The 72,089-nt window shown below is 36.4% G+C and overlaps 1 protein-coding gene and 1 long non-coding RNA gene across 2 annotated transcripts; one reads left to right on the top strand and one right to left on the bottom strand.

The window, feature by feature from the left end:
- Window positions 1-30,710: 30,710 nt before the first annotated feature.
- SLC5A7 (solute carrier family 5 member 7) lies at window positions 30,711-55,323 on the bottom strand. The gene is made up of 8 exons (XM_077135126.1): window positions 55,146-55,323; window positions 50,060-50,173; window positions 49,011-49,166; window positions 43,381-43,529; window positions 40,333-40,476; window positions 37,079-37,232; window positions 34,791-35,008; window positions 30,711-31,484 (listed from the first exon to the last, which is right to left on the bottom strand). The coding sequence occupies exons 1-8, from the start codon at window positions 55,321-55,323 to the stop codon at window positions 30,855-30,857; spliced, it is 1,743 nt and encodes a 580-aa protein (XP_076991241.1). The 3' UTR covers window positions 30,711-30,854.
- Window positions 34,815-54,604, top strand: LOC143661749 (uncharacterized). The gene is made up of 3 exons (XR_013164799.1): window positions 34,815-34,942; window positions 42,389-42,601; window positions 54,420-54,604. It is a non-coding gene; the product is annotated as an uncharacterized LOC143661749 (long non-coding RNA).
- Window positions 55,324-72,089: the final 16,766 nt, after the last annotated feature.

The following is a 72,089-nucleotide window of genomic DNA, read 5'->3' as shown; positions in this document are numbered from 1 at the left end:
TGGTCTTGCTTCTTTCATCTTCTGGTGGGTGTGGCACCAGCTTCTCCGGTGATTGTTCATCTTGCTGCCATATCTGGTTCTGTCAAGAGAAGCTGAGGGCTCTCCAGGTCAAAAAGTCCCTTTCATATTTAAAGTTTTTTTGCTGAGACCTGACTTCTAGGACCCTTTATAATAGCCCCCAACATGATAACTCATGCTCTAGACTTAAGTTCACTGAATTTTTGTATTATAGTTAGTCCATATGATAGTATTTGACAAATATTATAAAAATGATAATAATTATCTTTTTGTTGCTGACATTTCATTCAACATACAGCTCTTAAGTTTCATTCACTTAGTTGCATGCCTTACAACTTCATTCCTTCTTGGAGCTGCTCAGTAGTTCATTGTATATATGCACCATGGTTCCCCCTTTCATTCTTCATTCATTGTACCTTTAGGCCACCTCCATTCATTGTGGATCAGGAACACTGCTGCCATTCATGTGCAAATGTCCATTCATGTCCCCACACTAAGTTCCTCTAGGTATATCCTGAGCAATGGGGTTTCAGGATCATATGGCAGCCCCACCCCTAGCCTTCTGTGGAACCAACACAATGCCCTCCAAAGGGCTAGACCTCTCATTTCCCTACCCATGGTGAATAGTACATCTCTTTCTCCACATTTTCTCTAGCACTTGTTTCTCTCTGACCACTTTTAAACAGTTTTATTCACACATCATACAATCCAACCTAAGTGTATAGACATGCCTTCACCACCATACTCTATCTGAAGACATTTCTTTCTCTTCCAGAAAGAATCTATACCCCTTTCCCAGTCTCTCCACCTGTTGACATTTAGATTTGGCATAATACCTTTCTTACATTTAGTGGCAGCAAATTACAATGTTACTGTTGACTAAAGACCCTAGCTTACATTGACTGTACTTTTTCCCATATGCCATTTATTTTCAACACCCTGAAATATTGACATTAACTTGTTCTCTCTCATACAATTTTTTAAAATTTGTACACTTAATAATCATTATTGTACACTCTAGGCATTCCTAAATTATACCATCTCAGTCTTTATCCTCTGTCTTTCATTCTGGTTTCATACTTGCCCCAGCACTTCTCTCTCTATCATACTCATTTCAGCTTCATTCAGAGTACTTACATTATTGTGCTACCATCAGGTTGTATTTGTGCTATCCATTTCTGAGCTTTTACAGTCAGTCCTGTTGCACAATCTGTATTCCTTCAGCAACAATTGCCCAATCTCTACCCTATTTCTATCTCTTGAGAACTCATATTCTTAGCTTCAGTTTTCCAAATTCACTTATTAATGCTAGTTCATATTAGTAAGACCATACAGTATTTTTCCTTTTGTTTCAGGCTAATTTCACTCAGCATACTTTCTTCAAGGTCCATCCACATTGTTACTTGCTTCATGACATTATTCTGTCTTACAGCTGCGTAATGTTGCATCACAACTTGTTTAGCCACTCATTTGTTGATGGACATTTGGGCTGTTAACATCTCTTGGCAATTGTAAGTAATGCTTCTATAAACACTGGTGTGCAAATGTTTGTGTCCTTGCCCTCATGTCCTCTGAACAGATACCTAGCAATGGGATTGCTGGATCATATGACAATTCTGTACTTAGCTTCCTGAGGAACCACCAAACTGCCTACAGAGTAGTTGTACAATTTTATAATACTGCCAACAGTGGATAAGTGTACCTCTTTCTCTACACCCTCTCCAGTATTTGTCATTTTCTGTTTGTTTGTTTTTTTGATAACGGCTATTCTAGTAGGTGTCAAATGATATCTCATTGTGGTTTTGACTTGTATTTCCCTAATAGCCAGTGAAATTGAGTATCTTTTCATGTGCCTTTTAGCCCCTTGTATTTCCTCTTCTGAGAAGTGTCTGTTCATATCTTTTGCCCATTTTTTCATTGGGTTGTTTGTCTTTTTGTTGTTGAGTTGAACAATCATTTTGTATATTCTGAATATGAAACTCTTATCTGATATGTGGTTTCCAAATATTGTCTCCCATTATGTAGGCTGCCTTTTTACTTTCTAGACAATGTTCTTTGATGCACAAATGTTTTTCATTCTGAGGAGTTCCCATTTATTGCTTTCTTTCTTCAATGCTTGGGCTTTGGAAGTAAGATCTAGGAAACCATCTCTTACTACAAGTTTTGTAAGATATTTCCCCACATTTTCTTCTAAAATTTTTGTGGTCTTAGCTCCAATGTTTAGGTCTTTGATCCACTTTGAGTTAATTTTTATATAAGGTGTGAGATATGGATCCTCTTTCCTTGTTTTGCATATGGATACCCAGTACTCCAAGCACCATTTATTGAAGAGGCTTCTCTGTCCTGAGTGAGTTGGCCATCTTATCAAAGATCAATTATTCATAGTAGATGAGAGTGTCTATTTCTGAACACACTATTCAATTCCATTGCTCAGTATATCTATCTTTATGCCAGTACCATGCTGTTTTGACCACTGTAGCTTCATAATATGCTTTAAGGTTAGGTAGTGTGTACCTCCACTTCATTTTTCTTTCTCAAGTTATTTTTAGCTGTTCTGGGCACCCTGCCCTTCCAAATAAATTTGGTTATTGGTTTTCTATTTTTATGTAGCAAGTTCTAGGATTTAACTGGTATCACATTGAATCTGTAAATAAATTTGCATAGAATTGACATCTTAACTATGTTTAGTCTTCCAATCCATGAACACAGTAGGCCTTTCCATTTATTTAGATCTTCCAGTGCTTGTTTTCACACTTTCTTGTAGTTTTTTGTATATAGGTCTTTTGTATCCTTAGTCAAATTTATTCCTAAATATTTGATTCTTCTGGTTGCTATTGTAAATGGATTTTTTTTTCTTGATTTCCTCCTCAGATTGCTCATTACTAGTGCATAGAAACACTACTGAGTTTGGGGGTTGATCTTGTACCCTGCCACTCTGCTGTACTCATTTATTAGCTCTAGTAGCTTTACTGTGGATTTTTCAGGATTTTCAACATATGTTATCTGCAAACAGTAAAAGTTTTACTTCTTCCTTTCCATTCTGATGTCTTTTATTTCTTTTTCTTGGCCCTGGTTAGAACTTCCAGAACATTGTTGAATAACAATGGTGACAGTGGGCATCCTCGTCTTGTTTCTGATCTTGGGGGAAATCTTTTAGTCTTTCCTCATTGAGGATGATGTTAGTTGTGGGTTTTTCATACATTCTCTTTATCATATTGAGGAAGTTCCCTTCTATTCCTATCCTTTGAAGTGTTTTCATCAAGAAAAGATGTTGAATTTTGTCAAATGCCTTTTCTGCATCAATTGACATGATCATATGGTTTTTCTGCTTTGATTTGTTGATGTGGTGTATTACATTAATTGATTTTCTTATGTTGAGCCATGCTTGCATACCTGGAATGAATCCCAGTAGTCATGGTGTATAATTCTTTCAATGTGCTGTTGGATTCGATTTGCAAGTATTTTGTTTGAGGATTTTTGCATCTATATTTATTAGAGAGATTGATCTGTAATTTTCTTTTCTTGTAGTATCTTTGGCTTTGGTATGAGGGTGATGTTAGCTTCATAGAATGAGTTAGGTAGCTTTCCCTCCTCTTCAGTTTTTTTGAAGAGTTTGGGCAAGATTTGTATCAATTATTTCTTGAATTCTTGGTAGAATTCACCTGTGTAGCCATCTGGCCCTGGACTTGCCTTTTTTGGAAGCTTCTTTATTTGTGATTGGTTTATTGGGGTTGCCTATTTCTTTTTGAGTCAATGTTGGTTGTTCATGCCTTTCTAAGAAGTTGTCCATTTCATCTATGTTGTCTAGTTAATTAGCACATAGTTACTCATTAGATCCTCTTATTGCCTCCTTTATTTCTGTGGGGTCAGTGTTTATGTCTCCTCTTACATTTCTGATTTTATTTATTTTCATCCTTGCTATTTCTTTTTGTCAACCTAGCTAAGGCTTCATTGATTTTATTGATTTTCTCAAGGAACCAACTTCTGGTTTTGTTGATTTTCTCAATTGTTTGCCTGTTCTCAACTTCATTTATTTCTGCTCTAATCATTTGTCTTTCTTTCTTTTTGTTTGCTTTGGGGTTATTTTGCTGTGCTTTCTCTAGTTCTTCTGAGTGAACAGTTAATTACTTGATTTTTGCTCTTTCTTCTTTTTAAATACAAGCATTTAAGACAATACATTTCCTTCTTAGCACTGCCTTTGCTGCATCTCATGAATTTTGATATGCTGTGTTTTAGTTTTCATTTGTCTTGAGGTATTTACTAATTTATCTCATAATTTCTTCCCTGACCTACTGGTTGTTTAAGGGTGTGTTGTTTAACCTTCATATGTTTGTGAATTTTCTGACCCTCTACCTATTATGGATTTCCAACTTCATTTCATTATGATCTGAGGAGGTGTTTTGTATGAAATCAATCTTTTAAAATTTACTGAGACTTGCTTTGTGACCAGCATATGGCCTATCCTTGAGAATGATCCATGAGCACTTGAGAAAAAGGTGTATCCTACTGTTGTTTGGTATAATGTCCTGTAAATGTCTGTTTACTTTAGTTCATTTATTGTATTATTCAAATTCTCTGTTTCTTTAGTGATCCTCTGCCTAGATGTTCTATCAATTGAGAAGAGCAGGGAATTGAAGTATCCGACTATTATAGTAGAGGTGTCTATTTCTCCCTTCAGTGTTGTCAGTGTCTCATGTATTTTGGAGCACTCTGGCTTAGTGCATAAATATTTATGATTGTTATCTCTTCTTGTTGAATTGTTCACTTTATTAATAATACATAGTGTTCTTCTGTATCTCTTTTAATTGTTTTATATTTGAAGTCTAAGTTGTCAGATATTAATATAGCTAATCCTGCTCTTTTCTGATTGTTGTTTGATGAAATATCTTTTCCCAACCTTTCACTTTCAACCCATGTTTGTCCTTATCTAAAATGAGTCTCCTGTAGACAACATATAGATAGATCCTGGTTTTTTTTTGTTTTTGCTTTTTTGTTTTTTTGGCATGGGCAGGCTTCAGGAATAGAACGTGGGTCTCTGGCATGGTGTGTGAGAATTCTGCCACTGGGCCACCATTGCACTGCCCAGGTCCTGTTCTTTTAATGCATTCTGCCAGTCTATGTCTTTTGATAGGGGAGTTTAATCCAATAACATTTAGTTTTATTATTGTAAAGGTAGTACTTTCTTCTACCATTTAGCCTTTTGGATTTTGTATGCCAGATCTATTTTTTTCTCTTTTTACCTTTCCTGATAGTCTTCATTTCTACAGTCTTCCCCAGACCTCTCTCTCCTGCCTTTCCTAGCTGCCTGTAGTGCTCCCTTTAGTATTTCTTACAGAACTTGCCTCTCGGTTACATATTCTCTCAGTGATTGTCTGAAAATGTTTTAATCTCTCCCCCATTTTTGAAGGACAGTTTTGGACAGTTTTGCTGGTTATAAAATTCTTGGTTGGCAAAAGTTTTTCTCTTTCAGAATCTTAAATATACACTGTTTTCTGACCTCCGTGGTTTCTGCTGAGAAATCCACACTTAATATTATTGGGCTCCCCTTATATGTGATGGATTGCTTTTCTCTTGCTGCTTTCAAAAGTCTTGCTTTCTCTTTGACATTTGACAATCTGTTTAGTAAGTGTCTTGGAGTATGTCAATTTGGATCTATTCTGTTTGGGATGTGCCATACTTCTTGGAACTGTAATTTTGTATCTTTCATAAGAGATAGGATATTTTCAGTGATTATTTCTTCCATTAGTCTTTCTCCTCTCTTTCCCTTCTCTTCTCCTTCTGGGACATCCACAGTGCATGTATTCAGGTGCTTCATGTTTTCATGCAATTCTCTGCGACCCTGTTCATTTTTTTCATTCTTTTCTCTATATCTTCTTTTGTGTGTTGGATTTCAGATGTCCAGTCCTCTAGTTCACTAATCCTTTATTTTGTGTCTTCAAATCTATTGTTGTAGGTTTCCATTTCTTTTCATCTCTTCTATTGTGCCTTTCATCACCATAAGCTCTGTGATTTGTTTTTCAAACTTTTGATTTCCTCTTTTTGTTTACCCATTGCCTGCTTTTATCTTCCCTCAACTTGTTGATTTGATTTTTGATGAGATTTCCATGTCTATTCAAACATCCTGAATTATTCAGCTCCTGCATCTCATTTGAATTGTTGGGCTTTTTTTGTTTGTTTGTTTGTTTTTTTGACTGGGCCATATCTTTGATTTTCCTAGTATGGCTTATTATATTTTGCTGGTGTCTAGGCATTTGATTTCCATAGTTAGTTTATTCTGGAGGTTGTTTTCACTCTTTTACTTAGGATTTTCTTGTTGGATGGCTTTGTTTTCTATCCATTCTTTGACATTCAGTTCAACTTATTATAGACCTCTAGCATAGGTTCTGTTTAACTGATCAGAATTTTTCTGTTCTTGTTTTCTTTTCTTGCCTTGCCTATATGGGGCCTTTTTTTTTTTTGAGAAAGGTCTCCTCAGATATTACAGACCCCAGTCATATTTTCCCAGAATAGACTAGCATCCTCACTGGAAGAAAGAGAAACCTGCCTGAGTTTTCCCTGAGGGTGAGACCCAGCAGGTTGACAGACTTTCCTATGAAGCCTCTTGACTCTGCTTTTCCTATCCTTCCCAGCATGTGGCATTGCCTTCCCATGGCTTCCCACCAGTGTACCATCTTGTGGTTCCTTTAATAGCATCAGATTTCCTCCTGAGAGTGTGGTTGAGACAGAGGTGAGGTTGTAGGTTGGCATCAATTGCTTCAGTTTTCCAGTCCCTGGGGCCTGAATTCCTTGAAGGAGGGATTCCACTTGACCTGGACCCTACTTTGTCTTGGGGAAGAAACAAGAGAAATTTAAGAGATTAACTCCTTTAGGAAATTAACTCTTTTCACCTGACCAATTACTTTGTCTCTCAGACAAGCTTAACCACACCCTTGCCTGGGGCAGTGCTGGAGCCTGAGAAGGCTTCTAGTTCTATTTAATGAGCTGTTAGGGAGTAGAAAACAGCAAAAAACAAAACAAAACAAACAAACAAAAGACCAAAAAACTTTTCAGAGTGGGATCCCCCAGCTCCTTGGTTTTATCAGTCAAGAGCTTATGTTGGTATGTGTACCTATGTATCTCCAGGGTCTGTGTGCCCCCTATTTTTAGGGCCCAGCTCTTTTCCAGTATTTTGTGCTGTTCAACTCAAAAAGCCTCTGTTTTTTTCCCATCAGCCCTGTCCCCTCATTGCTGGGGCAAAACCTTTTAGTAACTTTAGAGTTTATTGCAAGTTTATCTGTGCTGGAGGCCTATTTTCAGTAATCACAATTTGTTAATTAAATTCTGCAATTGGAGCATGATTGAGCCAAGCCCTTGTTGCTAGTAAAGTCTGTTTCCTTTACGCTTGGGGAATCAGCCTGCCATGCCTGTGGGGGAGGGGCACCAGCCTCCCCAGTTTGGGGGACTTATAGTTCTGTGTGGGGTCTTAGCTGGTCCAGCTTGTCCAGACTGATGTACATTGTGTGCGTTGGTCACTGATGTAGCCCCAGCAGTTCTTCTGTACTGTTCCTGGCTATTTACTAGCTGTTTTGAAGGACAAACTAATTTCCACACCTCCACCATCTTTCCCATGTGTCCTTTGTTGATAACATTCTCCTATTTTACCCACTGACATGAAACTATCCTCAATTTTGTGTTTCATATTCCCTTGATTTTCTTCATGTACACTCACAATTCTAAAAAAATTCCTGTGGAACATGACATTGTATTCAATGTTATGCTTGTTTGCTTATTCCATATTAATGTATGAAGCTTGATGTGGTGATTTGAAGCTGTATGTACTCCAGAAAAACATGTTTTTAAACTTAATCCATTCCTGTGGGTGTGAACCCATTGTTTTGATAAGACTGCTTCAGTTAAGGTGTGACCCACCTCAATCAGGGTGAAACTTAATTCTATTACTAGAGTCTTTTATAGGAGGTTGAAATTCATACAAAGAGAGAGAGATAGAGAAAGCATTAAACTGAAATGGAACCCAGAAGAGAAGGAAGAGGCCAGGAGAAGCCCTCACAAGTCTTGTCATGTGACAGAGGAGCCAAGGATCCCTGTCAGACAGCCTGAGAACAACATAGTCTTTGGGAGAAAGCATCACCTTGATGATACCTTGATTTGAACATTTTCCCAGCCTCAAAACTGTAAACTAATGAATTCTAATTGTTTAAGCCTACCATTTCATAGTATTTTGGGGGCAGCCTAGGAAACTAAAACATATGGGTAATTAAGTTTTTATTGCTGTGCATTATTCTGTTGTCTGAAATTGTCAAAACATATGTATCTTTTCTTTTGTTGGTTATTTGGACTTTTTTTTTGCAATTGTACGTACTACAGCTATGTTTTTTCCTAGTGCTGTAAGTTTCTTTAGGTAGCTCTTCCTTTCTTTTTCCAAGGAGCTTGTTTCTGAGAAACAATTTCTTGAATGCTTAATATGCACCAGGCACTATACTGGGTATTTTGCATACATAACTAGTTTACTTTTAATCATAGCACCACAAATTAAAATTTTTATCCTGAGTTTACAGGTGATATTTGGATATTGGTAAGTATCTTCCTTATGCTAATAAATGGCAGGAGTCAGGATTCACATACTTCTGTCTTACTTCAAAGTGCAGACTCTATTATTAGGCTTACAGAATCTACATTCTTTTTAGCCATCTACGCATTTCTTAATCACCATCTCTCCCCATCTTTACCCTTCTCTCCACTTCCTCTCCTGGCTCTGCCCCACCCCCCACTCCCTTTCATGGAAAATGGCTATGGGCACATTATACTTCCTCTTTTTAAATGTTTTGGAGTTCCCATTGTTAACAGTTTTATAATCAATGGAGTCAATTATTTCTCAGTAGAATCCAACATTTCCAAATAATAGAGAAGGCAAAAATGATGTGCCCCTATCCCCAGCCTCAATTCTAATTCAAGAGGAAAAAAAAGTTGCTCCCTGAGAATTCAATTAATTAAAATTACACTTAAATTGTACTGATCAATGTCTTCATGACTAAGTTATTATTATTATTTTTTCTTACATGGGCAGGCTCTGGGAAATGAACCCAGGTCTCTGCATGGCAGATGAGAATTCTACTACCGAGCCACCGTTACACCACCCATATTAAGTTTTTGACAAAAAGTTAATTATACAAAGTCAGTCATATTAACACATCCAAAGAAAGACTGTCAAAATCAAGGATGTCTTAAAGAAAAAGTCAGTGTTCTAAGGTGTGACTAGGAAGATACTTGGGAATATGAAGCTACAGGAGAGGGAAATTTCATGAGGCTCCACTGATAGGCACACCAAGTGATCTTCTGATCACTGAACTTACTCTAAGAGATACGGGCTTTCTTTCTGCAACATTTTATCCTACCATAAGGACTATGGACCATACCTCTGTTTCTACTGTATTTAGTAGGATGAGCCTATCTTTGAGAGTCTGAGCATCTCTTGGAATCTAATATAGTTGAGTTTCTAGATCTCTAGAGCCAAGGTCCAGCCCAAGAAGAGTGAATTAAATTCACTGAGGTAAGTGCTCCTTTCATGACATCTTGGCAGAGCAGGCAGAGACCAATTTACTGTTCTCCTAGTCAAGGCTAGCTTCAAGAGCATTTGACCTCAAGAGCAAATGACTATATATTTTATAGTATGCCTTATTAAATGAAAGTAAAATGTGTTTCCCAGAAATGTGAATGCTCTGCTTCACAATAAATACAGTTGGAAGTACAACTATTGTGTGATCTTTAACTTTTACAGGGCCTAATGCAATTCTTGCCTCAATTGTATAATTGTGATAAAATCGTCATGAAGCGACTAAGAAATGATGAAAAATCAAAAGCAGATTCATCATGACTATAGTTTGGATGACTAGTGCAATTTATTTGCTTGCTTAATCATTTAAAGGTGGAGGATACCAGAGTCTTTAAAGTCCATTGGCCCCAGGCTGACTGAAGGTCTGATGGGCATCACTGTGGTCAAGTGGGCAGAACCCTCAGCACAGCACAGACATTGGAGGCAGGAGTCAAAGTCACCAGGTGTGTGTCTGTCTTGACCTGGAGTGATGCTGGAGTGACATCTGCACTGGGTTTTTTTGTCCCTGAGGTTTGTTCACAGATGTCCTCATCAAGGGAATGTCCTTCTGGCAGAAATCAAGCCAGTCCGTATCATATCCTGGTGTGACACAGGATATATAATATAGTAGCTGCTATAATTTCTTTAACATGCTTAAATATCCAGTCTCCAGATTTCTAAAAGTTTAATTTCCCAAACCATCCAAATTGTTACCTTAGATTTTTTTCTTTCAAATAAATATCATTTATAGACACTAAACGATGTGGAAGGGCCCACAGCATGCTAGAAAGTTTTTTTCTGTTAACATATAGGTGATAGTTAACGTAGCCATTATTTTTGGAAAAGGTATCTCATGGTCTTTTTCTGCCTTCTGTGGTAAGGATTGAACTAGTTTCATCTCTTCTTCCATTGTTGGTTAACTGATCATATTTTGGTAATGTTTTGTTAACATTAGTTAAACTAATATAATATTAGCAATATGATATACCTCATTATTCAACTTCAGAGTTCCTTTATCTCTTATGGTTTGGGTATAATGAGTTTCTCTGTCAATCATAATGTTTGTAATTTGTTGAAACTTGATACAAATGGGGAGAAAAAATTCCTTCCCTTATTTCAATAACCTATATTTCTTTCACTTTTAGAACATGTTATCACAGCCCAGTTACCTAGACTACATGCTAAGGTTTTCTCTGGCATTTCAACTCAAGTCATAGATACATTTATTTCTAATATCTCTGTGCAGCTAGGGATTAGGTGAGTACTTAATGTCCACTTTTCCGTACTCTGTGTGGGTATCCATATGCCTTCTGTTTCACTGAGTGTTTGATCTGCTCTAAGTATTCACACTTCCCTTCAAAATTGGGGCATTGCCATAGTGTGATATCTTGGTATCCTTATTCTTCCTTTTAGGCTAATATTTGCATTTCACATGTCCTAAGTAATCACATCCATTGTCATGAATCATCAAATTTGGACCTAGCTGATTATCAGCAATACTCGATGAGCCAGTTTGAAACTGTTGCTTAACCTAGAAAAGCCATGGCATTTAATCCTGATTCAGTATTTTCAGGTGGAAACTTTTGATTAGATTGTTTCTGTGGAGGCTGATGCGCTGAATGGTGGATGTGACCTTTTGGCTATGATTACTTCCATGGAGATGTGACATACCCAATTGTGTGTGTGGCCTTTTTATTAGATGGGAATGTGACTCTGCCCATTCAATGTGGGTCTTGATTAGTTTACTATAGTCCTTTAAAAGGGAAGACATTTTGGAGAAAATGCAGTTGCTTTAGAGCCAACAGAGATGTAGACATTTGGAGATGCTTGAAGGGCTAGCAGAGAGAGCAGACATCCAGACACATATGTTTGGAGATTCAAAGCTCAATTGATATCACCATGTGCCTTCCCCTGAGATGCTAAGCAAGTCAGAACCCAGAATTGTGTCCAGAGTTGTGTCCCAGAGAAGCAAAGTGAAGGCCCCACAGATGCTTAAAGAGGAAACCACTGGCATCAGAAACTGGAACCAATGGAACTGGGAACAAAGATTAGCAGATTCCAGTCATGTGCCCTCCCATGTGACAGACACTGGCTTTTCTTGAGTCTAGGTATCTTTCTCTGGATACCTTAGTTTGGACATTTTTATAGTCTTAGAAGTGTAAAGTTGTAACTTAATAAGTTCCCTTTAAAAAAGCCAGTTCATTTCTGGTATATTGCATTCTGGCAGCATTTAACAAACTAAACACTCAATGTCTAAAATTTATCTATTGTGGTTTCTGGTCTTAAAATATCTCACATATCTGTTAGCTTCTGTTGCAGTGTGTTACATTGGTTTTCTAGCTCTATTTTGTCAATAGTTTTCCCAATCTTTTGATTGTTAAAGCCTACCTGATGTAATACTGTTTCTAAAGTGTTCAATGATTCCTCTACCTTTTGCCCATGTTCCTGAATATATATATATATATTTCATATATAAAAACATATCATATATATTTTTAATTTGAAGTCCTAAATGTGAGAGAGCTGTCATGTCATGGGCATAGCAATTTTGTTATGTCCTTTTAAAGTCTTCAAATTTTACATCAGTTTCCTCTATCTGGTGCTTTGATATCAAGATTCCCAACAGTTCTCCTACTAATCCCCATAAGAGTTGCAAAGTTTTCCTATTTCTATAGTTCTGCTTATGTGATAAATCCATAAATGGTAAGCTATGTGGTTTTTGAAAGTGTTTACTGCATTTTGGTGCCCTCACACTAGCTCTAAATTATTAAATTGTAAAGGTATCTGCTACTATAATATGGGTAATAGTGACTGTTGTCTTTTGGAAGTAGTTAGGTTCTCAGATTTTAAGAGTGAAATAATTGGTGTCATCTGATAACCTGCAGAATACTACCAGGAGTAATGTTCTATATAATAAACCTCATTCTTTATCATTCCTCCATATACCTTACATCATTCATCAGTTATAACAAAATTAGGACATAAAGTCCATGGATCTTTTGCAGAATTTTTACCTGACTATAAGGATTATAACAGAACATTGTACTGTGTTTTCAGTGATCCAGTTTTGGTATGTGTATCCTCACTGTGAACTGTGTTCATGTATGTGTCTCTTTAGGGTGAGGGTATAGGTTATGGAATTATCAGCTATAGCATTTTTCAAAATATTTTCCTTAACAGTACAGTTTGCAAATTCATCCCTGAAAGACATGGGGATTTCTGCAGCTGTCAACAATCCTGACACTACCATTTTAGCTGTATTAGGCATCTGTTTTGGTTTCTAGAAGTCTAAATAATCACCATGAGGTACCCAGGAATATAAGGTAATAATTTCCTAACTGTCTAATTCTACTAAATTAGTTTGATGATACCTTATACTGCTTTCAATGTATTACAGTATACTGTAATATACTTATGGTATATTAGTAATGCTAATAGACCATGTATTATTGATTATCATTTTTGGATTTTTCAAAATTTTTCTATTGTATAAATGTTGCAAAATTTATAAATAGCTTCCCTAATTATATTGGCCAATGATCTATGGGTATGCATTCTGCTAGTGGAATCTTTGCCTCTGTAAAGGTCTAACTGGCTTTTTAAAAAACTTTTTAAATTGTATAATATAACATGTATACAAAAGTCAGAAAAAAGCAATAGTTTTCAAAGCACTCTTCAACAAGTAGTTATAGGACAGATCCCAGAATTTGTCTTGGGGTACCATTCCATCATCTCAGATTTTTCTTTTTAGCTGCTCCAGAACATAGGAGACTAGAAGGAATAAATATTTTTTTATCATCATCACAATCAACTTTTTTTTCTTTTTTGTGAAAAATAACATATATACAAAAAAAAAAGCAATTTCAAGCACAGCACAACAATTAATTGTAGAACTGATTTCAGAGTTTGGTATAGGTTACAATTCCACAATTTTAGGTTTTTACTTCCAGCTGCTCTAAGATACAGGAGACTAAAAGAAATATCAATATAATGATTCAGCAATTATATTCATTTGTTAAACCTACCTTTTCTGTATAACTCCACCATCACTTTTGATCTTTCTTCCACTCTTTAGAAGTATTTGGGCTATGCCCATTCTAACTTTTTCATGTTGGAAGGGGCTGTCGATAATATGGGGTTGTGGGATGGAGCTACCTGATGTTCTGGAGAGGCTGGCCCGTCTAGGTTTCAGGACTTATCTGGTCCAGGGATTCATCTGGAAGTTGTAGGTGTCTGGAAGGTTACCCTAGTGCATAGAACCTTTGAGAACCTTACATAATGCCCTAAGTGTTCTTTAAGATTGGCTGGAATGGTTTTGGTTGGAGTTTGGCAAGTTATGATAGATAGCAATGTCTAACCGAAGCTTGCATAAGAGTGACCTACAGAATAGCCTCTCAACTGTATTTGAACTCTCTTAGCCCCGGATACTTTATTTGTTACATTTATTTTTCCCTTTTTGGTCAGGATGGCATTGTTGATCCCATGGTGTCAGAACTGGACTCATCCCTGGGAGTCATGTCCCATGCCACCAGGGAGACTTTTACCCCTGGATGTCATGTCACACATAGGGGGGAGGACAATGGTTTCACTTGCAGAGTTGGGGTTAGGGAGAGAGAGACCACATCTGAGCAACAATAGAGGTCCTTCAGAAGTAACTCTTAGGCATACCTACAGGTAGGCTAAGCTTCTCTGCTGCATACAAAAGCTTCAAAAGAGCAAGCCTCAAGATCAAGGGCTTGGCCTATTGATTTGGGTGTCCCTAATGTTAGACACAGTATCAAGGGTTTCCAGGTGGCAAAGTTTAATAGTTCCATATTTTTTCTCCCATCCCTCAAGGGACTTTGCCAATACTTTTTGATTATCTGCTTAATATATTCTGGCATGTGCCCAGGCATTGCACAAATCTATATAGGATTAAAGGCCCTCATTCTTATTCTGGGATCTCTGTGTTTGAATTGTTTAAATGAGCTATCCAGACAGGGTGAGTCAGATTATGTGCTACAGAAAACATAGGTTCTGGACAAAATAAACTTTTCTTCCTCAAAGGGTAGATGAAGTTCTAAATATAGACAATGCATTTTGAATTACCTTAATCTTGACCTCATTGGCTTCGTTCTTATCTCTAAATGCTGGGTTATGTGTACATGAAATAGCCTCTCAAAGTCTAGAAATAATAATTACCATTCCAGACTAGATGTGACTGTTATAAGAACTGATAATTTAGGTCCCTGTTTTCTTATAAGCTTTTCTAAAGGAAATCATACAATACTTACTCTTTGTTTCTGGCTTATTTTGCCTCACCAAAGGTCCCACAGGTATATTCACAATGTTGCATGCCTCACAACTTTGTTTCTTTTTGTAGCACTACAGTTTCGATCATATGTATATACTAATCGGCTTTTTAATTGCGAGTTTGTTCAGAAGTTGTTTGATTCGCCAACATTTGGTATTACTGTGAGTCTTATCGTATGGCAAACAAAATGGTATGTATGAAAGGTCCTATTCAGTCTAGTCCTGCCGAGATGTTAGCTTTTACTATTCACCAGAGTGTAGTTTTATATAAATTCATTATTTCACATCCCAATGGCCAGTATTTGTTTACAACTGTAGAAGAGCCCGTGGTGTCTGCTCTCTTTAATGCTCTTTCTCCTGTGCTTACTTTACAATTTCTTACCATGTAGGTCTCTGTTATGGCAAAGGATTTTTAAAACTTGGCCGCGAATGTCTGGTGAATAGGGTCAATTTGTAAATTCTCATCCAAATTTAGAGAATTTTAAGAATCCACATAATTGACTGCTGTCAACACTAAGGAAAATATCCCATGTTGCCAAGCTAATTTTGCTTAAGCAAGTTTATTATCAAACTGCTCCCAGAATGCTTCTGGTTTAAAAAATTCAGCTTTTGATGTGGTTAATACTGTTTCATGAATACTGTCATTTGGCTATTCTTTGACCTTCAAGCTTACATGAGTATCATTTGTGGTGTAATGGCTCCACAGCACCCTATTCTCATTTCCTCATTCTATGCAGTGGGGGAAATTTCACATTAACCTCTGGCCATTCTTTTATAGGAGTTGTAGAATTGTTGGTGTATGAGAGTCAGAGGTGTGGTGTGTGGTTGTGGTGTGCTATTGGGTATAGTGCTATTACCCTCTTCTGCCTCTTTGACTTTTTCTTCCTCCTTTTCATCATACTTTCATTACCGTCATCATAATCATTATCGTCAATTTCCTCAGATATCCATTTTGTAACATCCAAATAACATAAGCCTTTTGCTGACAACTTTTCCTATTTGGAGGGCCACAAGGGTCACATCTGTTATAAGATATCATATTTCTTCCTACAAACAATTCCAGAAGTATTTGGCACTTTCCCATTGCTTAGTTAGCTATAGCTACGCTAATACTTACAGAGCCATGCCAGTTCTTCTGCTTTCCCCATGTTGTCACACGATGGACTCTAATGTGCCGATGTAGTGCTCTCCATACCTGCGCAGGTATCCCAAGGTATCATAACATTTCCATTGGAAATGCTGGTCAAAGTAATCTGTGCAAGCATTAGAGAATAATTGTTTTAATTCTGATGTAGTCATATACTCATATAGGTATCCCAAGGTTGAAGGCTACTTGTTTCTGCTAGCCAGTGTAGCCAAATATCAAATGTTTTCCTTTAATTTATTGGGTCCTTGGTAGCTGTGACAATGGTTGTAGCTTCATTACCAGAGTTACTTCTCCTATGCCTTCCATAATTAACATTATTGACAATATCACTTGGCAAAAACATAGCAAGCATAACTTTAAACAATAGAGGCAAGCTCTATAGCCTTTTAGAACAATTAGATGTCATTCCCCATAGATGTGGTACTAGTTTCCCTCTGGTAGTAAATAGTCTTCTTAGAACCACATGGGCTACCTCTGTTGGCAGGTCTGTCTATAGTAAAGTCCACCAGCCCACTATGAATGATATGCATCTCCTCTTTCATTATGCAAATCAGGTATCACATTTTGGTGTTGTTCAACTCAAGCCTATATAATGATGCCTAGATTATCATCTAGATCAATCAGAAATTGTTCAGGAAAGTTAGTCTCAGTATCCTTAGTAGTCATATTGTCAAAATCCTCAGCACCCCAGCTTGGTGCTTGGCATTCTTGGTTGTTCAGTTCAAGTTGCTGGAATTTCTCATCATGGTGGCTCACACTGAGGATGCTTTGCACCACTGCTTATCTCCCTTATTTGAAAGTGCTGAAGTTACTGTGGTGTAGGGCTGGTGCTGGGGGAGGGAGGGGAGTTGATTTGGATTCAATGGAGGTAGAGATGTTTGTGGTATGACAGTTATTGGTATTGTCGAAGTTTCAAGAACTTTAATGGTTGATTTCTGATCATTCTTTTTACATGGAAAAGACATTTTTGATTCCTGATCTTGTGTCTACCATCTTATTAGCTTTATTTTCTATGAGTGGCTTTGGACCTATATAATCAATTTTTATTATTTGAAATACTGTATCTGTTTTTTGCTTATTTAAGATATGTTTTTATGTTTCCGTGCTTTAATTTCTTTTTACAGATTTCACATTTGTCAACAGTGTGTGTTGCAATGTGTGTGCGTACATGGGCAAATGCCTCTTCTGTATCCATTTATATCATGTAACCTTTGGAGTCCTGTCTGTTTATGGTCCCATTCATATATTTCCCTCCATGGTGTTAGGTCATCTTTCAGTATTTCCCATTCTCCTTTTTCTTTCTTTATTGTTACCTTAGGTATAGATGCTCTTTTTCCATCCAGGTTAACCTGTCCATTGCATTATTGTGTTTTGTTGCTTTCGACTTGTTCTTCTGGTGTGCCAATGCATGTATAATCATGATATCTATTTTTGAATTAGCTATTTTGTCTTATATTTATTTGCCCCAAATATTATGGTTATTAGCAAATTATTCAGATTCCGTATTCTAGACCACATTGTCAATCCATTAGTTACTACCCATGAACCTATAAACATGTATATTCTCTTATTTTTCTCTGTTAGCATTTGTTCAAATGCTAGCAAGATTGCTGCTAATTCTGAATCTTGCACTGAATGCCCCAACCCCTCACAAGTTAGGGTTTTTGCATGTTGTAGTATCAAGGCCACAGCCTTCCACTCTACTCTAGTGGAAGTCATGGTGGTTCTGCCATTTGTAAACCTTGCATTTTCAAGTGCTTTGGACGAAAGGGTCCCCAATGCCCAACTGCTTGTGCTTGGCTCTATTCACTCCGGGGAAATTCTGGCAAGTCTGCAGTTGGCAATGCTGAATTATCCTCAGTTAATTCAGAGGGTTGGCCATGCCTGTGGACATTCTACTTGGAAATATTTCATTCCAAGTGAGAACCCATTCATCTGGCACAATTCCTGTATGCTCACTGGCATTTCCTTAGCCCATGTCAGTATATGTTGTGGGATTTTTAGCAATATGCCTTGTTTTCCCATTATTGGCTCTATATGTTGTAGGGCTTCATACAGTGTCCAAGCATCCTTTTCTAATGGAGAGTACCTTGTCTCAACCTATGGACATTTTTAAGTCCAGAAACCTACTGGATAGAATTTAGTCTTTCAGTGCTTTGTCCATAATGACCATGTGGCAAAGCCTTGTATAAATATACATTCTAGTCTAAATTTAGAGTCTGCTATGATTGGTGCTTATGTCTGATGAGTTGTAATTGTATCTTTTAGTTGTTGTAATGCTAATTCTTGTTTATCCACCCAGGCCTATGTTTTGCTTTTCCTTATTGTTTCATATATTGATTTAACCAACATACCTATATGGGGTATATGCTGTCTTCAACAGCCAAATAAACCTATCAAAATTTTTTTCCCTCTTCACTGGTATTAGATGGTTGTAATTGTAATTGGTGAACTTTTGAATTGAAAAGTTCATCCTCCAGAGGATCAATATATTCCTAACATTTTACAATACTATCTCGTTATAAGATTTATGGCCCAGCCTCTTTCTGTTAACAGGAAATTATTTGTATTTTAATGTTCTCCTATTCTCTTTTGTATTTTCCAATTATAATTATGCTGTCAATGTAAGATAAAGTAGTATTCTGGTGTGGACATATGCTAGATACTGTACATAAATCTTGTGTTAACAGGTTATGTGTTATTACTGAGCTACTAATATATCTTTGTGGTAATCTAATGAACACATATTGCCTTCCTCCCAGTGAAGAATGCTGTCATGGGTTGGATTTGACTAGCAATATGTATTGCAAAGAACGTATCAATAAGACCTATGATTGTATACTGTATACCTTTCCTGTGGTGATTTTATTAGTTAGTGTACGAGTATCTGGTAGCACTCCTTCCAGTCAGGAGAAGCCTTATTGCTATTTCCAAAATCCTCAGTGAATCTATAAGATCCTTATGATTTTTAACTGTCTAAATGGGATTATTATAAGGTGAAATTTTAGGGATAACTATTTTATGCCTTGTATCTTTTTGATGATATCCTGAAAAGCTCCTTTAAATTATATTGTGGGGTACTAATGACTTTATTTACATCTGATAACAATACAGGAATCTACTTAGCTTTTCTTAATGCAATTGCTATACAGTCCCTATTTCTATTTGCACATGGTACTATTATGTCCATTCCCTATATGTTTTCTTCATTAAGTCCTATTAGGCTTTTGACCATTGTGGCTTCCATTTCATGTTATAATATATCTATTAACCCAATTTCCTATACTAGTTTTGCTTCCCACACATTTGCAATAACCCTTTTTATTATTTTCTTCATCTTTGTTAATCTGGTTTTTAGTCATTGTAATTTGGGATCCAGTATCTACTAGCATTAAATGTTCATATTTAAAATTATCCTTAGAAATGACCATATTTGTGTTTGAGCAATTGTCACCAGCTTTGACCAGGAATGGAGACTGCTGGGCACCTATGCAGAGATAAAGTCTCTTTGCATCTCCATATTTTTGCATGATTGCATGTCACTCCTTACAGTCCTAGTGTGTCAGGGATCCTAGGGGGTCTAAAGTTCCATCTGTCAACCATTGGATCTAGATGGTGTTCCTTTCTGCCTAACCCCGCCATTACTAGTATTGGAGGGATTCCCCAAATTTGGTAACTCATCTTGTTTCTGTATTTGCACTGTTGATATAGGTTTTTCCCATTCTGAAAAAAAAGAGGGTTTTATCCTTGGTTTTTCAAGCTGAAGAGTGCTCTGAATGCATACTCTTTATCCTGGCTTAATTCTTCAGCAATTCTAAGTATATCAATCAATTTGTCAATTTTAACAGCTCCTGTAAAAATAGTGAACAGAGCCCTTCTCTCGTGACTTGGTGCAGATCTTAGTATAATTGCATTAATTTGGTCTGTTGTCTCTACTGCTGATTGACTATTGATGCACTGTCATAAATCAAGGTCAATGGCCCCAAGTCCATCAAGATATTAGTGGCATCCCCAGAAGAAGAGCAAGTCCCTGTTTTTATGGTTGTTAATTTTTTAAGGGTCATCTTGATTTCCAGGTCCCCAAATACCTTCCTATTTCCGGATATTGCCCCCCCCAAACTTCTAGGTATTTGATTCAGCCTAGCTATCATTGGATATTTAATTCACTGCACACTAGTGGCAATTTATTGCTCCTTTGGACTGTAGAGCTAACACCACTGTGTTCAGTTGTTTCTCAACTTTACAAGAATTCTTGTCTGTATTTTGTGATTTGTTATCTGGTAACAAATGCCCTTTTCTCTGTTACTGCAGTAGGATCATCATCATTATTGTTCTTAGTAGCTTTTGTAATACTCCATAGTTTACTATAAGGTGCATCTTTCCCCCATAGACAGCCGATCATCAACACCATGAATTAGTGTTGTACGTTTGTTATGATTCATGAAAGAACATGCTTATCCTTGTGCTATTATCCTCAGCCCATTGTCCACAACAGGGTCCATTGTGCTATGGTCCCATGTTTTATGTTGAGTCAAAACCTCCCCTTTCAATCATGTTCACATACATAATTCAGCATTGTTAATTTTACTCACAATAATGTGCTATCATCACCACCATCCATTTCCAAACATAAACAGATATTCCACACAAGCCAAGCATCAACTCCCCATTCTCTACCTTCTTATTCCCTGGCAATCTATATTTTAGTTCCTAAATCTTTGAGTTTGATTATTACAATGAGTTCATATCTCTGAGTGCAAACAATATTTGTCCTTTTGTGCCTGGCTTATTTCCTTCAGTTCGATGTTCTCAAGGATAATTTATGCTGTCACATGCATCAGGATTTCATTTCTTTCTATGGCTGAATAATATTCCACTATACATGTTCGTGTGTGTATATATATATATTTTATCTACTCATTGGTTGATGGGCCCTTGGGTTGTTTTGGTCTTTTAGCATTGTGAAGGTGCCACTATTGAACCTTGGTATGCAACTATCTGTTCTAGTCCCTGAATTCAGCTCTTCTGGGTATATACCTAGTAGTGAGATGGCCAGGTCATATAGAATTCCATTTTTAGCTTCATGAAGAGCCACCAAATTGTCTTCCACAGCAGCTGTACCATTTTACATTCCTACCAGCAATGAATGAGTGCTCCTCTTTCTCCATATCCTCTCCAACACTTGTAGTTTTCTCTTTTTGTTAATAGTAGCCATTCTATATGTGTGCAATGCTATTGCATGGTTTTTAAAACATATATATATATATATGTATATTTTATTATTATTTTTTTGTACGCTGTATGGCGGGGTCACATTTCGTTCTTTTTCCATGTGAGTATCCCGTTATTGAAGCACCAGTTGTTGAATTTGTTCATTTGTTTGTTGGTTGGTCTCTTCATTTGTTTGGGAAGTGCATGGGCCAGGAATTGAACCCAGGTCTCCCCCATGGGAGAATTCTACCACTGAGCTACCCTCACACTCCCTGATATTACATGGTTTTGATTTGCATTTTCCTAATAGCTAATGAAGATGGATGTCTTTTCTTGTGCTTTATAGCCACAGTTTACTGGGTAAAGAGTTTTGGGCTGGCAGTTTTTCTCTTTCATCCCCTTAAATAAATCATATCATTGTCTTCTTACCTCCATGGTTTCTAATGAGAAATCAGGACTTAGTTTTATTGTAATTCCTTGTATGTGACAAATCACTTTTCTCTTGCTGCTTTTAGGATTCTCTCTTTATCTTTGGTGTTTGACATACTGATTAGTAGACTCAGAGTAAGTCTGTTAGGATTTATGGTTGGGGGTATGCACTTCTTGGACAGGTACATTTGTCTTTCATAAGATTTGGGAAATTTTTGGCCATTGTTTCCTCAAATATTGTTTCTGAGATTCTTCTTTGTGCTGATGGATGCTCTAATAGCATCTGTTTCTAACTTATGGACACTGTCCCTTTCATAGGTGTCTTACTTACATTGATGTAACCCTTGGGTCATGGCTGCACTACCTAATACTAGTATTTCCCAGTGGTCTGGAGACCAACTAATTCTTACTCTGGGGAAAAAACAGAGTCTTAAGGTCCATTGGCCCTAGGCATGACACCAGGCGGGAGGAGTATACCTTTAATGAGAGGTCTTGGGAGCTGGCCTGATGCAGCATCAGTGGAGGGTCTGAAGCAATTGATAGGAGGCACTGATTGTGGTACTGTGGCAAGGCTGGCAGCAAGCCTCAGAGCACAGAACAACTTGAGAGCCAGGAGTCAGAGTGACTGTGTGTCAATATGTCTTGACCTGAAGCTTATGAGGTGGCACCTGCACTGGAATTTATCCTCAGAGGTCAGTTTACTGATGTCCTTATCTTGGGAGTATCTCTCTGGTAGGCATCAAGCCAGTCTATAGCACACACTCACATGAATGCCAGTTATCACTTGTTATCAAAACATAATTTGTTTACATTCTAGTTGTGGTCAACACATTTAAAATATTTTGGGAATTCAAGATCATTAAAGCATTTTAGTACACAACAACCTCTCAGTTGAATCTAACATAAAGTCAGGATTGAGAACCAATGTTCTAGACTGAAAACTCATTCCTGAATGATACAATCTAGAACCACTTCAAGAACTTAAGTTGTATTTTCTAATGTGTATTAGACATTGACAGCTGGACATTTTAGGAACAGCTCAAATTGAGTATATGAAGAAAAGCAAAATAATCAATTTCACTACAAAACCATCTCCTCCTGTCTTTCTCATGTGTGTTGATGGGCTTACCCCATAAAAGGTTTAAGTCTTTGGATCTAGTTCCTGTATCTACTAGGGAACATGCTTCTGAGTCTCTCTTGAATCTGTTTTGTCCTTTACATGTCCATTATCTCCACTCTGGTTCAACTTCTTGTTCCTCACATAGTCCATTTTTACATTGTTTTCCAACCAGTATCCTACCTTAATTTCATCCCTTTTTCATCACTCCTATAGTTTCATGATACATTTTTCTCAGATTTCTCCATTGTGCATTCAAAGTTATTCAGAGTAAGATTGTATTATGATTAGAGAAAGAAGAAGAAAATGGGAAATTTTGGAGCTATTTGTAGGTTAATCACCATCAGAGGTTCACTTCAACAATATTGAGAAACTGTATGATGACTCAAACTATTAAGAAAACTTTACAAAAGATTCCTGTGCTCAGAACCCAGAGGTCATTGACTAAAGTAGCAGTGAACTGATTACAAGGATAATAGTTTTCAAATTACTTGCCATTTTCTTTACCTGGGGTAGTACTCTGCATACTACCCTGACTCCCTAACCTTCTGTATTTTCTATGGTCAGCTCTGCTTTGTCATTTAAGTTTCATTTCAAACTCAGTTCTTCCTAGAGGCCTTCCATGTTCACCCAATATAAAGTGACTCTTCATCCCACCCACACAACTATATCACCCATTAAGTCTTTACATTTATAATTGTTATAATCTGCAAATAAGTTTTTATTGCCTCTCTCACCCTAGAACCAACTCCTCCTCCTAACTACAATGTACATCAGAACAGAGACCGTGATTTATTTATATGTGTTATCATCATTTCCTAGAATAGAACATGGCAGGTGGTCAATAAAAATTTTTTTGAATAATGGATAAATAAATGAATGGAAACTCGTAAAAAATAAACCAATTTTTCAGGACTCTATGGGATTTAGATAGCTCAGCTTTGGCCAGGAGGCAGATGTTCCAGAGACTACTGCGCTGGCTTGAAGCTGCTATGTACCCCAGAAAAGGCCATATTCGTCCATTCCTGTGGGTGCAGAGCTATTGTGGGTGGGACCTTTTGGTTAGGTTGTTTCAATTGAGATGTGACCCACCCATTTAAGGTGAGTCTTAATCCTTTTACTAGAACCCTTTATGACAAGATAAAGGATAGAAAAAGCCAAGAGAGTTTAGGGAATAAAAGTCCCCAGAGGAGCTGAGAGAGGAAGCCACTGAAGCCAGAAGCTGAAAGGAACAAAACCCAAGAGAGAAGAACCATCAGACACCAGCCAGGTGCCTCTCCATGGGACAGAGGAACCTCAGATGCCATCAGCCTTTCTTTCTGATACCACAGAAGGTATCATCCTGTTGATACCTTAATTTGGAATTTTCGTGGGTTTAAAACTAAATTTGTAAGCTAATAAATTCCCATTGTAGAAACCAACCAATTCTGGTATATTGCATTCTGGTAGCTTTAACAAACCCAAACCCCACTAGAATGGTTTGTGATTCTGAGGGGATTTCTGTTGGGTGATGTAGAGTTGTTCAATACCTTAGAATTTTGCCAATTAATAGGAAAAGATAATGGGTATATTTATATCAGGACTTAATTGTATGTTATCATCACTTCAAGACAGGCATAAGCATGAATAGACTGTGTGTGTGTGATACGACTACACAAGTAAGGGGAAGGGACAGCACTGGTGAGAAGAAAGTGGGGTATGGACTGATGAGTGGGTATTATATTCCTCATAGAGGAAATATTATCTCAGGAAAGTGGCATCACTAACCATCTGGGAGTAGCAGTTAATGTAGGGTTGGGAGTATTTTGTTTCACAGGAAACTCTAAATTTGAGGTCTTAGACTAATTCAAATGGTTCCATAGTCATTAATGATGTATGCTTGGGCTGATATGGAGGAGAGATGTTGACCTATGTCACACCTGTCATTTAAACATCATTTACAGGAAATGATCTGGCACCCATAGAGATCAATGAACTCATCCAAGAGCAAATGATTAGTTAGCAGTAACGACAGGACTGAAGGAAACATCTCCTAACTCCTGGGTTCAGGAGGTTCTGAGGGTTGGAACATAGAATATCTAATGGGTCATCAACATGAATTTTGGATACTCATTTTTATGTCAGATGTCGTTGTAAAAAACCTCTATTTTTTCCCATAGTTTAGAAGGTATATTGTACAAAATTAATTTCAGGTTTTAAAAACCATCTTTCTAAGTAAGAGAGAGCTCCAAAGTGTTTTGTAAGTAAAAGGTATAAATGAGTAGGGAATCAAACCAAATGTATCCAAGAAATAAAGTCATAGTCAAGTGTTTTTACTTTGTATTATATCTTAAAATGTCTAATATGAACTTATTTTTTGTACCTTTGTTGTTCTTTCTGAAAAATGGAATCTTAAAAATATTTACTCAACATGATTTTATTGGATAGAAATTTAGATATAGAAACTAAAATAAAGTTAGAAAGAAGTTGTTATAAACAATCCTAAATGGAGCTCTATGTAGGTTAGGTTTTTTCTGAGGGCTAAATTTTTACTTAATGTTTAACAGAAAATAGATCATCTGACATCCTTTGTGTATATTCAAGATCTGTGAACACAAAAGAATGTCTTTGGGACTGCAATTGTTTTGTATGGGTTCAACCCAGATTGCTTCCTGCACTTACGTCAAAGCTTGAGTTTTATGCCATGGCTGTCTACGCTTGGGGGCATTTTAACCTATATAGAGTAATATTATTTGCAGTACTGCCTTGAACTTGGTGTTTTAAAACTTGGAGCTAATTTTTTATTGGTATCCATTAGCACTTGTTTCCTATCGCCATTGCCAAACTCATTTATGAGTTTGAGGTGGTATTCAAATAACAGAATTTACTTTTTTTTCTTTTTTTTTTCCTGGCATGAGTAAGCTCTGGGAATCAAACCTGGGTCTCCTGCATGGCAGGTGAAAATTCTGCTACTGAGCCACCATTGCCTGCCCCAGAATTTACTTTTTTAACCTGCTATAATTGTTGTCACCTTTTAAATTTTGATTGGATCATGTGATACATTTTAGTTGAATGATCACAAATACACATGGCAAGGAAATAAGTTTTTCATTGACTTTTCAAAATCTGCAAACTTCTATAGACTTTCCTGTTTCTATTCTTTACTTTCAGTAAGCACAAAGTACTCTTGCCAGGTGTTATTCCTAGAAAATTCCAATATGGATAATGAGGGGAAATTTACCATAGACTTAGCCATTCCTACTTAAACCCGTGGTTGTACACAGACTGCAATTTGGGCGCATGAAAAGCAGCATTAATTCTGTTAAATTAGGTCCTTGGAAAATTAAATAAAGCAAATGTGATCTAGAGCAATATACTTTAAAATACGAATCTTCTTCATCCGTAATTCAGAATCTTAGCCAACACCCAGCTACGTACATGATAGGGTTCAACGTCAAAATGTTGTATTCCAAATGTGCCAGTTGGGGGAACTATATTCATATGTTGATATATTACTCCTTGAAAATTTATTCTACCAAGCAACCACTTATGCATCATATAATTTAAACTTAACAATCAGTAATTATTATCCCCATTTGGGAAACAGGCCCACAAATGTTAAGAGATGAGGCTAAGATCAAATGACTATTGAAGCCCTCATTCTGAGACAGAGCTACTATTTGAAGTCACATGTGTTTTACCCCAAATACCCATCCTTTACTGTCTTCCCAATTATGCTACAATTTCCTGAACAGCTATCCAAATAAGGTTATGATCAAAATTAGGCATGACTCCTTAAAGATTATCTTAACCAGCAGCCTTACATAGGTATGACTCAGAGATATAAATCTCCCAACTACAGGCCTCAAGCTGTGACTAACTTTTAGCAGCATTTTCAAGCAATACAAGGGGATTGTTTTCAGCTATTCCTTTCAATAATGCTCACTACTCTTATATTCTATCATTAGATGTGGTTTATCTTTTTAATTGCTTCTAGATCACAAATTGATAAAGCACAGTGTTTGGGCACCAAAATAAATAATGCAGCACTTCTTTCAATAGCTAACTATAATTTTCCAACCAAAATTTAAAAATTATCAAATATTCTTTGATTTTGGAGAATTTAAACATAAAGTGCTGATTTACTATTTTGGAACTTTTTCTTAGATGCTTAGCATTATTCTTTAGTTCCCTAGATCTCTTTCAGAGAATCTGTCTTAGGAGAACACTGATGATCAAACTTAAACTCTCTAACCATGAACGGTTGAAATGACAATAACATATACAGGATAAAACATTGTACTCTAGTACATGCCCATTTCTAAGGCCTATTCATTTCCCCTATAGTATAGATTGGGAATGAAGCAAAAATTCTTTCTCTCCAGAAGTCCATAATGGAAGATATGTTGGTGTGATATTTCTCTGCTATATTCTTTCCTTCATTCATCCTTCAGCTCATCTAAGGTCCCTACTCTTCATATCCATCCAAAGCCAGCAGTGCTTATGATTAAAGGGTAAGAGGCCAGAGTTCTTCTGGGACTATATATAATTACACTTCTAAAAAATCTTGAGACAAGAGATACGGATACAAACCAGTTCTTCACTTGGTAACTGGTTGCTTATTCTAAATGGACAATAATCAGAGAGCTATTTGGTTTTGGAGATACAGATCTTCGTGAGGTTAATGAAATGAACTTAGGTCTATTGATTTCACTAAATCAAAGAAAGGTCTGTTTCCAGTGGTGAGACCTTTGTTTAAGAATAATAATTTGCATTCTGCTTTAATTTTTGAGATAGGAAATCATCTATTCCCCCATGAAAAGTGAGGTGCAGCGTTCCCATTTGGCATTTGCTTATGCCGTAGTAATAAGATGGTTTATTTCAATTCATTGCGTGATTGTCTTGAAGCACCATTTATATTTGTTTCAAGAGTGCACCCCAAAAAGTTAAATCTAGGCAATAAAATCCTGAATTGCACCAGCACAATTTAATGCAATACCATAACATTTAAAACATATATATCTGTAGTTGAAAATCTACTTATTCTAAGCATCTTATATACTATTTGACAGAAAAAATATATACGTTTCAAGATCATTACATGTATCCATCTGTTCAGTAACAAACTTGCAATAAATTACACATTACATCAGAGTTAATTTCTTTGAAGGCTGAAAAGAAAAAGTCATAATTCATGTTAAAAATAAAATGCTAATTCATCATTTTCAAATTAAAAATAAAGCTACTAATTATTATATTATAGCTATAGATTCACTGATTGCAAGTTTACATTCATTTGAATTTCACACAAAATTCATGACTCATAAGTGTAGCAGTGGATTTTTGACATTGAATGTTTAAAAGCTTGTTGACACTTCAGTTCAACTACAAACTTGGTGTTTCAAATAATATGTGGGTGGGGAAAAACATCAAAATCACCCAAGAAACATCCTATGATCATTGCAACAATATGAAAATGGAAAGTACGTTTTATTCCGATGCTTTAACCACAGGTGTTGTTCCTTCCTAAGAATCTGGAAGAAAATTTGTGCATGAATGTGCATAAATACCTTATAATCAATGTTTCATTCTTTTGACCTTAATCTTTTTGCTAATATTTAGTACACTTATAGTGGATTTGTACTAAACTAGTTTTTAAAATATATTTAGTTTGGGAGTGGGTGGGTAATAATGGGCTAATGAAAAAAAGTTTTATTTATAAGTTTAAATTATTAAAGTTATACTGTTTTTAATATTCTGGATAGGGTAAATTTTTTGTATGTTTTTATTATGCACAATGACTTGAACAGAAAATGTTCACTACTGATATTTATTCTTTCACTTGATTTATGTATGGTTATTTGTTTGCACAATTGTTGCCAAACCTAATTGTAGAATACGTGTTTTAAAGAGAGTACTCTTTTCCATTGTACTCTATTGCAATATGGGAGATGTCTTTCCATGGAAGTGTGTACTTCAGTAGTTTGAAACAAAAAGTTTTGGTGAAGGAGAAGATAAAAATCATTATTCATTTGTGTGCAAAAAAACAGGGCATATCTGAAACAGTGTGATTGCAAGGAACTACAGTCTCTGCCAACTAATTACTTTTATATAGTAAACGTTTAATCTGTAGTTTATCTCCAAAGTTTTCCTTGCCCCTGGCTCTTCTATTAATCCATATCTGAGAATCTTGGGCTTCTACATTTATTTGTTCCAGAAATGTGCTTCGTCCACGTACTCCAAAGGGTACTGAGCAAAGAGAGGAATAAAAGGAAATCTTTTTTCACTTAGATACCTTCAGTAAAGATTTTGAAGCAACATTGCATTCATCATCAAGTTTTGAAAAAGCATTGAAAATTCTGGACATTGTAATATATATTAGTATTTAGTTACAGATGTTAAACATTATCCTGGAAATTTAGTTCATGCTTAGTTAGAAAGGGAATATAATATATGACAAGGTGTGACAATTAGAATTAATATTTTAAAAAAGAATTTCGGCTCCAAGAACACAACTTTTTATAATTAATGCTGAACACTGAGGTAAAGACTGAATTGCAAACAAACAAAAATACAAATGTTTTTGGAAAAAAAGTGCTTTAGCTTGAACGTTTTAGCCTGGCTTTCTTTAATGGATTTAATTCCTGTAAAATTTTCCAGCTCACCTGCTTTTGTAGTTGTACCTAACGTTATTTCTATTTGTGACTGGTGGGAAAGCATTTAAAATTCTGCAATATGTACATTACATATATATGTACATATTTTTATGAACGTATACTTTTTAAACTCCAAAAAAGGACCAAAATAACACTTAATGACCAACTTCATGAAAATTATGTAGACACCAAATATTAAAAGTGATGGCTTCTTCCTTTTAGGATTTGTGTTTTACATTCTGCTTTCCTTTGCCTTTTTAAAATTTACTATGTTCTTGTTGTAGTGATGTCTGTCCATTCCCTAAGATGAGCTTATGCAAAAATGCCACAGAGTAAGTGCCATAAAGTAGATCCCTTAATGCTAGATCATTCTTTTTAATGAATATCCAAAAATGAATGGGCTTTGCTTTCTTAATTTTACTGTGCTGAGGAGGTGTGCTGTGGGAACTGCTAGTAGTAAATATTCAATGAAATACATGTTAATTTAGCAGTTCATCTTTCAATAACCTTAAGTGGTGCTCTATAGACCCCTTTCCTGACATATGGCTCAATTTTACTCTCAGTACTGATTTAGAAAGTAAGCTAAGACTTTATTTCTTTTATCATGGTGCAAAACTTTTTATACTTCAAAATATAGAAACCAATATTCTAGTCTTCTGTGACTTTCTGCTTAATGGCTATCTTTATTGCTTGAAGGTTGCTCTAATAATCCTCCTATACTCCAGTACTCTTTTCTATGCATATAGTAAAAGCATACCCAAAAGAGTCCAGTGTTCCTATGGAAAGATGGATTCTACCTTCTTCTTGACTTGCACAGAAAGAAATACTTTTTTTTTTTTACATTTGAATTTTTTTGCCTGTGCTCAGAAAAATACATATCACTACTAAAACAACAAATTGCATATTCAGCAAGTATTTTAGTTCAGTACATGAAAGAAGGGGTAAATCATCACATCAAGAAAAATAAGCTGGTTGATTCATTGCACCATTCCTAGTAGTGACTATGAGTTATTCTCAAAGTCGCAGTGAAGTAATTAAACTAGACTCACCAGTACATTTGGCAGAAAAGGTTTGATCAAGACTATCCAATATCCTTTCTTTATGCTCTTTCATACCTACTTCTCTTCTTCATAATAAATATAAATACTCTGTTCTTTGCGTGGGAGGTCTATTCATTCTTCAATACTTACAAAACTATCATCAAAATCGAAACTACTATGGATGAGAAATAAAGCTGTTATTCTCATAGCTGCTTCCTTCTAGCTTGGCTTGTATTTGTGCAGTTGCACTTTATGCAAATTATTGTCTTCTTGATCATTGTTTATATTTGAAAGTATTTTTCATATGTTGCAAACCATCTTTCCAGGACTACCCTATTTTAATGCTCTGAAAAGGCAGTTCCTTATTTATATGGAATCATTGTAAATTATCTTCAGTCCCAGATCCTTCAGGACTAGAGTCGATGTCAAGTAAGGCCTCTTTATTGGTGAACGTTGAGCTGAGCGTTATGCTCTGTCGAGGCTTCACAGGGGCAAGTTCATCTAGTTTGATATTTTCATTTTTGACCAGAACTGTCTTATCCATGTTTTCTTCACTGTGCCTTGCAACAACAGCATCGAATAAATCTAATTTGGGTGGTAAGGTTCCACTCTCAAATAGGTATTTGGCTAGATAAGAGACGCAAATGTTCACTAAGAATGAAGTGAGCATTGCAAGGGTTTTAAAAGGGAACCTCTGATTATATATACCATTCTTATCAGAGTAATAACCAGGGTAGAAGATCAAGGGCTGCAGGTATAGGTATGGCTCCCCTCCAGTTATTCTCAGGAAAAGGCCAGAAACATAGCCTGCTACAGCCCCATACGTGTTGGTTCCCTTGACAAAGAGCACACACAGAAGCTGTGGGAAGATGATGATATACACGAGGTCTGAGCTGAGATACCACAGCCCATAAACTGTCTTTGTCAGCAAGGCCATGGCTGTTGCAGATGCTCCAAACACAAACACAGTGACACGCATGACCCACACAATCTCCTTGTCTGATGCCTGCAAGAAACACCATGGGGTCAGTTTTTCATAAAACATGTTGCTTCCTTTAGGCAAAGAATGAAAAACAATTTTAAATTTGGCATATGGAACTAGTGAGTGATTATAGCTAGGTGGCAGGATATTAGTCTAACATACAAAAGTCAATTACTTTCCTATATACTGGCAAGGAACAATTGCAATTTGAAATAAAAAAGCACAGTGCCAGGGGGTGTCAGCGCAGTTCAGTGGGAGAATTCTCATCTGCCATGTGGGAGACCCAGGTTCCATTCCTGGCCCGTGCACTTCTCCAAACAAGCAAACAAGCAAAAAAAAAAAATTCAACACATGGTGCCTCGATAACAGGAGACTCACATGGGAAAAGAATGAAATGTGCTCCCTGCCATACAGCAGATAAAAAACAAACAAAAAACACAATGCCATGCACGTTAATACCAAAAAAATCAAGTCCTTAGGACTAAACCTAACAAAATATGTGCAAGATCTTTTTGAGAAAAACGGAAAACTCTGAAGAGAGAATTCAAATCAGAGCTCATGGATAGCTTAATAGATATGAAGACTCAACATTGTTAAGATGACAGTTCTTCCCAGATTGAGCTATAGATACAACACAATCACAATAAAAATCCCAGCAAGTTAATTTTATGGATATCAACAAACTGATTCTAAAGTTTAAGGGAAAGGCAAAAGACTCAGAATAGCCAGCATGATACTGAAGAAGAACAAATTTTGAATTGATATTATTCAGCATCAAGACATACCATAAAGCTACATTAACCAAGACAACTTGGTATTGGCAAAAAATAGACAAATATATCAATGGGAGAGCATAGAGAGCCCGGAAATAGACTCACACAAATATAATCAACCGATCTTTGAAAAGGAGCAAAGGCAATTTGATGGAGAAAGGGTAATCTTTTCAACAACTGATGCTGGAGCAACTGGGCATTCACATTAAACAAAAATGAATTGAAACACTGATCTTACACCCTTCATGAAAATTCACTCAAAAATGAATCCTAGACCTAAATGTAAAATATAAAACTATAAAATTTCAAGAACAGAAAAGGAGAAAATCTAGTTATCTGTGGGTTGGGCAGCAAGCTTTTGGATAAAACACCAAAAGCATGACCCTTGAAAAAAAGGGACACATTGGACTTCATTAAAATTAAAATTTTCTGCTCTGTGACGGGCACTGTTAAGAGAATGAAAAGACAAGACACAGACCTGGGAGAAAATATTTGTAAAACACGTATCCAAAAAAGAACTTGTATCCAAAATATGCAAAACTCTCAAAACTCAACAATAAGAAAACAATTAAAATTGGGCAAATAAGCATATGAAACAAAACTTAGACTCAAATGTCATTAGAGAATTGTAAATTAAAACACAATGCACCTAACAGGTGAATGGCTAAAATCCCAAACGCTGACAACACCAAAAACTGGTAAGGATTAGAACAGCAGGAACTCTCATTCATTGCTGATGGGAATGCAAAATGGGATAGCCACTTTGGAAGAGAGTTTGACAGTTTCTTACAAAGCTAAACAAGGTCTTATATTATCACATTTATAGCAATCATATTCCTAGGTATTTACACAAATAAGTTAAAAACTTATGGCCACTTAAAAGCCTGCATGCAAATGTTTATAGCAGCTTTATTCATAATAGCCATAAACTGGAAGCGACTAAGATGTCCTTCAAAGGTAAATGGATTAATAAACTGTTATACAAAATAGCTCATTATTGTACAGAGCATATATATATTGTACATAATATACAATAGAGTATTACTCAGTGTTAGAAAGAAAAGAACTATTAAGCTACAAAAAGACATGGAAAAATCTTAAATGCATATTGCTAAGAGAAAGAAGCCAGTCTGGAAAGGTCCATACAGTATGATTTTAACCATATGACTTTATGCAAGAGATAGTAAAAACAGCAGTGGTTGTCTGTAGTTCTACAGGTAGAAGGAGGATGAATGGATGTAAAATAGGACATTTTAGGGCAGTGATACTATTCTGTATGATACTGTAATGGTGGATACATAACATTATGCACTCATCAAAACCCAAAGAACTGTGCACAACACAAAGGGAGAACCGTAATGTAAACTATGAACTATCAATTTTGGTTCATCAATTTCAGCAAATGTTCCATACTAATGTAGATCTTAATAATAGGCGGGACTGTAAAAGGGGGAATGAAGAGGTATATGGTAACTTTTTGTACTTTCTGTGCAATGTTTCTATAATCCCAAAACTATTCTACAAATTAAGTATATTAAGTTTTAAGAAATTAAAAAAAAAAGAAAAGAAAAGTGGTCTAAAAATTCCCCTGGTTCAAATGGCTCCATCTATGGGCAAAACAAACTTGAACTACAGCAATCAAATCAAGCAAATTTGGTGAGCTTCCAGGTGGGCCTTTGGGAAGAGTTTATGTGCACCACAGAGATGAAACACAGACCAAATGAACCTTTCTGAATGCACACGTGAGGATGGAAGATGAGTGAACTCATGTCATGGAGGAATGATAAAGCAAGGGAAGATTTCTCTTACTCTATGTCTCAGGAAATGTGACAGTGAAAAAGCATTTACCATCCTTGTTTCCTATCTCCGTGAGAGCCCTGCAATTTTTAAGGCTAACCACTTTCTTGTGCCCTTGCAGAGGACTTGTCCATGGAATTCTCTTTGTTCAAAGGAGCTGGTACCATTTTGCTAACCGTGACAGAAAACGTAACAAGGAGCAAATAAATGGAAGAAGGTGGAGAGGGGCTGGGGAAAGACATACTGTCCTGCATCCACTTGATGTAATAAGGATAATAATATTGGAAGGAAATTTTCTGTCAAGGTGGACTTGGGAGTTCAAGTGAAGAGCAGCACAGGTATTACACAAACACCCAGGGAAATAACTCACTCACCACGTCCTGCTTCCACCAGAGTTCTCAAGTTTTCTATTCTATTTAATTGAACTATAAAATTGAACTATTTAATTGCTAAGGTTGTTTGGCTGTCATCATGCTCTCAGTAGAATAAGAAATTTAAATTATAGCAATTTCACTGCACCTCTTGGGAAATAGTAATAATGATTTGTTTCCTTCAGTATTTACATGAATAATAACATACATTAATAACATTCCGTCAGTCATAGCATAAATAAAATTCATTCTCAAATTACTTATTTAACCTTTTATGCTTATTCAAAGTAAGATCACATTTTACATAGGATATTAATAAATGTATAATACTATATACTTAATAAATATGAGAATGGCAACAATTGAAAATTACCCAAAACTGTTCTTACATTTTGTCTGAATGAAAGTTGGTAGATGTTCCGAGCAAACATTGAACTTGCTGACAGGATGGAAGAATCTGCTGATGACATAACAGCAGCAGAAACTGCACCAAGACCAAAGAAGGAAATGTACACAGGGCAGAGATACTGCAGAACAATCGGTAAGATCATGTCTGCTTCTTCCTTACTCTTGGGATCTAGAAACCCATACGTAGTCTGGTTCCAGTCTGTGGAGTAGAAACAACAAAAACAATCACTACCAAAGAGCCATATGTTCTTTATTCATCTGGGGTTCATCCTAGTTACTAGGGTAGTCTTTTAAATAAATTCAGAAACACACATGTTAGTCTAATTAGGTGGGAATCACCTATATTAGTCAAATGGAATCGTCTTTATATGTCCTGGCTTCCAATGGGCATTGGTAAGAGTCTCTATTCACAGACTATTGTGGTGAGATATATACTACTTTTCTGCCATGGTGTCATTATGTAGCAGAATCACAGGAAACAAATGCCCTTAAACTGAATCAGAGTATTTTCCTTCAACCATCCGGAAATGCAAGAGGACACTCACTTTTTCATTCATCTGTGCTCATTTATTGACGTGTAAATGGAAAAAGACATTAGAGGTATTTTTCACCTAGCCTCTTCCTGTACATAAACCTGGTTTTGGAGTTATTGCAGCATTATGCAAATCTAAAACCTTCTTGCAAAGATTTCCACTTAATGGAAGTGGGAGGCATGCTAGATTAATGGCAGTCCCTTTTTATTCAAAAAATAGTGCAGGCATGAGTTGGAAATGCCCAAGTTTTTGGATTTCTGGTATGGTAAAAGGACTTGAAACTAAGTTTATCTATTTATATATAGCTTATTTTTCTGTTACAGTGGGAACTGAAGAATACAATGTCACCTTTAAAAGTAGGTCAATATAGTTTCTTTGTTTTTGCCTGAATGTTTTTAATGTCCTGATTATACGACCTAATAAGAGTAGTTACCCATCTTCAATTAAAAATATTCAAAGCCACCCTTAGATGAAGCCAATTTTATAACATTAACTGAGATGTGATGATATCAGAAATGACAACCAAGGGTGTGTACCTAATCCAAGAAAAAATAGGTTTTATGCTGTTTTTGTGAGTCTGTTGTCCTACAGAAAAGAGAAAAACCACATATGCACACACACTCACACATATACATACAAAATAATGGCCAATCTTTTTTATGCTTATGAAAAAAATTATATTCAGAGGCAAACTCTGCATACCACCTGTGTCAGGCATCCTTTTAAGTGGTATTTATGTTGTAGATGAGCAGCTGAAATGGAGAGTGCACACTATACCCTTTGAAAAATTAAAACACCACTCTATTATGACGAACAGCTCTATTAACTGAAAGTCAAAGTCTGCATGTGAACATTATCCAGTATTATCTTTACAAAACACAATAGAGTGAGAAGTGGACATTCTCTAATTTGTTTAAATTACCACTATCTAGAGCACTGCTTTGAATTTGGGTTAATGCAGTATATTTTCAGTAAATGCTCGTGTAAGTTGTACAGAATGAGGAACATAAGTTCCACAAGTAATTAATAAGCTCAATCTAATTAAGGGTGCTGTTTTTAAAAACACTCTATATAGATACTAGCTGTGAGATAAACATATCATAATGTTCTTTTTACATGTTATCTTATCCTCTAACTGACTTAGTTTATCTTTTCCCCAAGCACTTATTGATTTATTCCAGAAAGGAAACTCTTAATTAGCAAGGTATTGAAAATATAAAGCAAGAATTTTGAGTTCAAAGCGGTCCTTAAGTGATCATGAGAATGACAAGTCAATTTCTCCTAAGCCAGTGACTCCCAACCCTGGCTGCACTTGAACTCACCCAAGGGAGCTTTTAAAAAAAAATTGATGTCTGGTTTTGTCTCAGGTTGGAAATAGGTCTTTTCTTGAGTGGCCTTTCTCCAGGTGCTTTTAATATACACAAGCTGGGTTGAGAAACGCTGCTGAGATGAGCTCGTGCACACAATTGATAAATAAATATACTTACATTGGAGGTGTGTGTTTACAAACATTGTAGTGATGGGGTGAATACTTAAAGAAAAGTTGGAGACCGCTGAGCTTATAATACAATCTGTTGGGTGTTATAACAAGGTATAGATAGGAAAACAAATGAGAAACAACAATATTGTGGGGAGAGGAGATGTGGAGGAGAGAGGGCAGCTGGGTGGTAACTGTAAAAATTGGCAACTGTGGTGAAGTTTAAGTGGGTCAATTAGTGAAGCTGCAGGAGATTTACCTGTTGAGGCTCCAATAGCCCCAATGAGTATAGCTGGTAGAGCCATCACCAGGCACCCGAAAGCTGCCAGGAAAGACAGCACTTGAGCATAAGTGGCTGACGATGAAGATAGGACTCTTTGGAAGTAGGCTTGCCATGGGATTCCACCCAGCATCTGCATGGAAACCACAGGGACCCACTTCTGAATCTGAGGCAAACAGCATTTATTATATACATTTAAATTAGGGCTTTTCCAATCACATTTAGAATACTCAGAAGTATGGCACTTAAGTGTAGAAAATGGTCCTACATGCCACATATCTTTATTGATATCATTATATTATAGTCACACACACTTTCAATTATGCAGAATTTCCTCAAGTTCTTTTCATTCATAATTACACAGGATAATCCTCCCCTTTCCTTAATTTACCGAATTGAAGTTGAATTAAAAGTATCCAGGAGCCTTTAATTTGTTCTCCTCTGGAGGTTGTTTAACCACTACAAAATAGTCTTAAAAGATAATCAAGATTTTGAAAGTCTAAAGTTTAGTTTGAATCAAAACAAGTCAGTACATATTTTGGATTTCAGTCATGCGCTAGGCAATATAGTGGTTTTCAGGGCACAAAGATGAATAAGGCATGGTTCCTGCCCAGGAGATTACTGTCTGGTGGAAGTGCCAATGCACTGCAGTGTTTTCCAAAGTGGAGTATGCAGAGTGCTCCAGGCATATGTTGGGTTATGAGAAGAAAGTATCAGAACTTCTATATATTCTAATTTTTCACTCATCCTTAAATGTTATATAGTTGTTTTTATTAAATTATTCACATAACATATTAGAACAGTACATACTGGGAATTGATAAATCCATATATCTTCATTGGGGGTACGTTTACGATTTTTACTGGTGGAAAGGACAGTAAAAATTTGGAGACATTGACCTATAATGGAATTTGCTGAGTGCTATGAAAAGATATGTATGGAAACAAAAGTGAGACGTAATTAATTGCAGATGAGTGAGGGAGGGAGAAAAGATGGGAGGGAGCATAATCAGAAAAGCCTACAGAAATGACATTTGAGTCAGACCTTGAATATTGAAAGAGTGTCATTAGATAGAGATGGAGAAAGAAAATAGTACCTGTAAGAAAAACTAATATGGAGAAAGAGAAAGCTAGGCTGCTGTGAGACAACTGTGTATTTGGTATAATTATATGTCAGGATGTGTGACATAGCTAGAGAGGAAGATGGAAAAATATTTTCCCCTGGATTACTGCCACAGTTCTCTGGCAAAGAATGGTGGTCAATAAATATTTATTCTATGAATGAATGAATGAATGAATGAGTGTCACATATCACAATATACTGAAAGTTCTTATTTAATTGCTGTCTCTTCTAGTAGGCGCTAAGTTCTGAATTGTCATCATGTCAATTGTTAGAACCAGAATGTCAGTCACATATTGATTCCAAAACAATTTCCTTTGTATAAAGCCCATACATGTTCAAAAGTAAAAAAAAAAAAAAAAATTTAAAGAAGAAATTCTAAAATATAGAATCCCATTCCTCAAGTCTATAATACTTTCTAAACTTTGCTTTTTATTTTTCAATCTGTAACTATGTAATTAATATCATCCATGTCAATGAATATTCAGTAGGTAAATTTAATGATTATATGAATTGCTCTATCATAATTTACATGTCAATCACCTTGGACATTTGGGCCATCAGAAGTTTTTAAGTTAGGTAAGATCTCATCTCCATTTACAAAGGGACGCTCTGTGGCAAGATGGAAAATTGGTTTTAGGAGTGAGATGTGGGCAGGCTGCTTGGAGGGGTTACTGCAGTAGACCAGGTGGGAATGACAAAACATGGGCTCAACACAGTGTTAATACAGGCACTGTGGGTAGGTACAGAGAGGGACTGGGAGATATGTTGAAGGTATAATTAGCAGGACTCGATAAGTCACTACATATAGGGAATATATGAGAGACAAAAGGCCAGAGACCAATGGTGACAAATTTCAAGGCTTCCTTCTACAATTCATTTATTCTTTTATTCTTTCATTTAACATCTATTACTTCAATTCAGTTTAACTCACAATTTGAATAATGAACATGATTTCGTAATCACTAGATATAATGCATATTTTAAAGGTGAGGAATCTGAGGACCTGTGATATCTGTAGGGGAAAGAACATTGAGGCTTATGAGTCTGTATTTCAAGCCATAAATCAGACAATGATGTGATTATCAACAAATTGCTTAATTTTTCTCAGTCTCATTATCATATCCATATATAAATACCTGCCATGCAGATATAATTGCATACATGCAATATTTAATCCCTTTCCCCATTCAATTCATAATTGTAAATGACTCCAGAGAAATAAGAGCCGATGTGTTTCTTAACAAAACCCTCCAATCCATCACTAGAGACATTTGTTTTCATGTTTTCTTGCCTCCTTACCAGGAAGCTCTCACTGTTCAGACAGATTGTTGTAAGTCACAAAAAGTTAAATCACAAAATATTGTGAATCTTTTGAAGAGGACACAAAAATATTTCCTTGAACTTTGATATAAAAAATAGCCTATTTCTTACCTTGAAATCAAAGTGTATTATTTTAATACATTATCCCTCTACTAAGCAAAATTGGGGAATCTGGTAGATTCATCCCCTTCAGTCTATGGCATGCTCTTTTTTCTTCTGTCCCTGTCAGCTCACTGCCAACCCTTGCCAAAAGTCTATGTGAGTTAGCAAGGCTCTGGCCTCCCAGATCTCTCTCTGGGCACCTTTCCTGGGTGACATCTCTCTTCCAAAATCAAGGTAATTTATCTCAATCACTTAGGGCTTCATGGCATCACTAATTTGCTCACTTTGTGACTCAAGACGGAATGATTTACTTATCTTAGAAGAAAGTGACTTTTAATGCCTTAATCAAAAGACAAGCTAAAGACATTTAGGTAACTTGGCTGTCAGATTGGGGGCAATATTTGGGGGGTAGAGTATGGTTTTCCATAACTCAATTCACAGCTGAAATGTGGCCTGTAGACACACAACTCCACAGATGTTGTCCTTCTAAGGTCTTCTATGCTCTCCAACTTTGACATTAGCCAACTGCCACAATTGGTAAGTGACTTCATCCTTCCAATAGACAGTAGTCATTGCAGAAATGGCCATGATGCAGTAGGTGAATTTTTCTTGTAAATATGAAAATTGTAAAAATGCATTTGAATTTAGGAGCGATTAGGGTGAATTCCTCAGGGAAGAGCCTCACTTACCAGCAACAGAAAACTATCAAGCCAAGTGTAGACTTCAAATGACTCGATGGTTCCCAGCCAGGGTTGCTGGTATTTGGCATGTACAGCAGTGAACCCAATGTCAGTAACTGCAGGATGTGACAGTGCAAAAGGGACGCTGATCCACTGTAACCAAAAAGTGACATTAGAATGTGAGGCTATGCTTTTCTTTTTAAGTTAGAGCAGTTGTAGATTTACAAGCAGTTCCCACACGCCCCACCCTCACATACACAGCTTTCTCTAATGTTAACATTTTGCATGAGTTTGGTACCTTTGTTACAATTGATGAACTAGTATTATCATAATTATAATATAACTATAGCCCATAGTTTACATCAGGGTTGTTTTTTTGTGTTTTATAGTTCTATTTTGTAAAATATTTTATACATCATAAGGTTTCCCATTTTAATCACTTTCAGTTATCAATTCTAATATGTGAAAGGTTTATACACCTATTTTCAGACACAGAAAGATCTGAAATTATGGTCTCTGAAATAATGAAATAATACCATGAAATAATGATTTAGAAAAACTGAAAATAGCACAATGCCTACTTCTGTGCTTAATTATACCATATTGTACAAACTATAGGAGCAGTCACCAGAAACTTTATTGGAAAACATTAAAATTGGAAACATTATGCATATTACCTTTTTAAATGTTTTCCTTGAATTAAGAGAAGGTTTCTTTTCACTAAAAGTAACTAGAAAAGATATGATTGAGAAACTGGTGAGTGAAACATGCCTTCAAGCATGGGCCCTAAAGAGGTTGAAGAAGGAATTAGAGATGATCTCAGTAGAGTAAGGAGGAAGAATATATGGAGTGTGTGTGTGTGTGTGAGTGTGTGCTGGGTGGTTTGCTGGCATGGGGTTGGCTTAGGGCAGTGGGAGAGACAAAGATAGATATGGGGAGAGAATCTTGAATTGTCAGCTAAGAGATTTGTATTTTGTTCTATAGGCACCTGAAAACTAGTGGAATTTCTTCTGAATTTTAGTGTCACTGATGTGAACAGGGATTTTAGAAAAAGGGAAGAGTCAGGAAGAGCAGTAGGTGATACTGAATGAATCCAGATAAAGACCTGAAGTTAAGCAGTGACTGTGAAAATGGAAAGATGTTGGTGCCCTAAACAAAAACAAAGATCAGATTCCAACAGGAAGATCGTTGTCAGGGGGTGGGAAAACTAACAGATTAAACTGAAGTTTACAGCTTTGGAGCTAGAAGGATGGTTATAAGATCAACAAGATTAGAGAAATTGAGAAGAAGAGATAGTTTAAGTTTGGTTCATTAATGAGGCATGATGTATAGCAATCTGAAGCTTGGAAAACAAATCATGTTTGGCCTTTTAGACAGCAAGCTTAATAAAGCTTTACTTAGTTTCAAACAGAACTTGGTTCTTTATCAATTTAATTGCGTTTTGGAGCAGAAAAACATTCTAATATATATATACCATGTATCATATATATTTGCCCTAATATGTTTATACCAGCACACCTGATTTATGCACCTGTGTGTTTTAAGTTCTGATCACATCCAAAGCAGTAAGAAATTGCATGGGTAACCAAAAAATAGACTTATCCCTGGGATTGTGTCACGCAGAATACCAAGCTCATCAGTTTCAAGAACTGTCGTTGCCAAACTAACCTCACCTCCTATGTTCTGAATAGAGATTTATTATTGTATTCTTTGCTTTTTGAAAATTTATTATGATGGTAAGGGAAACTCAGAATTTCAGCATTGTCCACTTAACTGAGGTAATTTATAAATAAAAAGTGCAAAGTTATTGAACTATGAAATAATCTCAAAATCGATTAATATATGGATGAAGTAAATTCCATGAAAGTCAAATAAGCGGTTTAGAAGAAAAAAAGAGGAAATATAATAATTGCTAGCATATAGAAATTTATAGTAAAAATGCAAATAAAATTTCAGTCAGTTCTTGTAATTTTTCCTTCTGGATATTATTTGTGATACTGGAAAGTAAAAGTAAAATATATATATATATGGATGGAAATTTATTTCTTCATTTTTCCTTTGTAAGTGTCTAGTGAAAAGTCTTTCTGTTTGAGAAAGATAAAGGAGAATGAGCAGAATCAAAGGCGCCTTGGGAAAATGAGTCATGAATCTTCAGTCTTAGCTCACCCAGTCACATGGCCTTCACACAGGGCATTGTCCCTGCAAGATGCACAAATGAGCTGAAATATGAAAGGACCCACCACAGCCGTAGCACAGAGTGGACACTCCACAAATAAGGGTTTGTTTGTTTTTTAAATCCTTCCTTTGCTATACTTTAGGTCTTAGATTTTATTCTATATGTAGAATAATAATCTTGATGTTTTCAGATGTGAGTTTGCAAAGAATCAACATTGACAAAAATATGTTCATGACCTACAAAGGTGCTTTTAATCTAAAACTATTGTTACTGTTGTCTCATAGCCACGTAGTACCGTTTGCTTAATAAAGTACACATGTATTTCATATATTTTCCAATTTCATCTATGACTTACAAGCAATACATAATAAATTTTTCCAGTCATATAACCACGTCTTTGTTTTTAGACCCCAAATAGTGATGATTAATTTTTGAAATCCACTGTTTTTCCACTGGGATAATTTCTATGTCTTATGAGCCATCCTATAGATTGACTAAATCTAAATAAGGGGAGGTTAAGAGAAGTTGTATAGGCTAACAATAAAGTTTTAAACTTTTTAACTCTAAGAGTGTGTTTCTTTTAAAATACAAAAATCACACGTAAGTTTCCATCAAATCCAGATCTGAGAAGAACCAGCTCTTTCTAAGAATTGAACCGAAGGCACGCTTTCCTGAAAAAATTTCACAAAATGGTGAGAGTTTTTGTCTAATCAATTCACAGAGAAATAAAAAATTCCAAATAGGTATGCGACTTACTATGTACTACTTACGATGGAAAATAAAATTTCTCCTGCGTTTTTGCTGGGTTAGCATAAAACGGCATATTAGCTTTCACATAGAAAACAAAGACGGAAAGTCTATCCGCGGATGCCCTTACTCACCAGTCCTACGAATATGCAAAAGAGCTGCACCACATCGGTGTAGGCCACCGAGTAGAGTCCGCCCACCAGCGTGTACAGAGTGGCGATGAGTGCAGAGACGATGACAGAAATGTGCACGTCGATGTCAATGATGACGCTGATTGTGGCCCCTGATAAAAGCAAAGCACACAAGAGACCACTGTGGCCAGGCTATTCCGCTGGATGCTACCGCCTGGTCAAGGATACATTAGAAATGCAGTCACGACAGTCTCTTTTTCCCCTATGTCACATCAAATTTATTAGCTGGATGATAACATCTACAATATATTTTCATAAGGAAATTTAAGTATTTTTCTATTTCAGTAAATTGAATATGCAGAGCTGTGTGTCTGTATATACATATACATATATATATATGTATACATATACAATTCTTTTGCTTTTTGAAATTAGAGCTTTGCTCACATTTTTGCAATGAACACCTGGAGTTCATTACATGATTACATAATATCATGGAATACTGATAAATTTAATTGCACTATAAGAACTTGCAACAATTTCACCAACTGTCTGAGACTAGGAATTAATTAAATATATTATCTCTCTCTTTCTCTCTCTCTCTCTCTCTCTATATATATATATATACTCATACCCATGAGAACAGCAGCCCTTTATAATCAGCATGACTATTCATTTCCACATTATACAATTAATATTCATTTGCTATTTTGCATTTACTCTGTCCCCTGCTAAGCTTTGACAGCTAGCAAATGGTAGAAGAAACCTAGGTGGGCGACAAATTTATAGGAGGAAGTTTTTAAAAATGGTATATTGTACCTACTGACTTTTTCTCTCCCAAATTCATGAAAGATCACCCTTATTTTATTTAATTGGTGGAATATATCAGTATTGCTCATAGGACACCAGTATACTGAAGAAATGTGATATTTAAGTAGCTTTTGTCATCAAAATTTTAAACCTGTTTTAGAAATCAAATTTATATTTCTTTTACTTCATAATTTTGGTATCGTGTTTGTTACTGCCTACATTTCCAAAGAGAATGTTATGTTATGGGTAGTTTGGTGCTTGGTCTGACAGTTCAGATTTCACTTCTATAAACCCTTTCTCCATCCTTCTTAAAAGCTGTATAGTCTATATTTCATATTATTAAACTCAGCAGTGATGTGAATGCTAACATATGTGCAACAAATCTGTGATTTTGTGTTATCAAATTGCAGCCTACTCCTTTACTAATCCTCAGTTGGCATGCTGACAATGCACACAAGCCATAAGAGATGAAAATGTGGCATCTCAGATAGCAACATATGATATTTTGATCTAAGATAACAATATGAAATTTTTTCAAGAAATGTTTTCTTAGTGCTTTTGCTGTGGTACTAGATTAAATTCCTTTTATTGAATAAAAAGCAATTTAAAGAAAAACTTGTTAAGCAGTTGGAGAATGAGAACAAGGGAAAGAGGTCAATTATTTATATGTCACTTTGGATACCTGAATTGATATTACATAGGTTTTTAACAAATTATTTTCTATTGAAATTATTGACTTCATAATTGAAACTTTACTTGTGATTCTTTGCCATTTTTCTTTCAGTATTGTTCTCCACTTTAATAACAAGAATTCTAAAACCTATCCCATGAATTATTGAAAGTTCAATTATTGCCACACCTCCTTTGAAATACCAAATAATCTCCCACACATTACTTAAATCTATTAATCCTACCTTAAAAGTGTAGGAAGACTTTATGGTATAGAAGAAAGATCCCTGGACTAAGACTTGAAATGTTTGGTGTCCTAAAACTCTATCATCTGGTGGTAACTCAGTGATGTTAGACAGTTCTGCCTTCTACCCCTCATCTGTCATGGTGACATTGTAAGACTCTAATGAGATCATAGAAAATTCTCTAAAAACTCTAAAATGTTATGGTAAGTGTAAGATACTAATATCACTATTGAGATCGGGAAAAAGTTCTCTCTAAAGTATTTTGGGTATAATTTGATTAAGTATAGTAAGTAAAATCAAAGTTATATTTCCGGATGTTCTATGCAATATTAGTTTATCAGCCATAAAAAGAAATATACCATAAATAACGTTATAAGGTATAAAAAGTTCACTGAAATTTGAACTGTTAGAATTGTAAATAAACATTTCTATAAAAAAGTTTTAATGATGTTATTTATTTATAGCAAGAAGATAATGTAAGACTCTTCTATGTTTTAGTGGAGTAAGCCCTGCAAAATACAATGAGGTAGTAATGAATCGTATACTTTTCAATTCATTAGCGTCCCAAGTTATTTCTAATAAACAATAACTTTGAATTATGTTGAAATTTCATTTTTGAAGAAAATAGAGGGGCTAATTTCAAAATACTTATACACACCCTTACCAGAGCATAGATTTTAAGCAATAACAGTAATATTTTCATATATGTTGCTTGATATATGTGAGTAGAGAGAAATTAATGTGTTTTACATGCATATATATTGAAATACACAGACATAGATGCACATACAAAATAACTGGTTGCAACAGAGTTCAGAGTTTAGGTATGATGTTTTGTATTTCAAAAGTACTTTAGAAGCATTAGTGTATTAATTCTATTTTCCTTTCAGGGTTCTGTTATATAAATTGATCCTTATTCACTGAGAGTGAACACTTTGTATTTTCTGTCAGATAGCCAGCCTCTCCTTTCTTGAAACCTCAGCGGGTAGTTTGTTCTTAAAACTAAAGTTTTCTGGTGTTGAAACCAGTAGCAAATAAACTCCCACTGATTCTTAGCTAATGAGTGTAAGGTGGAAGGTGTATTTTTACATAATTTTATTAGAATATTAAGAGTAGTGATAGTTGCTGAGTATTGCTGCAGCATTTTCCACTGAGCTATTAACAGTATTATATAACTATTAAATTCTCTTCTTTCCCATAGGCAAGTCATTTCCTCAAATTACAGTTTGAGATCAAGAAAATAAGATAGGATTATTCAGAGGTTTGGCAGGACGGGGAGTAGGGTGAGAAAGGTAGTATAAAATAATATCTGGCATTACAGAGGCCAATTCTGACTACAATATTGAATCCAGAAGAAGAGTTTGTAGTCCAGAATATATAATATAGAAGGAGATTCATTTTATCTTACTTTTGCTCTGACCATTTAAGCTCTGGCTGTAGACTTAAGCCTTTTATTTCTACTTGTAAGAAAACATGGGGAATAATATTTACATGAATGTCTGGGTGCCAAAACACTGATATGAGAAAGGTCGTTGGAGTTCCAACTCTGCTGATCTTCAAGAAGGAACTTAAAACTCAGTGGGATGGCTCATTTTCCCCTTGATCAAAAGGTAGGGTATTGAGCCCAAAGATCTCTCATAATTCCACTAAGGTTTTTTATTTTCTAAGGAATCCAAGGGCCAAAGACAAGTTCCCTTAGCATTAATTTATTGTGGTAGCAGAAGAATCTAAGTTCATTTTCTAGATCCCTAAGCTTGCCCACAACCCAGTAATTTACAATATAATGGGATTATATTTAGGAGAAAGGAAGCAATTTTTTTCATTCATTCATTCATTCATTTGTGATAGGGTTAAACTGTTGACCTATCACAAACTGTTAAACTGTTGACAAGGTTAAACTGTTGACAACTTCCTTCCAGAAGACTATAATCCATTTTGTACAGTTAGAAATTGGGCATGAAATAGATAAACAGGTAAATAACAATGCAAAGTGAATGACCCTATGAAAAGAAAATATTGGATGTGTAAGGCACCAGCAACTTTAGTCAGTGCTCTGGGAACGTGATAGCTATGAGAAGATCTGAAAGATCCTTAGTGTATATCCAGGAGACAGTGAGAAAGGAAAGAGGGGAAATGAATGCAAAGCAGAGGACACCTGGGCTTGCAAAGTGTTGGAGGCAAGAGGGGAAGTACAGTTCTGGAAGATGGAATGGGGCAGATAATGAAGGGGAAAATGATGGGAAGAGATAATCAAGGACTCCATCTTAAGGACCTTATGAGCCCTGTTAAAAAGTTTGGTTTAGCAGGAAAGGGGCATGATTAGATTTGCATTGTAGAAAGATGAGTCTGGCCTTCAGGTGGAGAGGCTGGGAGAAGAGCAGAGCTTCAAATAGAGAAGTTGTTGCATTAGTCCAGGTGAGGAGTGTGGGAGCCTGTGTATAGCAGGGAGGTGGGAAGGCCAAGGCAGAGGCAGTGGCAGGGGTGGACCAGAGAGGAAATGATGGAGGAGCTGATGGGAGCGTTGAGTGCCCAAGGCCAGAGCCCAGAGCTCGGCTGAGTAACCAGCAGGATAGAGGGAGATGAGGCAGGGCATAACCCACAGGGTGGGGTCTACATTTCCCATCAGCCCCAAGAGCCTCAGTCTCTTTAGATACAAAAGGTACACCTCTAAATCTGTACCATTAATATAAAATTGGAGACAAACAGAAGTTTGCAGATGGGAGAAAGCCTTAAAATCCTTTTCTACCACTCTTTATCTCCCCATTGTAAACCATAGTATTGCGCTTTTAAAATATAAACGTATCGAAATATTTCACGGGTCAGAGTTTTGCCTTGTGGCTTATATTGTTTACCTATTCTGTCAGTAGAGGATCATCGATGTCTCATCTCTCTGGGAATGTTATTTAATGTTGGGATTGACACTTGATTTTATATTTGTTTCTAATCCAACACCTTTTATTTAAAATACCAAATAGCTGTAGAAGTGTTAATGCTTTAAAAATGCATTTGATTCCCTCCTTTGAGGGGTTCAGATCATTTTGCATGTTTTCATACAAAATTTATACAGTAGCTGTTAGGAAAAGCAGTGGGAAGTAAAAAGTTCTTGGTTCCATGGAAAGAAGACTTATTATTGGAAGAAAGTAAGATATAAACCACTGTTTTACAATTTGTTCAATACCAAAAATGGGTTATTAGTATCTCTCCTGATACTAGTAGTGTAGACTGAGGGTTAGGAAACATTTCATGTGAAGGGCCTGGGAGTAAATATTTTAGGCTCTATGGGGTCTCTGTTGAAAAATCATTCACAGTTTGCATCCCATACACAAAGAAACCATAGGCCAGTGGGCCATGATGAGCCCTCTTCTGGATAACAGGTACCACTTCTTCATAATAGACAGGCAGCACAAAGCTCAGAAAAAAATTTTTTTGACGCAAACAGAAGAGATAAAGGAAAAATGTTCTTCTCTGTTTTCTGGGTCTTTCCATTTCAATATTCTAACAACATTTGAAATTAACTATGTTCAGGGGGATGTACATTTGCTTATGGACCCTTGTTTTGAAAAATTATTAAAAATAAACTTCACTTTTTAGTTATGCTTAATGAATGAATGCTTTGTTCAAACTCATATATGACTTTCAAAAGCAACTTTTGATTATAAGATAACTATGGAATCTCTCTAATGACACAATTCAGGTCAAATACAAATGCAGTTGAGATTATATTTAACCTCTTCAGTCATACTGCAGTCAAATGTAGAAATTTCTGTTAGGGCTTTTATAAGTATAAACATGACTCATTATAGGTTTCAATAAAAAACTCTAAGAAGGTAAAGTTGAAGAAAGTAAAGTTGTGCATGTGATATTCAGTCAACCGGATTGGCACAGCCAGAGTGTCTCATTGGTCCTCACCTAAGGCTGAGAAAATCGCTGCAGCCCAGAACATTTCCCCCATTAGGGCAGGAATAAATAGGAGGCCACCCATGCGTTTTCCATAGATCTGCTGAAATGGGTCCAACATTGTCACATATCCCTTGGAACGCATAGGTTTTGCAAAGAACAGACCACCTACAAGAAATCAAACAGGTGTTTATGAGAAAATTTAAAAAATCATAGTATAGTAGCTTTTTGTTAACTTTTTAGTTCTTGCTATAATTTCTCAAGGGAAATGAGTTCTAGAACACCTATGAATGTTGAGAAACCACTCTGAAATATTCTGTAAGTACAGTACCAGAAAATACTTAGCAAGAAAAATAGATTTTTCCTAGAGATAAAAGTGTATGTATCCAGGGCAGGCCACGATGGCTCAGCAGGCAAAGTTCTCACCTGCTATGCCGGAGACCCGGGTTTGATTCCCGGTGCCTGCCCATGCCAAAAAAAAGAACAAAAAAGGGTATGCATCCAAAGGACAGCTGGATGGCATACCTGGGGCATGTGAATTGAAGTATCTTGACCAAGCACAGTACTCACTAATTAATTCATTACCCTGCATAGTATTTAGACATTTTGAAAAAGCACAGAATCCAATAAAAGTATTTTTAGTGCAAAAAAGAAGAAGGATTCTCTATTTGTTATATAATATTCCTGACCATTTATTAGTTTTCTTTAGAAAAAGGAAATTCAAGAAAAATTCAAGTTGATTCACTTTTAATGACATATCCAAACTAGTTGTTAATGGAGTAAAATATAATTATGCTAAGACATTCATTGTTCCAATTGCCATATGATCAAGGAATTTTTGTTTTTTTTTTTTTTTGTATTTCACAATGAAGAGATCATATAAACCAAGCATTAGAGTTCTGCTGCTTACCAATTACTGGTAATAGCTACTTAGAGATTCCTGGTAACACGTTTGCACAATAGTTATTCACATTGGTTGGCTTGTTTTTTTCATTTGTTATTCATGTGCTCATTCTTTATGCTTTATTGACTGACTCACTGAAATTTAAACTCCCACTTACCTAAAATCAGACTGAGAGAATATCCAATTGGTGCCTGAGCCCAAGCTAGACCATAATCTGGTACATATACTGCTTCAGCTGTTCCATTGATGTAACCTCCTCCAACCCAGGTGGCTGAAACAGAATGAAAAGTGAGGGAATGATGCAATCTCCCCTATTCTATCCTACACCTGCCCTGTCCACTGCAGGAGCCTCTAGCCTCGTGTAGCTACTGAGCACTTAACATATAGTTAGTCAGAGTTGACAAGTTCTGAAAGTGTGAAATAAACACTGGACTTTGAAGACTTAATATGGAAAAGTGTCTTAATAATAAGTTTTTGTATTGATTAGATTTTTAAAACTTTTCTTATTATATAATATAACATATATACAAAGCAAGGAAAGAAAAAAAGCAATATTTTTCAAAGTATACTTCAACAAGTAGTTACAGGACAGATCCCACAGTTTGTCATGGGCTACCATACCATCATCTCAGATTTTTCCTTCTAGCTGCTTCAGAACACTGGAGGATAGAAGGAATAAATATATATTTTTAATGATCACTTTTTCCGTTTTTGTGAAAAATAACATAAGTACAAAAAAGCAATAATTTCATGTATTGATTACATTTTGAAACAGAAATGTTTAGAATATATTGAGTTAAATAAAATATATTATTAACATTAAGTCACCCATTTTTATGTTTTGAAACTGTCTGGTTGAAAATCTAACTACATTTGTGATTCACATTTTATTTCCATTGGAGAGTGCTGTCCTAGATGTTTTCTAACTGCATGCAGTAATCAACACTTTTTAACAATATTATTACATGCCATAAAACCTGAGATAATATACGTTATATCATATGACTCTTTCCATTCTCAATAACTCAATAACTTTACCTTCAGCCCCCATAAAAATCAATGTCTATTTCAAGCCTCTTCCATTTTAATTGTATTGATCTCTTCACTTTGATAATGACTATTGTTCTCAGGGAATCTGGTGTGTGTGTGTGTGTGTGTGTGTGTGTGTTGTGTGTACACGCACAAGTGTGCTTTTCATCAATGGTGTCCTTTCTTAAGCACCCTGGAAATGCATGACTCTGGCAAGTATGGTCCACATCACAAGCAGGTTCTACTAAGAACCTTAAATTTTGGGGAGAATGAAAGGTGGGATAGATGACAATTCTACCCCAAGGTTTTGTAAAATCAGTTTAAATCAGCTTTCCCTCTATCTTTTCAACATATACGTAGGACCTTGATTAGCACTCGAAATAATTAAAATATTGACTGTGCACCCATTTGCAATTCTTCATTCTAATCTGAATCTTTTGGTAAGAGATGACATATTTTATAGGAAATAAGAAATACGTCTTCTTCAGATATTAATAGATAAAATTTTGTAGCATAATAGCATGAAGGAGTGAGGTCAAGAACAAAGAAGTCAAAGAAAACACATTCTGGTTAGACAAGTTTAGGCCAAGAATGGTCGACCGTTTTCTCTAAGAAGACAATGTAATATTTGATCCTTGCTAAAAAAAAAAAAAAAAAAAAGTCAACTGAACACTTACACCTTTGCAATATATAACTTTTTAAAACTACTGTCAAAATACTCAAAATGATCCCTCGGTAGAACTTTTGTACTGGTAGTTGGACCTAGACTAGTAACGATCTTGATCATTAGATATGATGCTGGAGCAAGAGTGTATCATCCCACTGGAAATAAAATTTGACTGAAAAAAATCTCTAAAATCTCAAAGTCCATTCTATATCAATGAAAGGAATAATACAAATATGCTATCTTCAGACAAGCATTTCTTCCAACAAAAAGCACAGAAAAGAATGAGTGTCTGTGGGTCAATACTGTTTTTTAAAAGGTTAACATGAAAATGCCTTACTGCAAAGCAATTTTAAGTACATTTAAATGGAAAGTTTCATGTACAAAAATCCTGAAATGGACACATTTGCTTTTAGCATTCTGCCACTCCCATCTTCACAGTAACTTTTAAATAGATTCTTAACAAATAACAAATGCTGTTATTTGTTTTCTCATTCTAAGTCCTGCTGAAATTCCAGATATACCCCTAGATTTGAAAAGGCTTATAGATTTCCTTTTTTAAAAAGGGAGTTTTGACTGGGTGTGAAACTAGGATCTGAAGAAATAAATTCTTACAGGCACAATACGTGGGACTAATTTCCTTGCTAGGCAACCAGGAGACACACCCGCAGTGTTTGCCTGTGCAAAGTAAATGTGATGATGGTCATAAGAAGCATAATGCTTGTTAGTGATCATTTTTCATTGTGTTGCTCTCCTATCCCTTGTCCAAGAAGAAAATTGGTGCCAGAATGCAACTATTGTATAGAGAGGCATAGACTTAGTCACTTATTTTGATTAAACAGTCTCTCAATTTATATCAATTCAGTCCTTTCTATGCCACGATTTGTTCTGCATGTTTATATAATTTGTATCAGATTCATGTGTGGGAGCAAGAATTCTTTTAAACTTTATGCATTTTTAAAGAATCTACATTTTCAAACATCTATTATTTATCAAGTATATACATGTCAATGAATTTGATGAAGTATAGAAAATCTGATTTAGAACTTAAGTGAATTATGATAATCACCAAAGTGTTTCTTTGTGTTCTGAGAAAAAAAGAAACTTTAAAACTGAGGTAAAGCATAAATTTTAAAGTAAGTAATATCGTAATTCACATATTTTCTATAGACCTTAATAACTTGAAAATCACTCTAAATCATGAAAACTCAAATATGAAATGTTCTTATGGATATATTAAATATAATATTGAACAAGTGTAATAGGACATCATGATTATTTACAAGGAATAAAATGCTTTCATAGGCAGCTGCTCATTTATTCCTGTCAAGAGTTTTTTAAGTTAAATCAATAGCTATTTTTATTTTGTTTTTCTTCTCATTTTTTTTGTAATAGAACAAAATCTGATGGAAATACAGTCACAGTGGTTTAATTCCACTTTAGGTACTTGTATCACATCTGGATCTTTAGGGGCTAAAAGAAATGCTTGTGGTATAATGAAAAAATGAGAAGTGCAGATACAAAGCTGTATCTATCCAATATTTGGATGCAAGAGAAAAGGCATAGGAAGGACGATATTACCATTTCAATAAATTGATCTGCAGGTGGTGTGTTTATGGATGATTTTAACTTGATTCTTTACACTTTTTTATCTTCCTAATTTTCTATATCATATATCTAATGTCTATCATTAGAAAAAGATAAATTAGAAAATAGTTTGCATAATGCAACCTGTTCTATATTTGTGTGTATATAGAAAAAATGTGAATCAGAACATAGAGAAAATACCTCTTTACAAAATAAACACTTTTATAAAGAAAAAAATGAGGCCAGTTAGAGGGTTGTATGTAGTATATGTGGTACAACCTGGGACTTGGCTGCCAGAAAACCTGGGTTTGGTCCTGACACTCGCCTTTTTAAACCATGTACCCTGCGCTTCCCACTTAACCCCCGGCCCTTTCAGAGTGTTGTTATAAAAATAAAATGAGGCGGGCCGCGGTGGCTCAGCGGGCAAGGTGCTTGCCTGCTATGCCGGAGGACCTCGGTTCGATTCCCGGCCCCAGCCCATGTAACAAAAACGGAGAAACAGAATACAATAAAACAAGAAAATGTTTAAAAATGTTTCCCTTTCTTCCTTCCTTCCTTCCTTCCTTCTATCCTTCCTTCCTTCTCTCTGTCTTTCCTTTAAAAAAAAAAAAAAAAAAAAAAAAAAAATAAAATGAAACCATGTATAATTTGCAAGGAGTTAAATACACATAAAATGTAGGTATCTGAAATATAAAATATAACATCTGTAAATTATTCTAGAATGTTGGAGTTTTCACATGGCCAAAGTCAAGGCATTCAAAACATGATTTAATTCTCACAGATCAGTTTGGCAAAATATTTTATATACAAGGTGAATCTTTTTTTTTTTTTGTATGCTCTATGGTGGGGTCACATTTCATTATTTTTCTGTGTGAGTATACTGTTATTGCATCACCATGTGTTAAATCTTTTTGTTTGTTTAGTTGTTTTTTTCTTTGTTTGTTTTGCTTGTTTGTTGTTTTTTGGGGAAGTGCATGTACTGGGAATCGAACTTGGGTCTCCCGCATGGCAGGTGAGAACTCTACCACTGAACTACCCTCGCATGCCTGTGAATCATTTTTAAATACCAGGTCAGGATTGAAATCATGTATCATTTCATTTGGTTATCATCTCCAATGGGCCATGTTGCTGCGGATTACACTGCTGTTTAAAAACGTTGACTGTGAAGTACCATGTCTGTTGTTAGTGTGCGTATCAAATAGTATTAAAGATATCATTTTGAATTGTTGTTTCTCAGAATGAATTTCAATGACCAAGAACATAGAGGAGAAACACTGCCATTGGTACAGAGCCACCTCCAGGGCAAAAGAGGAAAGGATATCTGCAGCTCCTAGCACAGAGGCGTGGACTGGAGAGAGCCTTAGACTGGGACGGAGGACTCCTGCTAGGACACACCCTAGCTTTTGTGCTTTTATATCAGAGCTCCTGGAAACTGAACATTCATTAAATGTGAGGAAATTAATGGGAGAATTAGGTTTCAAAATGGCAAATGTCAATTTGCGCCCAAATTGGTTTATTCATGTTAAAAGCTATCACAAGCTAGTATTCTTTAGCATTTATCATTTAAATCAACTTAACTGACTTAAGTGACATACGTCAGAATTTCACATGTGCATTAATAAGCACAATGAAACACTGACGTTATCATATTAATTAGACTGGAGCACTTTTGCACTTTCCTCCACCTTTTTGTTTATACTATTTCTTTCCTCTAAACAACTCAGAAAGCCCACATTAGTTTCATTAACGTTCTTTTCAGGGATTTATTGTAAAATCATTTTGTTCAGGTACTATTGACTTGAAATCACTTTGATTTTAAGTCTTAAAGAGATGCAAAATTATTTTAAAGGTATCTAATTAGCGAACCGGAGGACAAAGAGCAATGTTTGCTTTGTCACTCTGAAGTCACATGCCTACACTCGGGGAGCCATAGAAGGGCAGGCAGCGGGAGGAGGAGACGTACCTGTCATGGTAAATCCACCCACCAGCAGGCCAATGTCTCGGCCACCAACTATTATGGCTTCGCTGCGCTCCTCTGCATTGCCGCTGTTTTTGGTTCTCCAGGCAGCCCATATTCCAACCAGCAATATTAGAAGGTAAAACACAATGATAGCTATCAGTCCTTCCACATGGAAAGCCATTTTTATCTCACGGTCGGGATTCTTCTGCAGCTGGCTACTTCATTAAGACTTCTGAAGAAAATACATTAGTACATTACAGATCAGCCAAGAACAGCCAGGAATAAACTGTGTGCTTACGGCACATCCTGTGCTACCTAAAGAAGAGTCCATTGAGATCACATATTAAGCTGTCATAACAAGTGTTAACTATGTTATTCTAACTTTGGTTCATAATTTAACGTCGTCTTGGACTTCCAAGAAATAGAAACATTTTGGAAATGCTGTTTAACAAGTATAATCTGTTTAATAAACTCTTCCAATTTAATTCAATTGAAAATCAATCTTAATTCAGCAACTCTGACCAGAAATCACAAGAAGTATTTGCTTTTTTGGAACTAAGTTATTGTTTGACCTAGAATTGTTTGACAATGTCTTAAGTCTTTCATTAAAGGATTATTCTTTAAATAAATGCAACACATCCAATTCATTCATTCATTAATTTATCCATCCTTTCAAACAATTTCTAGGAGTGGTCCCAAAAGTAATCTGCTAGGAAAACATCTGGAAAAAAAAAAAGAAACTAGGAAAATCCATTTCAAAGATGCCTCATTTGAACATTTTCAACAGGTTTTTTGTTGAAGTTATTGTAGAACTAAAGGCGTTTTTGTTGTTGAAAGGCTCCATCCTTTTGACTGGCTCTTCCCCATCATCCTTCATTCCTTTCATTACCCCCACCCTCCAGTAATGGATCTGATACCTGTATACAACAAAACGATTTAAAAACACGCAATCTCCCAGTAACATGATACAAAGTCAAGCACAACAAAAGAACAAGACTCTTGGAAGACAGATGTTCTAATCCCTTCACCTTCTGGAATTTTTGTTCCTTTTTATTTTTTTCACCCCGTGACCATAGCCATTTCATGCACCCCGGTTCACGCAAACAAGTTTCTGGGGCTAATTCAGCTATTTGCGCACGCAGGTGGGTGATGAGACCCAGGGAGAAGAACTAGCTTGCCTTGATTTCAGGGGGAAGCAAAGGAAGCGCCAGAGGAGCTGCCTGGGTGGGTCCTGCCTTTGTGAGTAATGGGCCGGGAAGTTCTTTTCTCAGGTCGCTGTTGGGGCTCCCGCGGCCCCTGGCTGCCCCTCCTCGGCCCCGTCTCTCGCGCCCCGGCTTTCCTAACGCGTCCTCTCCTCGCTGGTCCGATCGCCCGGAGAGCCGCGAGGGCTGGACAGCAGCCCCGCCAGGGCACCCTCACCGAAAGGCAAAAAAGCCGCGTCGCACCCCTCTAAAACGCCCAGCTGGGGGGGTCCCCGCAGCCTGCCCCAAAGCGCGGGGCCGGGGGGCTCGGGCTCGCGGTCCGCTCCTACCTGGAGTGGTCCCGGCGCTGGGGAGCGCTCCCGGGAGGTCCCGCTCCTGCGCGTGGCCGCCGCTCCCGGGAGAACCGCTCGGGGGTGGGGATGGGTGGGGGGCTCTGCGCAGGGGTGCGGCCAGGTCAGGTCGGGGGTACAGCGGGCTGCGGGGCAGGGCGGGTTCGGGGCGGATCCTCGCCGAGGTAGCCGAGAATTTCTGAGCGCGGCTGAGCGCGGTGTGGGGTGCCGGCGGGCGGGGCGCGGCGCGGCGCGAGGCGGCGAGCGGAGTATTAGGAAGTTCCCCTTTATAGGGACAGCTGGCGGGGGCCGATCGTCAGAGCCCCGGAGGCGGACGTCAGAGGAAAGTGGTGGTGGAGCGCGTGAGGGGGACAGCGCCCCGGCGAGGAGGGTGTGGTGGGTGGGGCTGGGGAGGTGAGCTGCGCAGGGAATGGGGAGTCGGGATGGAGGATGAGGGGAGGAGCGGGGCCAGGCGACAGGGCGCCAGGCGAGCTGCAGTTGCACGCCTGGGTTCTGGTATCCCGCTGTCAGGGTGTCCCTGATGGCCGCAGGGCAAGTCGCTCCCGCGCTCCCCTGCCTCCTCTGGAAGCGGAGGGCGTGATTCCCTAAGGTCATTTCCAATTCTAACTTCTCACTCTGGGTGAGAGCACGAAATGGGAAGACATGGGCCGGGGAAGGGGGGCGTTGTCTCATTAAAATAGATTTTTAAATGGAGCCGCTAGAAGACCATTGAAAAGAAGGGATCCGGGGTTATTGTCTTCCCACATTGTAGCCAGAACTGTTTTTTTGAAGTGTCTCTTACTCACAGCAGAGAATCCTCTCTCATTGCCTTCCGTGGGCCGGGGTCTGGTTCCGTTTACCCCTGGCAATGGGTTTTCTGAAGGAGACATTTCAAGGTTTTGGAAGTCGTTTTAAAATTCAAACTCCTTCCCTTTAAAAATGGGGTTTAAGTGAAAGATTCTAGGAGTTGTCCAAGCAGCAATGAGGTCATCACATAAGCCAAACAACAGCCAACTAGTTCCCTGCCCTCCAAAATATCCTATTCCAGGGTGACATTCAACAAAGTTGTTATATTTCTTTTGAATGTATCATCTATCCCTATGTTTCTATATCTGTGTCTAGAGATCAATATCTGATATGCCTAGATAGCTTTATCTGTACACTTATAAATACCTAGATATCTATTTCTACACAATTAGATATCTAGATGTAGATATATAGATATATACAGGTATATATAAATAGGAGTATAGATACAAACAAATTTAGATATCTTTGTGTATTTATATGGATATATGGGTGTGTGTGTGAGAGAGAGAGAAAATAGAGATAGAGCCCATATAGCTGCAAGCCTTCTGGAGATCTCACTTCCTCCACCATTTCCATATAACACCCTGCCAGTTTGTTAAACCATGAAATATGCAAATCTAATAACTAATAAAATAAATCAGACTATTTCTTAACTAATGTCCCTACTTCTTTTCTTTGTTCTCTGTATAAATAGTGCAAACATAAATTAAGACAGGGCTAAGGACCTGCCTGGAGAGTTATCTTGTCTGATTTATGTGATTAGCTCACTGCTTTTCTGTACAACTTCTAGATAACCTTTCAAGAAAACCCTATTTTCAAATGAAGTGTTATGAATTTATGAATTTAAGGAATTCTAAGGAACTGACATGGAAAATAGATGGAATTTCATAATCAGTCAAGTATTTTTTAAACAGAAATTCATTTGATGTTTTTGTTTTGACAGCTTTAACTCAATTTCTGATTCTGGACTTTGGCCACCGGTTAATTTAAATCTTTCCTGCCAGAATATACTTAAAGTAATGATGACAAAAGGCTTATGGCAGTAGCAGGACAGGCATGGGCAGTGGCAGTGTAAGAAATACTACTTCGGCTAAGTTCAGGAAACTTGACTAGAATCCAAAGAGGGACCAAAGAGAAACATTGCCAGAGCTTTTAGGTATGGGAGTTGGGAGTGCAGCCAGGAAAGGAAGCTCACTGTGGGGCTCACCTAATCCACTTTGAGAAGCCAGGCTTGCCAGAGTCTGGATTTAGCACCAGATCTTGTTAGGGAAAATGACCTTAAGAGTCACCAAAGTAAGTTTGAGCTTGGCAGAACAACTGTCCTTCATGATACAAAGCACCAGTTGAAAATGACAACTGCTGATGTATTGAGTCTACTTCTGTAGAGACATTTCCTCATTTGCTGCGTCCTTTGACTCTTGTGTCTGATCCGGAGATGATTGTGTGTGAACTTCTGTTCGAGGATATACATTCCCAGACACTCATTTCTCTTTTGTCTTCAATAAACACTTCTTCCTCCACACTCCTGAGGATATGGATCATGCTTGCAATTTGAAAAATTGACCTACATGTCGGTAGAAGATCAGTTCCAGCTTTTGGGGTGGAGAAAAGCAGGTTTTGTATTGCCAATTCCTTTATTTATTTAACATACATTTCCTAAATGTTTTTTATGTACCAAGAACTGTCCTAAGTCCTGAGAAGACATGCAGAAAATGATGTAGCCCTTGCCTTCAAGCAATTTATTATTAGTAAAAGGAGGGAAGGAACAGACACACACAGCTCTACTTCAGGACATTCTTAAAAATGCTGGGAAAGATGTATCTATACAACACAGATTTTAAGGGAAACATACAAAAGGCCTTAATCTGCCTGGGACAGTCTTACTTGGAGACAGAGAGATTTATTTATTCAAGAAACATATGGCAAGTACCTACTGTGCCAGGAATTTCCAGGTACTACGTATATGTTCAAGCAAATTAGACAAAAAGAATTGTGTCTTCAATGAGCTAGGACCTGAAAGTCTAGGAACTTGCTAGTATGGTTCATGCAACAGCAGGTGGAAGTTTGTTGGAAATGCAGAAATTTGAGCCTCATCAGATCTACTGAATCAGAACCTGACTGGATCCTCTGGTGACTCACATGCATACTACCGCTTGCGAAGTACTGATCTGAACTTAGTTGAAAAGGATGTGTGGAAGTTCACTGAGGGAAAAGAGGTTAGGACAACATAGGCAGAAACAAAATGCTGTCAAATATCCAGGTTTGAAACGGGTGGTGTGTTTGTGAAATTGCAATGGCCATGAGTCAATATTTGCATTCACCAGGGATATCCAGATTTTGGTCATAAGGAGCCACATGATCGAAAGTCCAGAGACTTTTTTAAAAATAGCATTGGTAATTGGAAAGGATCATCATTTGGTGTATATGCATTGAATATGACTAAGCTATGAATCAAAAGGTGTTTGAGGTTTTTCTTAAGTCAGTTGTCTTTCATAATGCTCATTTCCTGATGCAATTTTAACTTGAATGTTTCATAGCTTTTCTCATTGATTATATTCAGCTTTCTTTGCACTTTGAGTATTGGGCAGTTGCTGCAAATCAGGGTGATCATCAGAATCATTGAGGACTTCAACAATTGCAGATCCTGGAGACCCACAGGCCAGGAATCTGATCTAGTAAATATTGGGCAAGCATTTGGGAATCAATCTGTTTTTATTTTTTTTCCTGTTGATCCTGATGAGCAGTCAGGTTTGGGAGGCATTGCTCTGGTGTGGAGAGAACATCAGCTGGAAGTCAAAAAAGACACTTGTAGCTCATATTTACTAGTTGGGAAATCTTCAGCAACTTGTTTTGTCCTTTGGGCTTTCATTTTCTGATGTGAAAAATGGGAATGAACTTTGTACAATGTTGGTGTTGTCTTATAGGAATGTGAGAATGAACTGAGATGGTATATTTGAAAACACTCAGTGCAGTGTTTGCTTTCCCATCTGTGCTCAGCATATTGTAAACAAACACTGCTGCAGTGTCTTCCTTCTTGTTGCCTTGTTTCACTGTTGAAGCCTGCGGATGTTTTGGCCTCTGGTGACAGATAACTACACAACTGGTATGGTGGATACACAGCCCCATCCTACTGACTGATTTGTCTATCTGTCCTAGCTAATAAGGTAAAGAAATGTTTTGCCAATAATCTCAGCATTACTTCAGGAGTTCATATACTTTTGGAACCATGTCTCAGACGAAGGTGCAGATTCTACTTCTTGATCAATCAAAGATTTAAATCCAGTTTATACTTTTATAGGTAGATCTAGGAGTAGTGGCAACAATTTCTCTTCATAGAGCTATTTCTGGAAGGGAGAATAGAGTCGTGCAATCTCCTTTTTCTCAGCCTCTTCTCCTTCTTCTGCCTGATGCTCAGGCCTCACCTGCCTTTCCCAGATCATTTTTTTGAGAGACATGTTTTTCACCATTGCCACCTTGCAGGAATAACTTTTCATCCTTTTAGAATCCACTCAGGCTTTAATCCCAGAGATGCTTCTGTGATGTCTGTCTACTCCAAGACTAGGTTATATCTCCCCCTTTGGGGCTGCTTTCCCATGGCAATGAAAACTACCTAAAAATTTTCTACAGATCACATCTCTGCCTCTCTACTAGTCTGTGAACTCTGAAAGAGGCTCTCCTTCCAGATGGTGGTGTAAAATGCTCCAGGGTGCCATTCTCCCACAGAATCATTGACAAACAAATAAAAATTGGCAAAGCCATCTTCCACAGAACTCTGGAAAATATTAAAGAGTTGTGGTAACTGGATGAATGCCAAATCAAGAAAACACAATTTTAAAAACTGTGGGAGGAGCCCATGCAGTCCTTCCCCTGGGGCTCTGTGGAACACGCCTGGCTCCCTTTGTGGGTCCGTGGCTCTGTGCCATGTAGGTCATGGGGTGCCTGCATGTCAGTGCCACTCCATCGGGTAGTAACCTGAAAGATTGAACCACAAAATCCTCCTGGGCCCATCGAGCCAGTTTGAAACTGTTATGTACCCCAGAAAAGTCATGTTCTTTTCATCCTAATCCAATCTAGTGGGGGCAGACCTATTGTTTGGGTGGGCTCTTTTGATTAGGTTTCCATGGAGATGTGACCCACCCAGTTGTGGGTGGTATCTTTTGGCTAGATTATTTGTGTGGAGATGTAATCCCACCACTCTAGGTGAGTGTGATTAGTTTACTAGAGTCCTTAAAAGAGCTCACAGAGACACGGAGAGCCGAAAGCCAATACAGAGAGCAGATGCCTAGACATACATCTACAGATGCTTGGAGAGCCAACATAGAAAGCCACCGTGATCAGAAGCTGAAAACATTGCAGCACTGGAGTGAAGGACGAAGAGATGCCAGTCATGTGCCTCCCCAGCTGTCAGGAAAACCCCGGACACATCGGCCTTTCCTGAGTTAAGTTGTCCCCTTGTTGGGCCTTAATTTGGATATTTTGATAGCCTTAGAACTGTAAACTTATAACTTAATAAATCCCCTTTGTAAAAACCAATCAATTTCTGGTATATTGCATTCTGGCAGCATTAGCAAACCAAAACACTCAGTTTCCCAGAACTTGCCCTGTAGGCAAAAACATCTTACAAATAGCTAAAGCAGTATAAGAAACAATTAAACCCAGGCCTGGTTCAAAGGATTACCTGCTTTAAGACAACAACATAGCACTTGAGGAAGGGGTGTACATTTCATAGGGAAAAGAAAGGACATTAGGATTCTAGACAACAGGGATTCCTTAGACTTCTAAGGAACCCAAGCTCAGGAGAAGACTCAAGGCTCAGAAAAGGCAGAGAGGCCCCAGTACTTTACTTTTACCTTGGGCTGATTTTCTTGATAGGAAGGCTAAACTCTGACAAAGAACCAATTTTCAAAGCTTGTGAAATTTTTTTTAATTGGTTTGTTTTTGTTAGCACATGCACTCAAGAAAATCTCTTTCATGTCATTGATAGATACAAATTTAAAACAAACAGCAAGGGAATAAATGTCAGAATTACCAAATAAAATAGTGAAATTTATAGAATGCAACAAAAGATAACAAGACAAAGAAAAAGAAAATGTTACCCTTCCAAAGGCACAAGATAAAAATTAGAAACCATCAATGAATAAAAAAAAATACTTTGGACATATTGGACAAAGACTTTATAAATAATCAACATATGTTCAAGGAGAAGAAAAACAAACAGAAAGAACTCTTGCATGAAAAGAAAGCATGAAAGCAACTGAACGATATGAGAATCTTAATAAAAACATAGAAATTTTTAGAAAAGAATGAAGTAGAAATTTTGGAATTGATGACCATAGTAACTGAAATGGATAGATCCCTTGAAAGTTTACACAGCAAATTCAATCTATCAAAAGAAAGAAGCAGTGAACATGAAGACAAAACAATTCACATTCAAGCTTAGGAATAGAAAAAATGAATAAAAGTGAGGGACAGAATGAATATTTAGAGAAATAATAGTAAAAACTTTCCAAGTTTAATGAAAGACCTGAATATACACATGCAAGTATTTCAATGAACCATAAAAAGGATAAACTTGAAGAGAATAATGCCAAAATACACAGTAGTCAAGCTGTTGAATTCCAAGGACAAGTGGAGAATTCTGAAAGCTGCAAAAGAAAAGCAATGTGCTATGTACAAGGGACCCTCCAAAATTGTCAATTTCTCATCAGAAACCATGGAGGCAAGAAGGCAGTGGGATGAAATATTTAAAGTGTTGAAAGAAAATAATCACCAATCAAGAATTTTATATTCGATGAGAGGTCTTTCATAAATGAGGGAGAGATTAAGACATCCCCAGATTAAAAAAAAGAAAAATTGAGGGAGTTCATCACCTCTAGACCTGTCCTACAAGCAGTGCTAAATGGAGTTCTTCAAACTGAAAGGAAAGGATACTAGACAGTAGACTAAAGTAGCATAAAGAGATAAAAAGCTCTGGTAAAGGTAATCATAAGGATAATTATAAATGCTAGTATTATTGTATCGGATTTTTTTTTCTTTTTTTTTTTCCTTCTTACAGGTTCTAAAATGAAAAATGACTAAAAAGCAATGATAAATTTATGATTTGGGACATGTAGTACATACAGATAAAATCTGTAACAAGTACAACAAAAAAGTAGTGGGAAGGAGAGATATAGGCAAAATGTTTTTATATAATGTTTAAGTTAAGTTAGCATCAAATCAAGCATGATTGTTATATATTTAGGATGTTAAATTTCATCCCAATGGTAACCACAAAGAACATATCTAAAAAATATACACAGAAATTAATGAAAAAGGACTAAAAATGTTACACTATGAAAAATCAGATAATTATAAAAGAAAAATTGAAGGAAATAATGTGTAAGACTTACAAAGACCAAAGAGTAAAATGGCAGAAGAAAGTCCTGCATTATCAGTTGTTACTTTAAATGTAAGTGATTTAAACTGCCCATTCAAAAGTCAGACATGACAGAATGGATAAAGAAGCATGACTCAACCATATGCTATTTGTCAGAAACTCATCTTAAATTTAAAGACACAATAGGTTGTAACTGAAAAGATGGAAAAAATATACCAGACATATAGTAACCAAATGAGAGCTAGGGTAGCTATACTAATATTAGGTAAAATAGACTTTAAGTCAAAAACTGTTTTGAGTACAAAGAAAGTCATTATATACTGATAAAAGGGTAAATTCAAGAGTAAGATACAATTAATAAATACATATGCACCTAACAGCAGAGTTCCAAATATATTAAGGAAATAGTGTTAGAATTGAAGGGAAAAATAGACGCTTCTATGTTAATTGTAGAAGACTTCAAAACACTATTCCAATAATAGGTGGAAAAATCTTGACATAAGATCAATAATGAAAGAGAAGACTTGAATGATACTATAAAACCAACTAGACCTAACAGACATATATAGACCACTTCACCCAACAACAACAAAATGCACATTCTTCTCTGGTATACATGGATTATTCTCCAGGATGGGCCATATGCTAGGCCACAAAAAGTGTAAATAAATTTAAAATATTGAAATCAGACAATGTACCTTTTGTGGTCATATAAGAATGAAGCTAGAAATAAACATTAATAACAGAAGGAGAACTGGAAAATTCACAGATTATACAACACAATCTTAAACAACCCATGAATCAAATAAGATATCACAAAGGACATTAGAAAATATATTGAGGCAAATGAAAATAAAAGCAAATACAACAAAATTTAATGGATACAGCAAAGACAGCACTGTAAGGGAAATTTATAGCTCCAAGTGCTTAAATTAAAAAAGAAGAAGGATCTGAAATCAGAGACCTCACCTAAAACTAGAGGACCTAGAAAAAGAAGAGAAAACTAAACCCAAAGTTAGCTAAAGGGAGGAAATAACGATTGAGCAGAGAGAAGTGAAATAGAGAATATATAAGAGAGAAAATCAACAAAAATAAAACTGGTCCTTTGTCAAGTTCAATAAAATCAATGAACCTTTAAGTAGATTGACCAGGGAAAAATAAAGAGGATTCAAACAACTAAAAGAAAAAATGAAAGTAAGGACACTGCTATTGTTACTACAAAAATAAAAGAATTATAAGAGGCGTCTAAGAACAAATATAAGTTCACAAATTAAATAACCTAGAAGAAATGGGCAAATTCCTAGAAATGCACAAACTACCTACATTGATTAAAAAAAAATGGAAGATCCTAAACCAATAAGAAGTGTAAAAATTGGATCAGTAATTAAAAACCTCCCAATAAGGAAAGCCAAGGGACTTTAAATGCATCAATGACCTGAATACAAGAGCTAAAACTGTAAAACTCCTAGAAGAAACATAGGGGAGCATCTTCAGTACCTTCTGTTAGGCAATTGTTTTGTAGACTTTACATCAAAAGTGCAAGCAACAAAAGAAAAAATATATAAATTAGGCCTTATCAATAGGCATGTTCAGGTCACAGCCCCTGGTCCTGGGAGTGTGAATGTATTTGTAAGTATTTGTAAATTTGAATATGTTGTTAGTTATGTCCAAAGTGAGCAAAGGTGGCCTTAATGTAATATGGCTTAATCCAATGTGGCAGAGGCCCTTATAAGAAAAAGAAATTGGGTACAGAAAGAGAAGCCATGGGGATCCATCAAAAATTGGCAGTCAATGGAACCCAAAAAAGGAAAGAAAAAATGCTGGCATGAATTGTCATGTGACAGAAAAGCCAGGGACTAAGGCTCACAGGCAGCCAGCTCAGAATATACAGTTTTCAGAAAGCCTTGCCTTGCTGATGCCTGCATTTTGGATTTCACCTAGCTTCAAAGCTGTGAACAAATAAATTCTCACTGTCAAGCCAATTGATAGTATTTTTTTAGCAGCCATGAAAATAATCAACAGATAAATGGACAAACAAAATGTGATATATAAATACAATGGAATATTATTCAGCCTTAAGAAGGAATGGAGCGCTGATAAATGCAACAACATGGATGAGCCTTGAACATAACATATTGAGCAAAATAAGTCAGACACAGGACAAATTTTGAATGAGCTCCCTGATATGACATGATTTGAATAGGCAGATTCATAGATTCGGAAACTAGAATACTGGTTATCAGGGGCCAGAGTAGTGGTAGGAAATAAGGAAATTAATGCTTAATCAACAGAAAGTTTCCATTCGGGATAACAAAAAAGTTTGGTAATGGCCGTTGGTGCTAAAAACACTGTGACTGTAATAAACACCACTGAATTATATATTTGAATATGTCAAAAGGGGAAATTTTGGTTGTATATTTGTTACTAGAGTAAAAATTTACAAAAAACACATAAATACATAAGACCGTACAAGACAAAGAGTGAAGCCCAATGTAAACTATGGACCATAGATAGTAGCATAATTATAATAATATGGTTTCAATTGTAACAAAGATACCACACTAAAGCAAAGTGTTAATAATAGGAAAAACTGCATGTCTGTGTGTGTGTGTATGTGTGAGGGGGAATATGGGAATGTTTTGTTTTCTGCAAACCTACAACGTCTATAATTAGAAAAATGAAATAAAATGTAGAAAACTGAGATTGGGAAGAGGCAAGAACGATCCATGTAAAGCCCCAGCTGGTTGGGGAGATGTAGAAGAGAATCCTCTTGCCTTTGAATGAACTGTTTCAACTTGGTCAACCTGTGCTTCAACATTCAATTTTTATTTCTCCAACCCCAAATCTTACATAGTTTTCAATTAAAACCTTCATATTTGACACTTTCATAATAATGATAATCAAACATTGGAAAAAATTAAGCGAAGTAGTAAAAAGAAAGAAAGGGGGCATGAGGGAGAAGAAATGGCATGGGGTTTAGAGTTATTAAGGGAAAAGTTGACATTTTTCATAGATCTTATTACACAGGTTTGAGCACACTAAAGTGGAACTCCAATGTGCTGACAATAAAAGTAACACTAGAGGGTTGTGTGACATTGGCTCAGCAGGCAGAATTGTTCCCTGCTCTGCTAGAGGCCAGGGTTCAATTTCTGGTGCCTGCCCATGCAGAAAAAAAAAAAAAAGAAAAGAAACACTAGAACACTAGAATTAATAACTTGGATAGAAGTCAATTTGACTTAAATGCAATTGACCAACAAATGCCTAGGTTTTTTTTTCTTTTTGTATCCTTATGATAAATGGTATATATTGGCTAAATCATATATTTGAAATGATCAATTATATGGGATTTATATACTCTATATTCTTCAGTATGACAAATATAAGTATAAAAGTGATGAATAATTTATTTGGGGGATAATGATGTCCGTGCATTGGTGGTATCAAAGTCATTCCATAAAACCATTGCTATTGCTCTTGGTAGCAGCAGACCTGCTTTTTTCCTGACTATTCTACCAATATTTTATTCTGAATCTTCAAACACATATCAAAGTTGACATGTGTGCATCAAAGTTAATTGTATACGCTCTACCTAAATTCTACCATGAGTATTTTGCTATACTTTGCTTATCTCACTATATTATTATCACTATTAGTGCACTAAACTTTCTTTATGTAACCCTTCTGTCCATCTTTCCTTCCATTAATCGATTCATCTTATTTATTTGATGCATTTAAAAGTAAATAGCATAAGAAAGAAACAAACAAAAAAGTAAACAGTGTAAGCACAATTCCCCTTAAAAACTTCAGTAAATATATCATTAACTAGAGTTCAATATTTGTTTGCAGTTTTTTGTTGATGTGTAATCTGTGTAATATGCAATGCATAAATCTTGAGTGTCTATTGGGTGAGTTTGATAAATGCAAACAACAAAGTAGCCTAAATCCTGATCAAGGTATAGAACTTTGCTATCACCCCAGAAAGTCTCTCATGCTCCTTCTGAGTCGATTCTGCCATTGCCCCTCAGAGGCAAATGATGCTCTGATTTTTTTTGCACCATAGATTAGCTTTGCCTGTTATCAAAGTTCATATGCAAGAAATCATACTGTATGTACCTCCACTTAGCATAGCATTTTTGAGATTCATTTATGTTGTTGTGTGAATCAGCAATTTGTCCCTTTTTATTGCTGAGTTATATTCCATTATCTGAATATGCCTGTGTTGGCTATTTATACAAATTTTGAGGGTCCCCTGTGTGAATGAGGGGAGGGTGTCAAATTTTTGACTATGATGGATAAAGCTGCTATGAACAACTCTTTTTGTAAACACCAGGTTTTAAATTATGCGTGTAAATATTCAAGTTACCTTATGGATCATAGGATGAAAATGTATTTTGTTTTATAAGAAGCTGCCAGATATTTTCCCAATGCGGCAGTACCATTTTACATTCTCACTAACGATGTATGAGAGTTCTAGTTGCCCGTATTTCTTGCCAACATTTGGTTTTAGCAGTTTTTTTAATAACTGATATTTTATCTTCTTTGTGAAGTGTCTATTGACATTTTTTAACCATTTGTTGTGGTTATTTTTTTTTTATTGTTCAGTAAGAGGCATTATCTATGTACCCTGATGTCATTTTTTAACAGATAATGTATTTTTTTGGATATTTTATTCTAGGCAGTCTGTATCTGGCCTAGCCATTTCCTTAATTGATCAAAAGTTTTCAGTTTTGATCAAATTTAATTCAGTTATTTTTTTCTTTTATGATCATTAGTTGAAATGTCCTAAGAAATCATTGCTTAATTCACAATTCAGCAAATCACAAGAGTATTCCCTGAAGTTTTCTTTTAAATGCTTTATGTTTAAAAAAAAAAAAGCTTTATGTTTAGGTCTGTGATTTATAAAACATTCTTACATATGCTATAAGGAAATTGTTCCACCAATCCTTCAAGTTCTTTTTATTTTTCAATCTTTCTTTCTGTTTTTTCATGCTGAATGATTTCTATGGATATATCTTTACGTTCACTAACTCCTTTCTGACATTTCCATTCTGCTCTTATCCCATCCCATGCTTTTTATACTACATATACTATATTTTGTGGTTTTGTAATTTCCTCTGTTCCTTTTTAGTTTTTTTCTCAGCTGAGTTTCCTTTCCTTTAATTCAATACAAACATATTTTCCTTATGTCCTCAAAAATAGTTATAACTGCTTTGATATCCTTGTCTGCTAATTCCAGCATTGGAATATTTAGAGTTTGTTCTCTGTTGATTATCTTTTCTCTTGGGATTGAGTTATATTGTTCTGTTGTAATTTTCTTTGTATCTTGGACAATGTAAATGGGATTCTGGTATATTCCCCTGAAGACTTTTTATTAATTGTCTTTCTTCTTTCTTTTCCTTCTTCCTTCCTTTCCCTTCCCTTTCCTTCCACAGGCAGTAAACATGGGTTTAGCCTTATCTGGGCACTTGGAGACTTCCTTATGCCTGTGTGTTTCAGGGATCTGATAGATAATGTAATAGAACTGATACATCAAAGTTCAGGCTCCCCCTCTCTCTCTCCTTTCTGGGATATCCTGCCTCACTTTTCAGCAGTTATGTTTGCCCTGATTCTGTCCTCTAATTCCTTATAGCAGTAATAAAGATTGTGGATTTTCTATTACAATTTTAACCACTCTGCTTGGTACAAAATGGGACCTGTGTTCAAGTTCAAAGGTGTAAGAAATGGGACTCACCCTGTGCTATTTCTTCCTTCTGCGTATCAACTCACTTCCACTGTCTGCCTGGTTTTGTTCACCCATCAGTACTTTCAAGTAATTTCTTCTTTACAATTGTGCAGTTTATCATTTTTATCTTTGGAAGGGTTTATCTAGTCAGAGATTACTTGACTCCACCAGAAGTGGTACCTAAGTAGGCACATTTTGACCACAATGCTGATAAACTTTCTTGGCCATTATCAACATGGTCTTCTCTTCCCTTTACCAAATTCAGACCAGAAGAGCATGCCCAGCTGTAGTTGTATGCTTATGCTGCAACTAGTACTCAACATAGCCACTTTGCAAATGATGAAATATAAGTGAGACCTGATTCTACACAAAATCCCTGAACAGGATATATTCTTACCATATTTCCTATACCTCATTTCCAACTCCATAGGCTTTAATCACTACCAAGAGATCATGGTGTCTTTTGAATTCTCTGAGCTGATATATCACTTGTGTATCTTATCTGGAGGCACCATGGGAGGAGCTAGCCAGTAAGGAAAGCCTGGGCCAAAGATCTTAGGAATTTAAGGGTTATGGAAGGAAATCAAATGTAAAAGCCAAGTCCAAAGAGCAGGACTCAAAGAAGTAAATAGAGTCCCCATGTTAAGAACAAGTTAAGAAGGTATTAAATGGATTTTTATCAGAGAGAAATAAGTCAGGGCACACTGTGTGGCTTAAGAAGGGCTCAAGAGTGTGTTCAGGTAGATCATCTTGGCTTACAGATGCAGGAACGGTCTTACATGTCCAATCTCAATGTCCTAGTCTATCTGTATTTTTGGTGTGACTAAGTGAGATATTAGACATAGGAAACTTGCTCACCAAAGAGAAACATGCTTAATAGATAAATAGAAGTAAGCTAAATTACATCTTTCTTCTCCCTTTGCTCCATTATTCAACATCATTTTCATACACAAAAGTACTCTGTTATTGATGGGAAATGCTAATGAACTGTAACCAAAAAGAAAGAAGACATTTGTCACATAGGGTTGTACATGATAGAGGCCATTTGTTTATAAATTGTTATAATAAAATACTGATACTTCAGATTTGATTTGAGTGATTAAAACAGCTGTTATATGGGAAATTTTGTTGTGGCATTTTGCATTTCTATCAGTTTCTTTACAGAGTTTTTTAAAAAATTTATTTATTAATTAAAAAAATTAACAAACCAAATAAAACATCAACATATATAATCATTAATTCACAATATCATCACTTAGTTGCATATTCATCATTTCTTAGAACATTTGCATCCATTCAGAAGAAGAAATAAAAAGACAATAGAAAAAGAAATAAAACAAAAACAGAAAAAAAAAAGATTATACCTACCATACCCCTTACCCCTCGCTTTCACTGATCTCTAGCATTTCAAACTAAATTTATTTTAACATTTGTTCCCCCATTATTTATTTTTATTCCATATGTTCTATGAGTTTCAGCTCATTCTAGGATTTCTGTCCCATGTTGCCAAGAAGGTCCACACCCCTGGGAGTCATGTCCCACGTAGACAGGGTGAGGGTGGTGAGATTGCTTGTTGTGTTGGCTGGAGAGAGAGGCCACATCTGAGCTACAAAAGAGGCTCTCTTGGGGGTGACTCTTAGGCCTAAATTTTAAGTAGACTTGACCTATCCTTTGTGGGGTTAAGTTTCATATGAACAAACCCCAAGATTGGGGGCTCAGCCTATAGCTTTGGTTGTCCACACTGCTTGGGAGACTATCAAGAATTCAACTTGGGGAAGTTGAATTTCTCCCTGTTCTCACCATTCCCCGCAGGGGGTTTGCAAATACTTTTCCAGTCACTGATCAAATCACTCTGGGATTCATCGGGGCACCACTCTGGACAAACCAACAAAATCTCATGTCCTACCTGAGATTCCAAGTACTTATGGTGTTCAATCAAACTATCCACATAAGTTATATTAGGAAATGCACTAGTTGAAATATAAATTTTGTAACAAATAAACATTTTTTGCTTTAGTCTCACACATAAGGTGACATTTTAAAATATTAATTACCATCTATTTTCAGCACCCTGCAATAATGACATTCCTTTGTTCTTCCTCATGCAAAAACGTTTTTAAAATTTGTACATTTAGTCACTATTATTATACACTCTAGGCATTTCTAGATTATACCATCTCAATCTTTAACATCTCTCTTTATTTCTGATTTTATTTATGTCCTCAGCCCTCCTCCCTCTATCTTTCTCACATGCAGCTTCTACAGACTTTTATGTGGGCAGGGGCCTGTTCTGTGGTTTTAATTTCAAGCAACAACTTGAAATTTATACCCAAGCCTGTATTTTATTTTCTCTTTCAAAATAGTTCATCAGTATTTTCAAAGAAAAGGCAGACGAACAAATGTGTATACAAGAGAGTGGGTTGTTAATGTAACTGAAAGTTTAGTTTATTTGCAAATCCCAGAAATTAATATTTCTGATCTTTTTGACTCTCTGAATTTGGTGACTAT

This window comes from Tamandua tetradactyla, chromosome 17 (genome assembly GCF_023851605.1).
Source record: "Tamandua tetradactyla isolate mTamTet1 chromosome 17, mTamTet1.pri, whole genome shotgun sequence".
In the NCBI taxonomy this organism is placed as follows: domain Eukaryota; kingdom Metazoa; phylum Chordata; class Mammalia; order Pilosa; family Myrmecophagidae; genus Tamandua; species Tamandua tetradactyla.
Note: the sequence above shows the minus strand (reverse complement) of the source record. Positions and strands in the feature narration are given on the sequence as shown.

Bases quoted from the DNA above. Each gene is read 5' to 3' on its own strand.
- SLC5A7 (XM_077135126.1), bottom strand. From the start codon at position 55,323: ATGGCTTTCCATGTGGAAGGACTGATAGCTATCATTGTGTTTTACCTT. The intron at 37,233-40,332 runs GTAAGTGAGGCT...GTTTCCATGCAG, and splicing joins TTGATAGTTTTCTGTTGCTG to ATGCTGGGTGGAATCCCATG. The intron at 31,485-34,790 runs GTAAGAACAGTT...TGTTTCTTGCAG, and splicing joins AACTTTCATTCAGACAAAAT to GCATCAGACAAGGAGATTGT.